The following is a 72089-nucleotide window of genomic DNA, read 5'->3' on the forward strand; positions in this document are numbered from 1 at the left end:
AATTGTATCTTCCAAGATGACAGTTATGTGATAATATAGTTAAAAAAACTTCTACTTGTACATTAGCTGCATGTGATTCATAAGCAATGATTATGATATATCGATCTATCAGTGAATTGAAAGGTTTTTGCTGGACTGCGATAGTTTATTATTATTATTATTATCGATTGATCGTTGACAAGGGTAATATACCATTATCAGAAAATGAACAATTGAATTGTATTTTAATAAAACGTATTTTGGACGCCTGTTTTCCGACCAATTGAAACCAGAATTTGACATATAACTATTTGTTATGATAATAACTGATAACTACTTGGGTATGTGAACTTGTGACTATAATTATAGTCATCAGAATACATGCCCAATTTATTGCGTTTCTGAGTTATAGCACTGACATGCGCAATAAGTATGCAATGAATAACGGTCGAGCCTTAGGTAGATTTGAATCACAATTTGATGTGGATTTATTTTCTAGTGGATAAACCGGTGCACCAAATTTTATTTATTTAGTTCTTAATATCTTCTGGCTATCGTCTACTTTTGCAAGCACATCTGTAGCCGATTGGTATGCGAGAGGATAAAACCTGGGACCTTATGGTTCGCAGTCCAGTAACATAACCAGGATACAAAAGCAACTGCTCGTGAAGCGTAGTTGTTAACTGGCTTATATGCTATTTACTACAGACTCTCCCTCTAGTGAAACGAACGATATGGTTGTTGAGTGGGGTTGTATTATTTGGCAGCTGAGTATTATGCTCCTATACCCATTTGAGTAGCGCCAAGCGTTATGGCGAGCTAGCGTGTGTGTGTGAGTGGTTGCTGCGTCAAGTGAGTCTGACAACTTTGTTTGCGGGTAGATGGCGCCACAACAGCTGTTACGAAGGTTGAAGGTTCATCGTCCGAGGTCACTAATGTAGCCGATTGGTATGCGTGAGGATAGAACCTGGGACCTTATGGTTCGCAGTCCAGTAACATAACCAGGATACAAAAGCAATTGCTCGTGCCGCGTAGTTTTTGACTGGCTTATATGCTATTCACTACGCATCCGCAGAGACAGAATTCTTCTCAATGGCTCTCATAAAATATTTAATGGAAGACTAGATATTTATTTGTCCCAAATTTCACTTATCTAGCTAAAAGCGCTGTTGAGTTTTAGATTCACAATTAGTCAGATATAATTCCAAAAATGTGTTATTCATATTCAGGGATGTGTGAAGCGTCGAAATCTAGAATTATAATATTATGACGCTTGCAATTTATTCTTAATATGCGAGAAAGTTAAAAGCAATTACCTTAGGTCTTAAAAGTTAGAAACATAATTAAATGCTATCTGAATTCTAAATTTTGAGCATATTTTGCATAGCTTAGAAAAAATACCCTTTCTAAATACTTTTGATTGGCATTGCAGCTGTTTCCTGTCAGATAAGCGAGGTATTGCAAAGCTTTCTGGGAAAAAAACTTATTAAATGAAGAAAGGTGAATGTTTATATAAAAGATCAAGCCAGCAAATATTACAAATAGTTATTTTTGAAAAAATTTCAAGGGCTATAGTGAGATATAATCTATGCTTCTCTGAGAAATATGCTAATATTAATTTTGTAATAATAAATTTGATGAATTTGAAAATACCCATCTTCTTAAAGGCTCTTAATAAAAAATAATAATTTTACAGACATTAGATAAAATTTATTAAATTAAATGCGCTTGAAGATATAAATAAATAAATTAAAATAAAGTCTGTAAACTGTTATAAATACCATTCACATGATTTTAATGTAACTGTAAAAATAGCAACTAGCTGATGTATAGATCAGAAAATAAAAAGCGCACAAAGATGAAATCTTTATATATATTTTAAAAAATAAACGATGAAGTTTACTATAAAAATAAAACAGCTCTAATAATATATCGGTATTAATTAAATTTTGTTTTAAATGTAAATTTGTATTACATAAAATAATTTAAACTAATATTTAAATTCTTTTCTAACGTTAATCATATGATTAGAGATATACTCGATCCTAAAACTTTCCCTCTCCACCTTCACACACACACACACACACACACACACGCACGCACACACACACAACTCCAACTTTCATATCACATTAATGAAAGTTTAGTTGACGGGCATCAAGTCAACCATCTGTATCTTACATCGAATTATTAATAGACAACCCCCTGTGCCAAGGGACAATTACTATATGATTTATAAAGCTTAACACTTTCCAAACATTATTATTATATAAAAGAGCATTGAAAGATAAATACACTTATTATTAAAAAGAAGTTTCGAAGAGTTCGTCGTTTGCCACACATTATAACATTTATTGTTATATTCTAATTTGTGAAAGAAACCCTTTCCATAGTACAATTGTTTAATTATACACGTAGTTTCAATGGAAAGCAAGAATTTTCTTATTTCGGCGAAGATCCCTGCCATTGAAAGACGGAAATCCAACACCCAAAGTTGAATCTAGAATCAGTCCTCATAAATAATGCACACATATTCCGTATCAAAATTTTACTTATGCAACACGGGATACGCTTTCTTGTACCGAGCTTCCTTCTGCCATTCATCTGGTCGAAGGAATGAATCATGCATTGTGTTACACATCAGGCGACACACAGTCGGAGGATTTGTCACAAAACTTTAGGGACTCGCTCTCTTACAGGTAGAAAGAGGAACAATTGAGGCGACGGCTTGTTGTGCTCTTTTATTTGAGAAAAGAATATCTTTGACACAAAACAGGTAGATTTTTTAGAAGCCCTCTTGAAAATTTGATATTTTTATAATATAATTTGGAATTGGTTAAACTTACGTATTTACGTTAAATCTTTTTTAGGTGTGAACGGAATCGTCTGTGCCTCGCTTTCGGTTTAATAATTTTTTAAAATCATATTTAGTTAAAAATAAAATTTCTGTGTTGTTTTGATAAATGATTGTTGTTCGTTTCACAACATTTGCGGTTGTAAACCATCAGGTGTCGTCCTCGTCATCTGAACACGGTTCAAAATTAGGAAATCTGTCCCAAAATAGCCCTGGTGTTGCATTACAACTGGACGTTAATATAACTAAACATAAGCCGTTGTAAACCATTGTTCAATTGACAACATTTTAGTAGAAGGGACAAGAAATTACTGGAACGAAAGTCAGAATTATTGAAGTAAGTGATTCTGCTAATCATATTAATAAAGATATATTCTGCAACGCAGAATATACACAAGAAAGAGGTTCTTAGAAATTATTATCGGGTTTCTCAAAGTTTGGAAATAAAAATAAATGCAATTATAAACAAATAAACAAAAACAAAAAACTCGTTTCTATATCAGACTAAACTCACATCGAATCGTTTCTTACTTATATAGGACTTATCTTAATCGTATATAGGAACAGACTTAATATTCGAATTCTCTGTAATATTTAATCAAATATTCAAAATCTAGTAAATGAATATTGAAGTTATAAACAAATTTATCAAGTGAAATAATTTGATATTCAATAAACTCAAGCTGAAAAATTACTCAACGTAAAGAGATCACGAGTCCCTTTTCACAAATTTCTATGCTACCGTGCATGAGTAACAAGAAGTAGATAAAGTATTTTTTTACGATTAATGTTCATATATAAATTTATCTTGCTCTGTGTCATTCTAAATAGCAACATATAGCAAGCAGTTGGCTTGATAATGTCACATAAGTATTTTACTTGAAAAATGAACTCCGCGTGGGATTCTATAATCTTTATTAGTTGAGAATTAAAAAAGATTTCATTGACGAAACATAATTTTTGATTAATTATTGCCCCAACAAATCAAATATTCACTTGAATACTGATTGAAAAGTCGCATGACTTTTCCCGAGTAAAATTTCGTGCTGCCGTAAATTAATTCAAGCTCCGAAATGTCATTCCGTGTCTCAACATCCCGTTAAAATTTGTGGCGCGATGAATTTACAGCGAACAAAACTGAGCGATTAAATTCCTTTCATAAATCCATCCGGGTAGCGAGCAATACCTTGAGAAACCGCTCTGAGCTTCCGCCGTCTATTCGCTGTTTTAATAGGCCGTTAAGAATTTCAAGCTAATTGAAGGTGGTAGCGAACGCTGCAGTATTTACTGAGCAGAAGTTTATGGCTTTGGCTAAGGCGTGCTCGTGACTCGTTAAAAGACGGAGAAATGAGCACTTTTTAGAAGAGTAAAACTGTTGATAGCTTCTCGTAGGATCGTTTTTTGTCTTTTTTGCATTAAGCAGATAACTAATTTTTAATCAGAAGATAACAATCAATTTGGCAAATGAATTGCTCAGATGAGAATAAGGAAATTATCTGTAAGTGGGATATTTATGGTAATAAAGTGAAAGAGAAAATTAAGAGTGGAAATTATCGAAGGAGTTTCCAAAGCGATGTTAATTCTATTGCATTTGATTCTAAAATTATAAATGGAGTAAATGAAAGTATAAAACAGAAATAAGGGTTCTCGAGAATTTTTGAATGCATTATAAAAATTATCGGAAAGAATATTTAAGAATAATAGTATTTCTTTATGGTACATTTTAGTAAAATGAAACATAAAGTTATAATTAACATTATTTTTAAAGAATCCGATAGATGGCGCTATATATGACCATCTATCGGAATAATGATTTAATAAGAAAATTTTACTTACTAATCATATCACGCGATTTCAAAATTAATTTTCTTAAATTGTGTATCAAATGCTTCGCATTACAGGATTTAAAGCAACATATAACGTCGCGAGTTCGCAAATTGTACAGACTAAGTCTATGGCAAAGGATACCGACGTGCTCTGATTGGTTTAAGCCTTGGCATCTTTTTGACAATGTTTTTCACTCATAATAGTGTAGTTTTCGCTTATTTGGCTCAAACCTTGTACCTTTCATTAGTTTTATGGAAGATACGAGTGAATATCAACACGATCTAATTTTTATTTATATAATTGTTTTCTCTAAATATTATTAATAATTCTACTAATACTAATTAATAATAATAATAATAAATAATACTAGTAATACAAGTAACTAATATTGTTTATGCACATAAGTATAAAAATTAAATGAAAATAATTACTCAACATATGATAAAGCAATGAAATAATTCTTATTTTTCGATGATTTTTGTGCCTTTATTATATAATTCCTGCAGTCATTGAAACTTGTTGCTGAACGTTTGTTACTTTCCCATCAACTACACATGGGCAGATGATTACTTAATGCCCAAAACGTATAAATATGTAAGATTTAATGGAATATGTGATTTAGTAGCTATTTTTTTTAGTTATCTCAAAATAATATTAAGAAGAAACACACACAAAAATATTTTTAATAAATTGTAATTTTTATATTTCCTGAATTTAGGTTTCAGGATTTGATCCTTTCTGCTGTATATGTGTTCCAGATTAATATTACATGTAAACCGTAAAAAATAGGGGGGGGGATATATTCACAAATTTTTATTTTTATAAAAATAGATTTCGGTATGGCATCTTTTTGGCAAAACATTGCCAAAAAGATGCCAAGGCTTAAACCAATCTGAGAACGTCGGTATCCTTTGCCATAGACTTAGTCTGTACAATTTGCAAACTCGCTATAACGTCTACTATTAAATTTGTAACTCCGGCGCTTGAAAATACTATTTTTTTTCCTTTTGCATATTATATAAAAATAAAGAAACCCATACTAAAATTCATTACCTTTAGCGATTCTTGTACAGACAATTAATGAAATTTCGTTTCAATGTCTTATAATTTTTGTTTTACGCGATTGTGAAATCTGTCCAAGATATTTTGGGCCCCCTTTGGCTAGAATAAAGCTAATAGAATAATTAATTTTGAGTTTTTTTTTTTTTTACTACCAAAAATTCTTTAATTCTATTGATACTAAAAAGCATTCCCTTTCCACAAACATACGGTCGGAAATTGATGAAAAATTCCTCCTTCTTACGTTAATGAAGGTTTGTGTACTCTAGATGTGTGCTTTGTTCATTAGATACGCTATCCCAGACGGTTTTGAGTGACAAAAAGGTTATCTAAGAACTGTATCAATTTTTATTAATTTTTCGAGCATACATTTGCTTAACAGCGAGCAGGTAAGAGCTATCCACCTTCTTATATCAACACCATAAAAACTCTGACTGCCATCGCATATTTGAGAGGTGAGGTCTCTGGAAGACAAATTCATGATCTGTAGTATTTATTCTAAGGTACCTGAACTCAAATAGTTTTAGGAATGAGAGGGTCAATGGAGTTAATTTTAAATTTTAAATTATTTATGTTCAGAAATATACAATGGATATGAATTTAATCTGGGCCGCTACAGTAGTAGGATGCTTATACCTCACTAGAAGTGGGATTTAAATTTGAATAGGACTATATCTTTGAATAGGACTAATGAAAATGAATGAAGTCCATTGTGACATTACTGCCATCATTTGACCTTATCACCGTCATACGAGTGTTAATTACTATCTTGCTAATTAAAAAATATTTCGATTTTGTTTGGATTTCTGTATGTATGTGAATGTGCAAGAACTTATTAAAAATAATTGCATGATTTATTTTGTTCTTTTAGTGGCATCAAGTTCTCTTCATCCAAGTCTGTTAATACCAAAAGCCGTTTCATCAATTTAATTTTGATATCCATTATTTATTTTTCAGAAATAAAAATTCTTGTTTTTTTTTTATAGCAAACCATAAAACAACGTTCCATATTATCTAACGTGTTAGACAATATGTATAGCTATGCTTGTAATATAACTGTGATGCATTAAATATCTCCATTGGAAAATGTTTAAACTTACAACAATGAAATGTTAAACTTACAACTTGATAAATTACATTCTGTTTCTTTTACCAGAATTTGGGATGTTTAAAATTTATTATTTTTCCAAAACTGAATAAATTTTTATACCATTTAAACTGTTCTCTATAGTACAATTCAAATATTTCATGTTGCACTTTAAAAACTAAAATTTTATAATCTGATCGAAGTAATCTATATATTTATTGGGATTGTAGTTGTTTGATGCAATTTATTTTAGGCCGGCGCCCTGGCATAAGGGTAGAGCGTCATCCCCGTGATCTGGGCGTCCTGTGTTCGAGTTCCGGTTTGGGCATAGTTGTTCTATCTGTGAGATGTGTAAATGTGGCCTCCTGTGAAAAGGGGTTGTGCAAGCGAATGAGTGATGCGAAAGTAGCAAAGATGTATTCTTGGCCTTAGTTGGCACTACTGAAAAAGCAAGAGACGCTTCCCCACCGGCTTAAATCGCTGTCTTCGTATCAGTGGGCTTGTCCATGGCAAGTGCCACAAGAAACAACAGCAATTTATTTTAGACTACTGATAATAAGAGTTGTTTTTTCAAAATTCTGACCAAAACACTTTTCAATCATTATAAATTATATGTAGCATAAGCAATAATTATCTTGAAAATTTAGTTTTTTTGATGATTTTTTCTCTACTTACAGAACAGGAAACGTTCAAATACTTGCTTCAGCATCTTTATAAAATTGTTTAGATCAGATTTTACTTCTAGACTGCAGATTTAACATTTAAAGTCTAGAAATAAATTAAAATAAAGTCTAGAAATTAACCAAGATAATGACTTTCTATCGACCTTTACTTTCACAAATATGTAAACACAATTACTCAAAAGCATAATGATTTTAGTTCATAAAATTCGGTTTCTTATTCAGTAACTACATTTGAAATTCTGACTGAAATCTTGGCTTCAGACGGTTGGGAAAGCGCGTTTAAATCACAAATTTGGGAATGTTTTGCTAAATTTTAGTCATTAATCTCCAAAAAGTCACCAGAATTGAATGATCGATTTAGTAAAAATATTAATTTCACGCCAATCTTTCAAAACAATTATCACCAAGACATTTGAGACTTTAACCAAAATTTATAATTTTCGTAAGGGATGGAGGAATTACGAGAGATTTCTTCTTCTGAATATCTTAGATTAGCGAAAAAATGACTTCTCTCTTTTCACCATTTTGTTCAATATTGGTACAAGCAGGATTCAAAAATTATTTATTAGATATCTTTTTTTGAATTGGCGACATTTAATAAATAATGTTTTATTTAAATCGTGTTTATAAAACATATTTTGATGATAAGCGAAAAACTATTTATTTTTCTGTGTCTAATATTTCAGGTAAGTGATATCTATAGTTTTAATGCTTATTTCTTGAAATATTTTTTAAATGAATAGATAAATAGAAAATAAAGCCTTATAAAAATAACTACTTTTTGAAATAGTTTCATTATTTATACATTGTTTTTTGTTTTTGTTTTTATTAATATTGCAAATGTATAAAATTATATCTTTGATTAAATTATTATGCATGCATTATACAATTTCATGCATAATTATGAAACTTTATCTTATGGATAGGATAGGTTTATCTGAATTAGGCTAAAAAGTACAGAGAAAAAAAAAGTTTATTTCTACTCGAAATAGGAATTTTATTCGTTAGTTTCTTATTAGTTATTTGGTTTCCAGTTTGCAAAAGGAAAAATCGCCAACCAATTGTAAAATTAATTTTATTTAAATAGTACTTTTTTACTTGATAATAATAATAAAAAAAACATTTTGAAGATAGCATTTCTTTTTAAAACGAATAAAGGAAAAGGAAATATAAATAATATAATAAAAGGGAAGTGAAAAATCCTCCATTGAAATGGAAATGCGTTGAAACTATCTGCATCATTTTATTTCTTTTATATGATAGGGGTTATCAGTAACTAATTAAATGCAACTCAAGGATACAACGAGTTATATTTCGGAATTTTATTCCTATACTAGAACAATTAACATGTTTTCATGTGACTCATGCAAATTAATCATATGGTGAGGCTGGCTCAAAACTTTCATTAATTATTATTATTTTAAAATATGACATTTAGTTTTATATTGAGTTCACGTTTTAAGCCAACATCTCCAATTAAAGAGATCTTAGGCAATGACATTATAGCGAAATTATTAAAACTTTGGAAATTGATAGGGGCCGAAAAATTATTTTTTTATATTAGGGTTTCAGATGGGGAAGTCAATCAGACTGTAAACCACTAATCCGAATCGTATGCAGGTATATTTAATTATGGTGAAAAATTTATTTTGAATAAATTCATATTTACATGTCTTATGTCAAGAGTGCTTGGTTTATTGATTTAATTTAGGAATCTGTAATGAATAGGAAAAAGAAAAAGGGATAGACAGAGAATGGAAATACGCTTATGATTGTAGTATCATTTTAATTATGTCCTATGTAGAAAAAAAATTAGCACTCAATAAAACTATTTTAAAATTACGAAAGTGTGTTAATTTGCCTCCTGATTTTGTCATCCAGAACTGAAAAAAATCTTAATGAGCAGCAATTCAAAAATCCATGGCAAAAAGCCTAAATTATTTTTTTAAATAATTAATATGCCGCTTAAAGTAATTTCGTATCTACATTTCATAACAAAATACATTTTTTTAGATGTGTTTGCTAATTATGATTTACAACATTAAAATTTCCATATATTATTTTGCACTATCTGATCCTTGGATTTAAATTTACGTTCCATAAGCAAAAAGCTTTGCAAAATGTCCTGAACAATAAAATAATTCAGCATTCTTACCATATTTCCAATCTAAATCGTGTTTTTGAAATTAAGTTTCAATAATTATATAACTGAAGACAAACACCGCAACCATAATAATGTTTATTTTGTCTTTTTTGTGTTTACATGAGTCTAGTTAAGTAGAGAGAAATGCAATACTGAATTCTATAATAGCCACCTTAGATTTAAAATTGTTTCTTAGTTATGATTATAATATTACTTTTATTCGTACATAAAAGGGTCTATATTCATTTGAAAGCGTGTAAAGAGATTAAAAGTTTTTTCTATTTTATTGCAATTTTGTATTTAGAGAATTATCGGAAGATTGGTTATTTACAAAAAAAGAATTAACTCTTAATACTCTCCGCAATATGCTTTTATTCTTTCAGGTGTGAAAAAAATTGACTGTGATGAAGCTCTGATAGTTAGCATATTTCAAATACTAAGGCTTTATTCACGTGTATTTGTTAGTTAAAAAAGCCATACTTGTTCTTTCAATAAAAACATTATATAGAATTTTGAATATAAAAACTTCTTTTAAATAATATTCAGATTAAAATAGTAATTCAATTCAACACTTTTTTAATCTTAAATAAGTAAATAGCCTTAAATCTGATTGTAAAAAAATTTGTGGTTGTTCATTACTCTCGTTCTTGAAGAACGATTAATAACTTAAATAAGTTCTTTGAAGAATGAAATTGTATTCAATAAATATATTTCTTGAGTAATTATTTTATTATATTATGCTAATTGAAGATATTTTTATAATAAGGATGTACCGAAAAAAATCTTTGGAATCCAGTAAGCGTGAGAAGATTGAAATGTGTGTGTGTTTTTTTTTTGTTAATTTAAAAATTTGGAGTCTCAAGAATATTTTACTGAATATGATTCAGAGGATCGAAAGACTGCATAAAATTCAGAGTTTTTAACTTTTTCACAAGTGCTGTTCTTGACAGGAACAAAATAAAATGTTATTATTTGCATCATGTAATTCTTTTGAAATTAAATATTAAATGAGAAATTCTTATAGAATAAAACTTCTAGGTATTGTATAAATTCAAAGAAATATTCTGTAATATACATAAGACTGAAATGCTGAACGACTCTTTTCTTTTGTATTAATATTTAAAAAAAAGTGTTTAGATTCAACATTTTTTTTTTGTATTAGTTGAAATTGAACTTTAATTTGTATTCTGCTTCGAATTAAAGTTCAAATTTTAGGAGGGATGAAAAGAACTTAGAAGAATGCATAGTACAATGAACAGATTGGGGGAAAGCTACTATAATTGTCATATGACTATTATATTTAGGACTATAATGATAGTCATATGACTATTATGTTAATGATTATAATGATAGTCATATGACTATTATGTTAATGATTATAATGATAGTCATATGACTATTATGTTAATGATTATAATGATAGTCATATGACTATTATGTTAAGGATTATAATGATAGTCATATGATTATCGAAATTTGGAGCTTTAAAATATTTTGTTGAAGAAGCCATCATGGCTAAATTATAAAAAATACTTAATTGATAATTTTAGTAACCATTAATACAGACGAATTCGTTGGCAATCAGAGGCGGCTGGTGGATATTCATTTAAAGCATTCTGTTATACGTTTCGAGCGCTTTGTGCTGACAAAACTGATATTTTATCCAAATAGATGGACATTTAATTCGCAATAATTGAATAAATATGTCAATAATTAATAACGCATTTCCCGTATTTTGCCAGTTATGCACGATGTAGTTCGGGTAATCTTATTTAGATTAATTAATAGCATTGGGATCAATGTAGTGGCAGAATCTGTTGTTTCTACATTTGACGTAATTCTATATTGTACAGGATTCATATTTGTACAATGTATCAGACTTTTAAATAAATATTTATTAGTTTAATAAGCAATAAATGGATATATTTATTTACTACTTTTTACATTTGAAAAAAAATAAGAAATTTCAACTTTAAATTACCTACACACCTATTGTAAATCAGCAAATAGTTTTTAATTAATGTTAGAAGAATTATGCAAATGATAAGAATAATCATAAATAAATTTAGAATAAAATTTTCATGTTTCTTGAAATCTCAATTTTTAACCGAATTTCAACGATATTATTCAATTAGTTACTATAATTTTAAAGTAATAATTATTCAGAAATTCTAGACACGAATAATTAAAAATTCTATATTTCAAAGGAATAAAAGAAATAAATAAGGAACCAATGAATTAAATAATGCTTTATAATATTAATGAAAAATATCGTTGCTCTATTATATAAATATAAATAAACATAAAATTATATTTTCTTCCCTAAACTACTTTCTTAGCCTGGATAAGGAGACGACTACAGAGCTTCATCCAATACGTGAGAACTTCCTAGAAAACAATAAAATTCATTTTTACGGGAAAATTTTTATGTTTATCCAGAGAAAATCATAAAGTGCAGAATCGTAAAATCGCTTGCGGTTAATTTATTAGCTGCAAAGTCACCAAACTTAAAGATTTGCGGATAAAATAAGTGGTGTCGCTTTTTTTTATTGTTGAGTAGCAATGTTACAGAGGCTCTATTTTCTATGCCTTTATTTTGAGAAACAATGACTGACGAAGAGGAAGGTCTGTGGTAATTAAAGACAAAGGTAGAACTCATAACAAGGTAAAAGTCATTCTAATTTAGGACATTATAAGAAATAATTAATTGTTTTCCTTGCTTTGCAAAATAACCTCTATTTTATCATATAATCATGAAGAAAAAAATATTTTATGTTTTACTGAAATTTTATAGAACTAGGAAAATTATTTCTTCTAATTATAATGTTTTGCTTTATATATATATATATATATATAATCAAATGTATTATTATAAAAGTCAAATATTATTTTTACTGACATGATATCCAAAATTCAATTCTAATTAGAAAAATTTTAAAGTTTTGGTTATATTCAAGGTATTTAAAATGAATTTTTTTTAAATAGTTTGTGCTATTATATTACTTCTAAAAAATTTTTCTTTAAAAAAATTCCATTAAATTCCTTCTTCTCATATTGCTTTCAGAAATTCGGAGTATTATCTGCAACGATTTAAAAGTTGTGGTTTAAAGTTATAGATAAATAAAAAATCACAATATATATAAAATCAAATTTAATTGAAACATGAGAAAAAAAAATATTTGAGTTTGGAAAAGTGATATGTATTCAATTTGGATCGCTAACATATATAGTCATATTATACATACTGATACAAAATTATGTTATTATTTCTTTCAGCTGTCATGTTAACACATAACTCATTTCATTTAGATTGAGATCTGATGAAATTACCATTCGGAATTTTAGTATTAATTCTATACTGTATCCCAACATCCTTTTGCGTCCTTTCCAAGCACCACAAAACAACTGTAATGCCAGGAAAATGGAGCAAATGGGGGAAATGGGACCCGCATTGCAGCGTCACCTGTGGTTTGGGAGTAAGGAGACGAGTGAGAGTCTGCAGCTACAAAGGAAAAAACAGGAAATTAAGATGCAAGGGCAACAGAGGTCAAATGACTAACTGTGATACTAAAGTGACATGTCCTGTTCATGGAGGATGGTCGACATGGGTGTCCTGGGACTGTTCAGTCACCTGCGGAGGTGGATTTGGCGTAAAAAGGAGAACTTGCACCAATCCGGCGCCAATGTTCAAAGGCAACTTTTGCGAAGGATTGAACGAGGAAGAAGGGAACTGCAATGAGCAAAAATGTGCTGATCAAGTTTTCACACTTTCTCCAAGCACTGCACAAGGAGTAAAAGACGCAATTAACAGGGTGAGGCATTTAGATTTACAATCTGAGCCTTTAAAAATGATTAATTAAATGATTTAATTGATGACTATGAGATGATTATTGCTGCATTTAAAAATAGAAATAAATCGATATTCTAGCAAATTCAGTATCTCATTATTCATGTATTTTCTAAATATAACTTTAAAAAAGAATTTTTGTACAAGTTGCATAGGCTCAGTGCAATTAAATAATCATAAAAATTCACAATAATTATTCTATAAAGATATCGGTTCTGTTTTCAGTTTTTCTATTGGATTGTAATATATTACCAATATATAAAACATTTTTGAGAACATAAGTATAATCTTCTGAACAAGCATTTACTGATCTCTTTTGAAAAGCACTTAATTTAAATTATAATGAATTTGAACATATTGGCAGGATATATGCAAATATACGCGATTTTTTTAATGCAATTTTTAGCGTTATGTTTAAACTTTTTCCTAAAATGTGAATTAGGCTATAAAAATTTGTATTAATGGTATTTTATTTAAAAAGTCAGTTCGATAAAAAATAAAATTGACAGTATATATATATATATATATATATATATATATATATATATATATATATATATGTATGTATGTATGTATGTATATATATGTATGTATGTATGTATGTATATATATGCATGTATGTATGTATGTATATATATGCATGTATGTATGTATGTATATATTTTACATGCTTTTAATATTAATGAAGTTTTGTTTTAACGAAATATTCCTTTCTGTAGCATTTTGGTGCTAGGAAATTATAGATAATATACTTTTTTTTAACATAATCATTTATTTCTATTTTCTTATAATCTTGCGGTGAATTAATAATCTTACTTTCTTACGAGCATTTTACTAAAATGACTAAAATTCCCATTGTAAAATGAAAAAAAAAACTTTTCCAGAAAAAATTTATAATATTTCAAAGGTAAAATAATATAGTAGGACGCGTATGAATTAATGAGAAAATTATTGTGAAGACTGAAATTTTCTTTTTATTTTATGAGATTTAAAGTAGAAAATAATGACCCTTATATTTATTGAAAATTTTTTTCAGGAGCATTATAGTTTTGAGAAGCGGGAAGGATCCAATATCGATTTATCGTGTGCTCCTCATTTGGCTCAGAAAATCTACAAGGAGTATCCAACTTCTGTTCTATTCTGGACTAAGGATGGTATTGTCCTTGAATTAGAAAAGAAACGAATGTCAATGACTTTAACCGATCTGACTATTCTTGAAATGCAAATAGAAGATAGCGGAGTATATCTTTGCAGTATGCGCTACGCTCCAGGGGTTGTGAAGCCATTAAAAGTGGCAGCAGTAGCAGTAATTCCCAAACTTCCCAACGTGGAACTTCCAGAAGAGGAAAAAGTCACCCTTATCTGCCGAGGAGCCCAGCTAGAGAAGATTTATAAGAATCTGAATCAAGCATGGTTCCTCAATGACACTGAATATAAGAATTTTGAAAATGCTTCCGTTCTGGAAAGTAATTCGTATGAAATTGATGAAATCACCTCAAATATGACAGGTGGGTACAGTATGACACTTCAAGGACACTGAATATCAGAATTTTGAAAATGCTTCCGTTCTGGAAAGCAATTTATATGAAATCACCTCCAATGGGACAGGTAGGTACAATATGATCCTGTGGTGTACAATGACACAAGAATATAAGAATTTTGAAATGCTTCCGTTCTGGAAAGCAATCCGTATGAAATTACCCCAAATGTGACAGGTGGGTACAGTATGACCTTGTGTCCTCAATGGCACTGAATATAAAGATTTTGAAAATGCTTCCGTTCTGGAAAGCAATTCGTACGAAATTACCTCAAATGTGACAGGTGGTTACAGTATGACCTTTTGGTTCTGAAGGGCACTGAATATAAAGATTTTGAAAATGCTTCTGTACTGGAAAGGAATTCATATGAAAATGATGAAATCGCTTCAAATATGACAGGTGGATGCAGTATGACTCTGTGGAGCGTAATGTCAGATGATTCAAAATTTCGGTTTAACCTGTAACTGGAGACGGGAGTCAAAATGACTCAAAATGTCTAAGCATGAACACGCGCGTATAACCGAATTATTCTTTTAAAAAGTTTTTGTTGTTATTTATGGAGTCATTGACTCCATGCCTCTAAAACTGCTTTTAAATTGAATAATACAAAAAGATTAAAGAAATATTCCTAAAAAAATTTTGAAATATCGTATTCTTCCTTTTGTTTGTCAAATTCTAACACTTATTAACACTAGTGTAATTTCGTTATATCTAAACGAAATAAATACTCATTCAAAGATTATATAGGTTTTTCTGATAACATCTTTCCAGCATTTAATATATAATATTTAACGTTTTTGATATTAGTATTTTTAAAATTTTGGTAATTACATGATTTCCAGAATGCATTGTGTTACCAAAATAAATTCCAATGCTGTATACAAAATACAAAAAAAGGTAGCATATAAAAATGATAACAATGCAAAAATAACAATGAAGTCATTTTTACTTCATATCTCACACCGCGTGAAGAAATTCATGTCTCCAGTTACGGGTTAAAATTATAAATGAATAAATTGTAGGCAACTGAAGATATAGAAATACATTTTGGACAAAATGAATATAAAAGTAATTGCAAATCTTTTTATTGGCAGATTTGCAAATCTGGTAATTTCAAATCTGCCAATCAAAACGATTTTATTGGCAGATTTTACTGCCACTAAAATCGTTCTTAAACCTGAATCGATTTTATTGGCAGTATAGCACACCAATCAACCCACAGGTTAGCTTTTTTAGATAACGAAGCGATGCATCAAATACAGCATGGAATAAAGGTTTGTAAGCTTTCAGTTTTCCTTCTTTCCATCAAGATTACAACAGTATCGCGAGAAATAATACCCTTCATAGTATCAATCAATATTTATGATGCTATAAGGCACAAGGATTAAGAATTTTACATTTGCACTCTTCTTACCATGAAAAGGGTCATTTTAACATAGTAATTCTTATGTAATTTATTGATATTTAAAATTAATAAGAATCACTTTTAGATTATCACAATATACAAGGTCTGGTTAACTGTGCAATCCAATAGTCTATTATTGGAAATATACGATTGTATATAATGCAATCGTATATTTCCAATAATTAAATAAAATCTAAGGCTTGAAATATAATAATTTTTAATTATTATCTACGGTTCAGTAAGCTGACGTTTAACAAACTATCAACATTTTTTTTTTTTTTGAAATGTAAGTAATTCGGTAATTCACAAAGTCTATACTATTAGCCTTTTCTTATATCAAACAAATTCATAACAAAATAAGACTCCGATTATTTATTTACATGGCAAAGTACAACTCTTATTATACCTCCTATTTTTGAATTTATTCTATATCTAGTATAACATACGCATTTTTTTAGAAATGTTGTAGAGTTGTTTGAATTAAATAACTTATCCTCGCTGTGAAATCAAAGAATAGTTAAAAATGATATCAAGAAGATTGTGCAGCAATAATCGTATTGTTTTCATGGATTCATGTTAATATTAGCTAAGCAGTAGAAAAACTTTGGATTTCTATTAAACCTCAATATGTATTTCATGAATATAATCTTATAAATACCTTAAAAATATGATGATTTTTCACGCATTGCAGATTAAGTGTTTTTATTTTGTATTTTATTTTAAATTTAGCAACACATTCTCTTTAAAAAGTAATTCAAATATGCATTTAGTGTGGAATAAGTTATTGCAGAAAGGGAAAATAAAATTATAATAAGGACTTTTTTGAATACGTGTAAAAATTTTGGCCCCTTCTGTCAATTTCTTTAAAGCCTGTTAAGGTATTTATATTTATATTATTATTATTATTTTATCGTAGATAAAATAGAACTTCAGAACTCTGAATATCAGCTTCGTGCAAAAATCTGATGAAATATAAAGAAAAAAAATCGATAAATGCCGATTCATTAATTAGGGAAATAAAAGTGAAGTAAGTTAAAGATTTTAAAAAGAAAAATTAAGTGAGGATCGCTTTGCTTTTTATCCTTTATTATTTAGGAGCATTATGAGAAACAGTGTACGAAATTTTTTCAAAAATTTTTAGCCAACGAAAAATAGTACCAACAAACAACAAGATGTTCTTATATCAAATACTACATTTAACTTAACATTTTGATATCATAATAATAGCTAAAAAACTCAATGGGTTTTTAAATAGTGATATTAACAACAAATAACATAAAATTTAAAAATTGTAATTGCAGTTTGAGCATAATTAATGTAATAATATCAGGGTTACAGAATTTATATAATAATAATAACGACAAGAAATAATATATTAATAACAGTAGTATATTAACCAGAATTTATAAGCAACACTACTGCTCAAACACATGATTTTAGTTGTCCGTGACCTTTTAAAATTCGGTATCGAACTGAAATTTGGAATTACCCGGTTTCTGTGACACTTGAAGCACACATTTCTAACCAGTGAACCAATCGATAAATCGTTTTATAAAAGCAGGGCCCACCTTTTTTGTGTTGCATTTAAAGCGATCTAGCTTACCAAGAGCCGATCACATTACACAATGTAAAGGTCATTAAAAAAATGATGCATCTGTTGTTTTGAAGAATGGATACAAAATTAGGGAATCTGATGACTTATTTTAAGTTGAGAATGATTTACAACATATAAGCTGGCAATAATGTATTAAAGCTGTAAATTATGAATATAATTTATTTTTATTTCCTTCCTTTGAACTAAGAAGAATTATATTAAGTTTAAAATAACATTTTTTTTTAGTCAATATTAAAAAAATTGTCTAGTTTTTGAATTGACTTTATACTCGCTTAGACACGTAATTTATAAGAAACCATTCATAATGATCATTTTCCAACCTATGAATTTATAAAGACATTTTACAGTCAATAGTAATATATATATATATATATATATATATATATATATATATATATATATATATATATATATATATATATATATATATTAAAATTCAAGCGCAATTTTTTTTAAATAAATAGCGATGTCCAACTTGGTATACCAGTTGATTGATTCATCTTCAGAATGAATTATCTTAAATTCATATAAAACGGATATTTATAAGAAGCAGATGAATATATAAGATTTATGCCTGATAAAGCTGTCATATCTTTAGATATGATATACGGCATTTTTCCTGCTTTATATTAAATTATTTTATTATACAAAAAAATGAGATATTTTTATCAAATTAAAAGTATTATTTTGTAACTTTAATTAATTATTAATTTTTAATATCAAAATTCATTTAGAAAACACAAAAGTTTTTCAGCAAAAAAAAAAAAAAAAAAAAAAAGTGACAAACAACTTTGTGCAAAATTCTTTTTTTTTCTGTTAAGTAATTTTGAAAATATAAACGTAATTCATTTAATAAAATACTCAAAATGCAGTTTTTCCAATTTTTCAGAGTAAAAGTAATTAAAAATTAATAAAAATATTGGCTAGAATAAAATATACTGATTAAATGAAATTATACAATTATTATTGCATAACTTCAATTGTTATCAAACGACGATGATGAATAACTTGGTTTTATATTTAGAATAATACATCATACAAAAAAAGATATGACATTTTCTTAAATATGAAATATTCTACTTAGAAAATTACAAAGAAACATTAGAACGAATCGGTGCAGACAACTATGTTACGAGGATTTGAACGATATTGCTTTTAAACGCACTGAGCTGGTTAGGAATATACACATCTTCAGAAAATCTTTGATCTATAACATAGTAATATAGAAAGGGTGTTTAGGAAATTTTCTTGAATGGAATAGAAGTAATTTTTTTTGTAAAAGCATGACTAAATGGAAATATGGAAGAATAAAATGAAATAATAAATTTTTGAAGAAATTAAAGACACGCATTAGATTTTAAATTTGCGTGATTTTTAGAAATAGAGAAGAAAGATACACAGATGAGATATAATTGACTTTTTTTTAACTGTTTATCCATCTTTATAGAACTAACTTCTTTCCTTTAGTTTTTTTTTTCATGTTAAAATTTCTTTGCCATTCATTATGCTACTTACTGAGAGTAGGTTATCAAAGAAACATTATCATGTTAAAATCTTGAAATTCACATTCTCCTGGTTTCGGAATACTTTGAAACCTACAAAACTAAACTGAATTTTCCTGTATTGCATACTAAGTTCATTATTTATGAATACCAGTTTTAAATCCTAAAATATTCCCAAAAGGAGGTGATTGTACCTCTCAAATTGTCTCTATCTATAGTGAATAACAATATTTACTTCCATCTGTTTTTAGTGTTTCATTAATAAATGCATTTTTAATTGTTTACGCGTGTTAGAATGCAAAATATTTCATATCAATAAATAAGTATGTTCTAGAAATAATTAAAAAAAATTAAATATAGCAACCAAATAGTTGTTTTGAGTAAATAAATCCCTTAACAATGCTCTATAAAGATATGGCATTATATATATAAGATCCAGTTTTTACCAAATCAGAATTTATGCTTTTCTTATTTTTGATAAAAAAAAAAAGCAGTTCTTACTGCTAAAATTAGATGGAAAGTGTATTCTGTTGTATTCTGGTGATGATAAGCTGTGTGCCGAAAGTGGCGTTATATCGGTAAAAGGTTCATAATTAAAATTAAAAAAAAAGATTTAAATAGTTATCAAAGGACTAGCTATTAAGAAATATTTTATTTGCATGTTTACTAGATGCAAAAGAAGCTAAAGACAGTCATGGAAAATGAAAATAGCTGGAACAAAAAATAAATGAGCAGGCATAAAAAGTGGAAAAGGTCTAAATGGCTCAAGCAGAAGAACCTATAAATTATTCCACAGTAACAGCATAATTGAAACGTAATTAGTAAATAATAAAATTTACCAAATATAGGCAGTTTAAACTTTGAAAACAAAAAATAAAAATAAAAGTAAGATAAAAAAAATAAGCAAAGAGAGAAATATTAATAAATAAATAAAAAAAAGTATATAAATAAAAAATAAATAATCGGGAAATATAAATATATGCATTGACTGTCTAAGGAATCCATGATCAGGAACAAAAGACTAGCTAAAGAATTCTTTTTGCATTTTTTTCTCATACTCATAAGAATCTAAACATATAGAATAAAATATGCATGTCTGAAATCAAACCTTTAAATTCTAAAAAAATTATAAGCCTGTTATAATAAAATTCATTGCATTTTAAGTCGATCAAATGTATTAGTTTACATTTATGCCTTTAAATAAGTATTTTTATTTTTTTTATTTTCAGGTATTTGGAAGTGTAAAATCAAGCATCCTGAAAAAAACTGGGTTTGGACTACTAACATCATTCGTTTAAAAGTACTGCCGCCTCTCCCACTGTTTTTGAAGCTATTGAAAAATCGAAATTTTCTCCTCATTTTTATCACAATTACCTTTGCAACAGTCCTGGCAGTCGGAAGTTGCATCGGTTATAAGATAAGCAAAGCGCGGGAAAATTATCTTTCTGATTTTCAAATGTGGCGGACGATTTCTCTTCGTGAGGAAGAGCAAGAAAAGGACTCGCTAATGGACTGGGAAATTAACGAAGAAGAATACTTGTTTTAACGAACTCCGGAAGACGGCTTTTAATCAACAAAACGAATAATAAGCAACATCTGAATAAGCCACACGAATTGCCTTAGACATCTTTGTTTCCTCAGACAGTAACGAAAATTCACACTTATTATTGGGTATATCATTAATTTTCCTACATCTCACTGTATGGAATTAGAAATTTCGTAGATTTGTTTCGTTGATGGTGTTAAGCAAAGTTTGTATTCAATATCTAGAAAAGATATTATCAAACAAAAAATAAATAAAATAAAATGTCATTGTTTCCATAATAATAATGGAATAAATAATTGGTGAACATTTTATGTTGGATATTATCGTTTACATTTAGTCACTTTTAAAGTTGTCATTAGTGGCTATCTAAATATTGAAAGCTATGACTCTCATATTACACATTTTTCAGATTTAACTGCAATAATACTTCATAATTGTCATTATAAGAAATCGTTTCACTTTCAGGTTCAAAGCAAGAAGGATTAAAATTCACACTTACTATTGGGTATATCATTAAGCTTCTTGCTTTCTCACTATGCGAAATTCGAAAAATCTTGTAGATTTGTTTCGTAAATGGTGTTAAACAAATTTATATTCAATATCTAGGAAAGATATTATCAAAAACAAATTATGAAAAAATAAAATAAAATATCATTGTTTCAATAATAATGGGAATAAATATTTAGTGAACATTTTATGTTGGTCATTAATGTTTACATTTAGTCATTTATTAAGTTGTCCTTAATGTTTATCTAAATATTTAAAGCTATGTCCGTCATATTACACATTCTTCAAATTTAACTGCAATAATTTTTCATAATTGGTCATGGTAAACAAATTCGTTTCAATTTCAAGGTCACAGCAGGAAGTTATAGCTTCTGAAAAAAGTGATGATGAGTTTTCGGAAAATAATGAATATTCATGAAACCATTATAAAATTCATGAGAAATCGATGGAGTATTCAGAATCATGAAAACTGAAAATGAATAAAGATTTTAAAAAAATTAATGAATCATTTAAATGCATTTTTTATTCTATGTAGTAAAAGAAAATCCAATATTATTTTTTCGGTCTCATTAATTACCCGAATTTTCCAACATTATAATGTTTGAAAGTTAATAAATATTTACTAATAAACAAACGAAAATAAATATAAAATATTTATTAAAATTTTGTTTAGAAATATTGAATGCAGCTTTATGATGCCTTCGAAAATTTATGTATCGAACTAGAAGATTCCCGAAAAATCCATTGTATTAAAAAAAATCTTATATAAATTTTTCAATAAGCTGAAATATACATCAAACACTTTTAAATATTTGTCATTTTATTAAAAACAGGTACAACTGTCTTAAATGACAACAGTAACATAATAAATGTCAAAGAAGTTTTAAATAATTAAGCAATAAAAGAAACATATTTAAAAAAATGCGAATTGACAATGATTTTTTTTTCCAAGTAGTTTCTAATTTTTTCGGAATGTCGTTGTTTTGCATCATATTTTATAACTTTTTAATTTATAAATCACTCTTAAAATTTTCTTCCCCAATACCATATTCACTTCAAAAATTATAAAGCTGTACTAAATTAAGAAAGAAATTTTCAGTATAACCTTTCACATTTTTTGTAAATTAGGAGCTGAAAAAGGAAAATTCTTAAAAGCTGAAATATAACCCAATCATTTAAGGAAATAAGAGAGTTTTAGTTTTAAAGCTAAAGTTCTTTTTTTTTTAAAGATTCCTCAATGGGTAAAAACATTAATAAAAGAAACAATCTGTTATTTCTTGACTTCTGATTCAAAAATTTTAAGCACACATAATTAAAACATCGTGATTGAAATACTGTAGACGAATGAAATTTTAATTCGGAGTTCTTGAGTAAAAAACATATTACACATCATATACTCAAATGAAAGAATTTTTCATGCAAATTGGAAAAAAAATATCTTGCATATCAGCCTTTGTTTCCTCAGACAGTAACGAAAATCCACACTTATTATTGGATATATCATTAATTTTCCTGCTTCTCACCGTATGGAATTAGAAATTTCGCAGATTTGTTTCTTAGATGGTGTTAAACAAAGTTTGTATTCAATATCTAGAAAAGATATCAAACAAAAATGAAAGAAATGAAATAAAATACCATTGTTTCCATAATAATGGAATAAATATTTGGTGAACATTTTATGTTGGATATTATTGTTTACATTTAGTCACTTTTAAAGTTGTCATTAGTGGCTTATTTCAAACAAAAAGTCATCAATATTATAATTTCGTAGAAGTTTATGAGAAATTCAATGGGACTTATTCACTTATTCTTTAGCGCAGATTTGTGTCTTTTCCCGTTGAAATAATTTCTTTCCTTATCTTATTAGATTGCCATACAAAAATTTCTTAAAGATTTCCAACGGCATCTTTTCATATGAAAAACAAAATAGCTCTGTTTCAGTATTGTTCTTAAACCGACATTATTACAATAAACTTATTTGATTTTAAAGTGAATATCTATGAATTTTTCGTGTAGTTAAAAATTTGCTCAGATTAATTGGAAAAGAGGTGCCTACTACATCTCCATTTATGTTTGGTTAACTGTATTTGCATGCACGATTATCTTGTCTTTTCTCTTATGTAATCTATTGGATAATGGCGATGAAGCACTTAAAAGCGATATTTCACCAATATGCTTTTTCATTTTTTTTATTATGCATCATATCTGCTCATGCAGTTATATGCCGTATTTCATATTATTTTTTTACCTGGTCATTTTTCTACTAAATATGCGTTAGCTTAAAACCCGTATTTTTTATTCGCATATTGTCCCTTCTCTTTATCATATAAATAATCTTCTGAGAAAATGACCGAATAAAAGTTGATATTATTTTAAGAGTGATCAGGACCGCAGTTAGGACCTTTTATTGATCATTCTACATGCAGCCCTTATGTCCGTACACCTGAGTTTAGTTTAGTTATATTAACATCCCTTTTTAAAAGCAACTCTAGGGCTATTTTGGAACAGACCTAGTCATTTTGAACCGCGGTCAGATGCCGAGGACGACACTTGAGCTGGTACACTTCTCTAAACTCGAATAACACCAGCGGAGAAATTTTTAATCCCGACGGATTTAACATGCCTCAGACCCACTTACACGACGACTCATCGGGGGGAATCGGATCTCAAATCTGAACCCCCTCACGGTTTTGACCCAAGACCTTACCATGAGGCCACCGCGCTCCTATCCTTCATCTGAACTTCAATAAACCGTTAAGCGATTGTAATGACTGATAAACCTCACAAAGTGAACTGAAATAAGACGAAAAAAATAATTTCAATGAAAGTGCATTAAACACATCAAATATTGATTCAAAGACGGTTACATTATACGAGAGAGTTAATCTGGAGAAGAAATAAAGCAATGCGTAGTATGTCTTCACTCATTCTTAGATTCATGCAGTGCCTGTTGATGTGTATTCCAGAATTGAAAATACTTTTGCTACAGCCGTGCTTAAAAATCAAATGTGCAAAGTAAGATTCATAAAATATTTGCAATAATGTGAATAAAAAACGCTAACAAAAATACAAATCGCAAGCGAGAATTTATTATTCATTCAGAAGTTTGTCACATCCAATTTTCCAGTTGCTTGCGTTCTAACATATGTAACATGTAATCAAACACCATTAAAAGTCTGAAGACTTAAACACTTATCTCAACAATATTTTTCTCTCTCCTTTCGTCACAATTTCCCTTTTCTCTAGCCTGAAGCGTAAAATAACAGCTTGCAAAGATTTTTCTGATAAATAACATTGACAATAAGAGGAGGGTTTATCTCGTGCAAGCAGTTTACATGAATAGAAAAACAAGACAAAAACGAAACAAAACAAATACGGAAACAAAGAAAACAAATCGAATAAAGAAAAACCATCCGTTCCAGCTTGTCATGTTTGTTTATCTTAAAAGACTAAATCGGTCGAACAAACGATTTTTTAACGCTTTCGTTGTTGAGATAAGAAAACAGTTTTACCGACTTTATTTCGAAGAACAATTAAGCATTCTTTTATTATTTCGTGTCATATTCTTTTTTTTCTTTCTACATCAAATATTTTCTTTTCCTGCAAGAAACAAAAGGGGAATAGATATTCTGATGTTTTTGAGAATATCTAAAAGAATGAATAGTGACAAGAAAGTCTTCGTTATACTTTTATGTCAATAATTATTAATTTTTTCTAAATATGTATTTGCTGAAATAACGGTTTGGAAATAGAAATTCAACGTAACACTGTTCTGTTCTGTATCTGTTTTCATTAATTTTTGTATTTTAAACTTACTTTTTATATTATTAAAATCAGTAAAACATTATTATTTTTTTACTTGAAATAGAAAGCAATTCATAGATATATTTTTATCAACTAATTATGTTTTCTGCAATCAAACATTTAAAAACAAAAGTATGCTCAAAATAAATGTTTAAAAGCTTATATTGTTTAGATCAACAACTTTGAATGGATTTGATCAACAACTTTCTACAAAATTAGTAGATACATAGTAATTGTAATTTAAAAATTCAAAATGATAATATTTACAAAGTCTTAATGCAATTTTGAATATGAAATGCATTATTGCTATTTGTAAAACCTTTTGTTCTAAAAGAGTTCATATTATGATTTCACGTTTAATTGAAATGAATCTTTATTTAAACAAGGTCATTAAATGTTTTTGAAACATGAATTTTTTATTCTAAATGCTGTCTTTTCAATCATTTCTGAGATTACAAAATAATGTTACATTAATGTTCTTTATTTGATATTTATAACTTTTTTCTTTATATAAATATATATTTAAAATTGCTGATAAGAAATATTATTTTTAGTTTCTGCCTGACAAAATCTTGAGCATAAGGAAATAAAACCCTTTCCCATAGAATATTAATATAAATAATCACATATATTAGCCTTCAAAAAATATTTTTTAATAATCTACACTTCAGATTAAATCTAATTGCTGAAGATATATTCTATTGTATTTTTACAATTATAATCGTTAACAATAGACAGTTTTTCATAATGGGGCGTAGAAACATAAATCTAATTCCTATCATCCAACAAAACGCATTACATAATATTCCTTTACTCTTGTAGATGTGAAAGAACTTTAAGTCTTTCTAAATGGATTTCCGAGTCTTTCAGGACCAATAAAGGCAACTATAGAGAACACATCACATAGATTAAATCTACGTATCACACAAACTAAGCATCAATCTCTGACATATTTAAATCCTGGTATTTGATACACTTGATGAAAAACCCTACCAGTGATTTAATGATAAGAATATGAAAACAACTGAGTCCTTATTAATAAAGTTCCTTTTATGATTTTAGATTTTAAAGATTTTAATTCTTTGGCCTTGAACTACTTGATTTTCAAGAGGGTCATTCATATGACCAATACCAGATCACTATCTAAATTTGAATTGAAATTCAATACTGCATTGTGCTGGTTTCAAAGCTGGTTTTCTTCATACAAATCTATATTCTACGTGAATGAAGTTTTCTATTTCATTAAGCATAATTAGGGAAAATAATTGCTTTCATAGAAATTTGAATACAAGTAACCTAATAAAGCTATTATTATTTTTAAACATAAAACAGATACTTTTTTTAAATCTTCAATAATATTTTATTTGTAATTCTAAAAAGTACTATGCTATCAAAAGCATTGAAATATATATTTATATGAACTAAATAAAAGTCATTTATCGAAATTATTCATTCAACATATGAAGCAATTTTTTTGCAAAATTATTTTTCTTTAAATTTTTGTAGAATTTTAATTAATAAGACATTTATGAAAATTTGTTGTCTTAATTATTTTACTTTAAAAGAAATGCAAGTAACGTTTTGGTGGTTATTATATAAATTTGGTTGTTATAATTTGGTGGTTTTATGGCATATTAAAAATGAAGAGTGATTAACTACAGGACAGTAAAAGCATGCATTAAAATCGAGCATTATGATTAAATAAATACATTATGGAAAAAATTGCAGTGGGGCAAATATCATCATTCAAAAGAGTATGTAATTTATTTTTTTTTGGTGTGGGGGGCGGGTAATATTAAATATCATATAAGTAAGTTTAATGATTATCTTGTGAATAAGAAAAACGGCATAATTCAATTTTCAAGGAAAATTTTATTAATTCATATTAATAAAATAATATTTATTTATTTCCATTCCATTCTCGTGCATTTCTACATGGAAAATACAATTATAATCCGAATAAAAAAATAATTCCCCAAACTGTTCTGCTCTCTAATAATATAGTTTTAAAATCTCAAAAAATATACAAAATCGCCTTTAATACAATTATGATTTACATATTTATTTTGCGTTTCATAATTTAGATATAATCCAGTGATCTCATCAGTAAATTGTATCGTTTTGATAGTTTTAACATTTAAAAAAAATAATATCTATTTAACAATTCTTATTTTGCATTTATGCTAATTTTCTATGATTTCTGCTTTTTTAAAAATAATTATAATTGTAATCATAAAAATGATCAGAGGATTAAGTTCATTAAATTATTTCTCCTAACGCAAAAGTAAAATGTTTGTTATATTTTTTTCTAATATAAATAACAAGGAACATGATAAAATGTTAAATGATCGAAAATACATTTTTGAGTTTGTTTTTATCTTACTGAAAAGAAAGCTGGATACAAAGAAAAGTTCAAAATTAATACATTTTTTTGAAACTTTGATTTTTATCTATAATTCTTGTGCAGTGACTACCCAATGGTAAATTTGGTCCATCACCTACTTAATGACTTTTATTGGCTCAAACCAAAAAAAGGAAAACAAAACTTTGTCGAGCAAATGAAATATTTTTTTTCGCAAGAATTATAATATTTGAAAACAATTACGAAAAGGATTTCCATTTCGATCAACCCTTGTCTATGAAAACTAAAATATTTGATAAATAATAATATTAAATATAATATTTGTGTTTACCAATAAGTTGGCAAATAAAAATAATTAGATAAGATAACAAATATAAGATACAATTGTGCAATTCTTTAATAAATGAGAATTTACATTTTCACAATTCTCAGAATGCATTACATCAGTTAAAAATCATATTTCGATTCAAAAATTTATCTTTTCTTATCCAATTTTCCTGTACATTTGAATCGAAAAAAAAAAGATGATATTATTTGTCTAATACATCACTATCTTATTTTGTGTAAAAGTAGTTTTTGTGTTTCGCTATATGAACTCACATTTTTCGTTCTTTTTAATTTTTGATTACCATTACCAAATTTTTATTTAATTTTATAAATTTTTTTATGCATCCATTCTGTTTGTTAATATATGGAAGTTTTAATCAAAACCATGCCTTCATGAATTTTCACATGTATGTTAGTATAGTTATATTTTATTGGAAAACGCATATTATGAATTAACTTAGCAGCAACAAATGTTGATTCTATCCAAATTCATATAACTATAAATACATTTCATGCTAATATGCATTAAAATTATTTATAGTTATATCAATTTATAGCGAAATATATGATTCTAAATTAAGTACGTTCTTCTTATCTGAAATGTTTAATACTACTCTAATTTTTTTAAGTTAATTTTGCTATATTAACGTCCCATTTCAAAGCAACACTAGGGTAATTTTGGAACGGACCTCGTAATTTTGAACCGTGGTCAGAAGACGAAAACGACATTTGAATTGGCACCTCTCTCTCCAAACTTCTATACTACACTTCCGATAAGGCCTCGACGGGATTTACCTCGACAGACCCGCTTACACGACGTTTCTTCGGAAGATCTCGAACCTGAAAACGTTCGGTTCTGAAGCCGAGACCTTACCACCATGTTTCCATGGCCTTCTTCTTTTTTTTTTAAACTTATTGTTAAATGTGCTCCAAGTCATATGTAAAATAGCACATTTTATGAGCACTAATATTTTTTTATGAATTGAAAAACGTTGAAGGAATTTTCAATGAATTTATATTTGTTGTAAAGAGTTAATTAAAAAATGAAAAACAATTTCTGAAGAACACAAAGCAGTTTCACTTGGAAAGAATATCCTTATTTTCCAATGCAGTGATGACTAAGGCATAATATACATTTCAAATGGAATCATTAAAATAACTATTAAAATTTTGATTAAATTAAATTTTTCTGAAATTTTTATCTAATTTTAAATAAATTTTATATTTTGAAGATAAAATTAACATTTTGAAAAATTATTTTAAAATAATTGACTTGATGCAAATATATGATTAGAATAATTTTACATATTTTCGATCAAACTTATTCAATTATAAAGTGAAATGATAATTTTTAAAAAAAATTGTTTGGCAAGAGGAAAAATTAGAGCACGTGCAAACATTTAAATGGATATCGTCCTCAGTCCAAAGCCGATAAATGTTGAAAATAGTAATTATCATATTTAATATGACAATATCTTTTAAGTAAATTTTTATTACAAAAATACATCCTTATCTTCATTGAGTACAAACATATACCTCTGTGGTTTCTGCTTATGAAAGCAGCTGCATAAGCAAATTCATTGTCGGAAACTTTGATCGGGAGAAAATGGACTCAAACCGGAAGGAATACAAAGCCTTTTGTGGTTTCAGGAGTAGAAACTCCGTTTCAATATTGCGTATTGGAATCATTCCCTTTCAACGAAATGGGCTAACATCTCAAAAATGGAACGATAATCTTTTGTAATACATTTTGCTCTTTTTGTATACTTTATAAAAGATTAGGGATTCAAAATCAAACACTTTTCTTTTATTCTTTCTTTCTCATATACAAAGGATACAAGTCTGAATGCAGTAAACGCCCAAATAAATCTTTCTGTGATTTTGATTAAAAGAGTGATTGGGAAAAAGTGGAAATGTATATTTCTGAGTAGGTATAGCATGAAAGAATTATGATTGATGTTTATTTAGATGATAAAAGAAAGAATTTTCAAAAGTCACTATATCTTGTGATTACGCAGTGTCTAAATATTAAAAAAAAAATATTTGTTTCTTTAACCAAATTAGTAAAAGTATCAAGTTAAGCAAAAATAATCAAAAAAGGAAAAGAAAAAGATGAATCCCGCCTGAAGACTTTCTCAAGGGTCACCCTCAAGCAAGGATTCATACAAGGGATTTTTTCTGTGAGTTTTATTTATGTTTTTTTATTGACGACTTACTTATGTTAAACTTAGATAATACTAATATTGTTACTAATTGCTGTCCAAAAGATTTATTTCTAACGGAAACAAACGAAAATCAACTTAAAGTTACCTATCTGGATTTAAAAATCAAAATTTCTAATGGTAAAACATTAGTATGTATTTACGATAAAAAGGATGAATTTAACTTTAAAATAATTAAACTTAGTAATTACCTTTCTAATTTAAACTGTAAAATTTTAAAAAAATTAATTTTCTCACAATTTAACAGGATTAAAAAAATGTAATAACAAAATTTCTTATGTTGAAGCAACAAATAATCTCATTAAAAACTTAACTACTAATGAATTTTCCAAAAACTTTTGCAATATAGAAGTTTTAATAAGAGATGGTTTATCTTTAACCTAACCTTTTTTCACAACTAAAAATGAGCTTTCTGTACATGTTAATAGATGGCACTGAGTCCTTCCAAATATTACATAGAATGACGAAGCATTTTACGGGGTGAAGGCGCAGCTATGGACGCGGGAGGCTTCAATGAAGTTTGTCGTGGTAGTCTTTTCTTATATTCTTTCCTTTTTGTTTTGATAATATTTTTGGTTTGTGAGTGATCTTTTGTAGTTTGTGTTGTGTTATTGTAATTTCGCTTGGATTTGGAAGTTATAATTTATTGTTTTATTTCTGTGAAACGAGTTTATTTCTAAGGCCTCAATTTAGGGGGATTTTCGGGTCACGAGAGATCAATGTTTTTGGACGAAAGTCAGAGCCCTCACAGAAAAAAAAATCCCTTTTTTAATTCACTGTTGTAATTTTGATTAATTTGTTTCTTTATATATATATTTTAATATTTAGTCTCGTTTTTCTTAATGACACAATGTAGAAAACTTAAACATAATTAATTACATAAGCAACGAATTTTTTAAAAAAAACAGACGTCTTGAAAATTGTATAAATTTTTAAATCTTTAAATTATTTTTGAAAAAAAATTAACGCCATTAGTTTATACCGACATGCTTAATTAATTTGTTTTGTCCAATTTCCAATGCCTTGCAAAATCTCCATCCACACATTCTTTCCATAGTGCTGATTATATATCAGTTTACAATACAATCAGTTCTGCATTGTATTGTATTAATATCTTGAGGTGCAGAGGATTAAAATTACATTCATTACTAGAATCTGTTGCATTATTTTCAATAACGCGAAATTCATAAAATAGTAATTGGTTCCAGAATGCATGACCTTGACAGTATATTATGTAATTAACAGTTAATGAATTCACATGCATTCACATATCATGAAAGAATATAGAAGAAGTAACTTAAATTAATCTTTAAAATGTCACTGACAATGATTTTAAATAGAGCCATAGAGAAGATTTTTCAACCACAAATTATAAGATTAAATTATTTGCTCTTATTAATTCAATTTAAACTAATTATTATTTCTTATTTTCTTAATATTATATTAAATTATTCAAAGGCAAAATAAAGTTAATAGATAAAAATGAAATATTAAAAATAAATAAATAATAATAATGCATAAATATGTTAGGTAAATTGAAACGAGTAGAGTTCCTTTTTCCTTTTCTAAAAAATCCTAAAGATTTTTCCTTCAGCTTAAATGTTCATTGCAATGAATATTTCTTAATTTAATTTCTGTGTTTTTTTCATTCAGTTATTCGCTTTATAATTATTCTCATAAGAATTTTAGATCATTAATTTTTTTTTAAAAAAAAGCAAATATTTTTTTATGAATTAATTTCTTAGTTGCATATTTTGTATAGATAATAAATTTAATGCGAAATGCATCCTGCCATTCCTTTTTTTTAACAGAAAATAAACTGATTTTATTTTAAAATAATATATCTTCAATGCAAAATATTTTTCGCCTTTTAATGTATAAATATTTAAAGAATGCATAATGTTATATAATGTATAAATATTTAATGAATGTATAATGTTATATAATGAATAAATATTTATACATTATAAAAATGAAATATAAAGTATAAATATTTAATGAATGTATATTGTAAGATATGATAATAGAGTAAATATAATATAATACAGATTAATATGTGAATTTTGTGCTGAAAAAAATATATTTTCAGAAAAAAAAACAAGTAAGAAATTTAATAAGATACAGCTATTTAATATTTTACATTATAAAAACATGTATTTAGGAATAATAATTATTTTCTAAATAAATGTTTCTCTCTTTGTTTATGTGTGCGTTTGTGTATCTCTCTTCATTATATCACAACATAAAATAAGTAAAAATGATTTAAACTTAAATTTATAAATGAATGATATATATTAAATTTAATATACGTTTCTACATCATTTAAAATTAATAGAGAACATTTCTCTCTATTCAACCAAATATTTCTTGCCATAATGAACGCAAAATTAGAAACTACACTGAAATAATTGAGACATTAAAAATAAAATTAATATGCTTTAATAATGCGCTTTAACGGGAAAACTTCATATTAATTTGAAAGCATATATTATATCCAAAGAATAAAAAGCTTCCTTTTTAAGCATAAAATATCAAGTCAAATGAAAAGTGAAAATAAATTCTAAAAGAAAAATCGAATGTCTAGAAAATGTCTAAAACTGAAAGCCAAGAAAGTGCAAATGGGAAAATCGACGGCTAACCATTGGTATAAACAAATCAATAAACTTACGAGTTCCATCTCTTGGATGTCACTTTCCTGGTGGGCCACACATTCTGGAAAGAATAAAAAAAGAAATATAACATTCATTCAGGTTATATAACTCATCTAAAACATAATTTGTTTTTAATCCATATTTTAATGCAAATGGCTCAAAAGTTCTTCATCCTTCAGAATAAAAAAAAAATGAGTTTTTTTTTTTTTTTTTTTTTTTTTAGAAAAATATTAGCGAAAGTGTTTGAATTGTTTTCACAAAATTAAACGCACCAATAATTGAAAGTAAATAAAATTTAGGAAATCATTGTAGATAACTGATATATTCAGTGAATTTCAACATGTTATTTTCGAGTTTAATTTGAAAATATTCTTAAGATGATGTTGTTTCAAAAAAAAAATTTACTTTAGTATTTTATGTTCAAAATTTTGTACTTTTTTTTTGATAGATAGGATTCTTTTCCTAAGATAGAATTTTCTTGGGGAGGCGGGTTGTTTTAGGATTTCTTTGATGCAGAAATTTCTATTTTAATTGGAGGTTGTCGGGGTTAGTTACCGTTTTAATGATCTGAAATTAATTCGAAATTATGAAGACTTGTCAAAAAATAATAACATTTTTTTCCAAAACTGGGAGTTAGTATTAATAAATTCACTAAATTTAATTAACTAATAAAAATATAAATAACTGAAAAACTATAAAATTGTTTCCTTTCCTTTTATTATTTTCAGTTTATAAATATATTTGGAGCAGATATGATAAAACATTAATTATTTTATACTAATTAAAAATATCTCTGACTCTTGGAACATAAAAAAGAAATGAATTTTTGTAAGCAATATTTAAAGCGGTTTAAAAAATAATAATTGACTTGTTTATATATGATTTTCTTCTAAAATAAAAAAAAAAAAAAGAATAACCAGAAATCTCAAAATTAATCGTTTTTGATGGTGGGTAAAACAAGTTGTTTGTTCGCTTTTTCTGTTAAAGGATTGTATTTAATAAATGATCATTTATTAAATGCAATGTAAAAGGTACGTAATATAAAGATACTACAATATTTTAAGCCTGTAAATGGGCCGAATATATGTATCAAAATTATTCGGACATTCACATAACAATGAAAGGGTTTGAGCATGTGCTGATACTTAAGGAAACACTAGAGTAGTTTTCAAAACATCTTAATATCCCAAAATAAACTTTGAAAAATAGAATAACTCTATTTCGAAGTCATCCAAGGAAAGAATTCTTGAGAAAGGTATAGAGGTCTAAAGGACATTAAACTTCGAAACTACAAAATTCTATCCATGAACTGCCTTCTTGTAGCTTCCATACAAAACACAAATAAAATAAATTTACTTTACTAATATTTTTTTAAAATATTTTATTTTAGTGCCATTACTTGAATCTGAGAACTATATATTGAAGAACTTAAATGGAATACAAATTTTAATCTGTCATTAAGGAGTATCTTACAGTTAAAATATTTTTCAATCTTACTATAAGACATTTAACGATGCTGATTGATTATATTTGTTTGAAACAAGTAATGCCATAAAGTGACTGCGTTGTATCTTTTCTTGGGTTCTCATAATTGTCTCTCTATAGAGTAATTTCATAACTATGAGAAATTTCAAATACTAGACAAAAGAATAAAGGAGAAAACTCCATTCCATTAAAACTCACCGTGTATGTGAGACATTAATCTCACCTATTATGATTGATCATTTGATGGATGATTTTGCTAGAATTTTATGATTTATTATCTTGAAGAGAAAAATCAACCACAAATAGCAAATCATTTAAATTAAAATCATAAGTATGAAATATTCACTTTTTGAAAAATGAATTTTCACATACGTTCAATACAAAATACTATTATCTTTCTATATTATCATTGAATTTTTTTAAATACAGGCAAAGTCTTTTTCATGTTTTAATTATCCTCTAACAAAAGGCATTGAGAATTATTAACACAGCAATCAGATGTATTTTTTATAAAATATAAGGTAAACAGTTTCTAGCTATACTTTTTCAAAAATCCAAAAAGCACACTGATAAATGAATTTGTATTAATATGAAAACATATCCAGTTTGAGCAGAATTCTTTCAAGATTTATTAGAAATTAACACCAACAGAGATTCTGTGGAAAAAATTATTTCACGACTTTCTTGTAATTTTATTTCCTTCAAATATCACTGATTCTAATCATTTAACTGCAAATGTGAAAGACCATTATTTTTCAATTCCGACATGAATATCTTAAGCTCACCCTCTTTGCAATATTCCCAATTTTATTATGGTTTTATACCTCAGAGGGAACAAAAAAGAAAGCAGCCACCAGATTTATACATTTCCCGAAAGATAAGCCCTGTGACCGTCGCCTCCAGTCAGAAACGTGTCAAGTCTAATTGTCGCTTCCTGACTTAGTGACGACATCCCTCCTTTTCCTTCCAAACAAGTCGTAAATTGTCTTCTTTGGGAGTGAGACCCTTTTCCTCTATTTATTCTCAGACATCTGGCCCAAGAACTCCCAATGCGAATTCTGAAGCTTTTAAGAGCTTAGTATCGCCTTCGGTTTAGTAAATAATTTTTAAGTGGTATAAACAGAAAGAAAAAAAAATCAATAATTACAAGGATAGGACTAAAAGAGCGGATGATTTTTTTTTATTTCTTCCTTAAAATAAAACAGTATTCTACATCGATTATACAGACGCAAAGGAAAGGAAATAATAAGAGACTTAGCGACACATATTTGAACATTTGTATTTTTATTTAATTTGGCAAAAATATATCGAAATTAATTAAATATATGAAGCTTAGAAAATAATTTAAAAAAATTAATCTCGATATTTTGCTTAACTACCTGTTTTCTCATTAGAAACAATAAAATAAGCGGAATTTTGTATATTTAATTAAAGCAGGTTAGTCGAGTGATATTCGGTACATAATCTTACTAAAATTGTCCGAGAGTCTTTAAAAAAATATTAAGGTATTAACTGTCTGTAAGTATGTTTATTCGTGAGCTTGTAAATGCAATAATTCAAAATCACAATATTATAGTTAAATAGGATTTTTCATGCTGTGATGATATTAACATTTTAATCTGCGCACCAAAATTTGAATAGAATTCCAGTACAAAGAAGTCTATACGCACGTTCAGTTCTCTTCATTGATTGAGAAAACTAAGCGCAAGTTTGTGCTTATATGTACACATAATAAGCACAAGTTTATTATGTGTACATATAAGAAGAGGCATGAAAATAACTTGGGCTAGTTTTGTATATAAATCCAAGATTTGTTTCAAAAGCTAACTCCATTATTTTAATAAATAATTAAATTTATATTTCTTTGAATTTGGTTTGCTAGTTGGGAATAAAAATTTACAAAGTTTGAAATAATTAGATAAGATGTGACAAACATAACAGTTTAACGGAAATAACTCCACAATTTTAAAGGGCACATAGAACTCAGTGGCCTGGAAATAGAGCTTGGTATTCAGTAATGCAGGGGGCGTGATTTTGCCAAACGTCCTCCGCATGTGTAAACACGTCTCCATAAAGAAAACAGCTCTCACTATGCGTTTAAGAGAAGTTTGGAAAATACAGTGGAGGCTCATGTATTGATTGTAATTAAGAATTAAAAGTTTAACAAAAAGTATCTTGAGTTAATTTTAAAACGGATCTATGATATTATGAAATGTTCATAGGAATTATATAAATTAAATAAAAGTACTGATATTTACTTATTCAAAATCTTACCATTTTGTTACACATTTAAAAATTCACAAAAATAATTTTTATTTATGAAATTACAAATATTATGAAAATTTCCAAGCACGGTAAATTAAAAAAAATATAAAGGAAACAGATATATGTCTTTTTAAAATAATTATTCTTTACTTAAATGGTATTCACAGTAATTTCCGTTACTGAGATGGAAAATGGCTTTGTTCCTTTAAAAAAACATTTACCAATATAAAACATATTTCTTAAAGTATAATTTGCTATAGGAAAAGATTTTCTTTCTTTTTTTCGAGAAAACGCATTATGATTGAATTATTCGGGAGGGTATTTCTAATTTGTATGAAAATTTATTTATATTTTTATAATTTATTCTACGAAACAAAATTCTGAAAACCATGCCCTTTCTGTTAGAATTTCAAATATAAGAAAAAGGTTCGGTAAAATCTAATATTTTAAAGGAAAAGAAAATTTAGATTTTTTTGTAATGCTGTTAGTTACAGGTGTTTTATACAACATCTTTATTAATTATTTTATAATTTAAAACAAGATTTTTATTCGATTAAGTATAGAGTTTAAAATGGAACATTATGATTTTCAGTGTGACAATATAAATAAATATTTGCACAGTTCATTGAGTGTTGTTAATCGGAAATAAACATTTGAACTGCTAATGGATGAATTATTTGTCTTTAAGTTATTTTTCAAAAAAATTATAACTTTAAATTTGATATATTCGTTTTACTTTTAACAAACGTCTATTAAAGAAGGATAGTTTATTTATAAATTAACATTTTCCTTCTGTTAACTGGTCCTCATCATCGTTGGCGGTATATTGAATTATCTGCTTTGATGCTCCGGATGTTTTTGATAAGCCGTAGATTCGGCTTACATTGCATTTTATTGGGTTTTTTTTATTTGAATTAAATTTCTATTCAAATATCTACAATGGTGAGACTTCAAACATTATTAAGGACACATACTACAGCTAAATACAACTACAGCTCTTCATTTATTACATTTAATGCTCGTTAATATTACCAAAATGTTGATTGACACAAATTTGGAAATATTTTACAGATGATGGAAGCAAAAATGTTCTAATTTGAAATGATGTAGGCATCTATGAATCTACGTTATTATCATTTAAAAGAATGGAGATGCATTAAAAAAAAGAGAAATAAGTGGTTACAGTTTCTCTTTAAAAAAATGGTGTCAGTTATGAATATCTTTATCTGCCTCTAAATACGGTTACGAACTTTTAGTCATCTCTTCTCGCTCGGAAGCATTATCTGTATTTAAACAATTGGCTAATCAACATATTATTATGCTCTATTATATATTATTCAGAGCATTTACACTTTCTTTTAACCACGGATGGATTTTCCGTACTTTCAACGAACATAAATTTCAGTTCTAATAATACTGGTTGCCTTTTTTGTCACTACAGTATCACAGCGTCTTAAGGAAAATTATAATATTAGAATATAATATTGTCATGATAGTCATTGTAAATCAATCGTGTTTAACTAAAAGTCATTAAATTAAAAAAAAATGTTATAATTAACAAATTCCTTTATTAGTGTTATAAACAGGCACCATAAAAACTTATTAGAATAATATTAAATATATACCCAAACAAAATTAGTCAAGATTTATCTGGTTTATTTTAATAAGAGAAATAAATAGTATTAATTTATCAATAGCAAAATGAGTAAAATGTATCTAATCAAAAGAATTATCTTTTTCTTAAAAAAATATTGGGCATCATAATTGCTCTGCTTTGAATTATTAATGAAAATACAGCATAAAATTACTTTTTTTGAATGCATTACTATGTTGGAATAACTTCCCAGAATATATAATTTTTATAGTAATGTTTTAATTAAATTCTTGGTCACTGAAGACTGAAATTAAATTTCTGCATCACCAATCTCGGAAAAAATGGGCTTTCCGAAATTCCAGTGAAGAAATATTAAAGAAACATAGTAGTGCAATCATAGAACGATGCCTTTCTCAGACAAGCAGCAGACAGATCATACTCATTAATCTCAGAGAAAATGTGCATCTAAACATTCTAAAAGCACATTACCATTCTCACTGGTGGTAACGACTTGACAATTGATGTAAAAGTGAAAGCATGTATTGACAGTTTTTTTCCAGAAAAAGTGTAATATTTAGAAAAGTCACCAAGCTAAGGAATTCAAGTTTAGGATTTTTAGGAGTTGGATTTATTTTAGATAGGCAGATTTTCCAGTATTCATTAATTTTGATCTTCAAATTGTGTTTGAGCGAAAGCAGATGATATTAATTGAGATGGAGATAGTAACGCAGGAAACAGAAGAAGCTTTCTCTTTTCTAAAGAAGTTAGAATAATATGGGGTCATTTGTAAAATCACTAATTCTTCATTTAGAAATGAATTAAATTTATTTAGAACGCATTTCTTGATCCAATAGAACAGATAAATAATACTAATATTTTTAACCTGAAATGGATTTTGCAATCTATATGCTGATAAGTTTTAAAGTATTTAACGGGAAAAAACTTTTTTTTTCTGAGTTTTCTACCTCTAATCCAAATCTAACATGACAAAATTTATTTCAAAAACTCTTAATGTATAAGATGCTTACAAATAACATATTCATATATCGAGCAATTTAAAATAAGTTTATAAAATTTTTATAGTTTGCATTTCAAAAATAAGGCTAGTAATATGTAAATAAAACAAAATCTAATTGTTAAATTGTAGAAAAAAGATAGGCATCCTACAATCTGGAATAAAAGCCGTAAAAAGGTAACCCTACTATCAAAGAAACCATAAAATAATACTTATACCCTTCTTGCCACATAGCATAGATACGGAAATTATGGAATGCTACCTAATGACATCACTGCTCTCAACACATACTTCTGTAACAGGGGGTAAATCAACCATCTAACTCTCCGACCCGCCCTAAGGCACACGGATTTAAACCATAAAACTGAATGACCAGACAGCCGCAACAGCAATTGGCGGGAACTGTGGTTGAGTCCTAAGGGCCGTCACCGGCCACGGTACAACCCTCCCCGAAGGAAGTACGTCCCGTCATCGTCGTCGGGAGGAGCCAGATCCCCCACCTATTAGTGTACCCTCCAGGGTGGCGAGATCCAACCACCATGCCGGAAGCATCTCATCCTCATTTCGAGGTGCCCCCCCCCGAGGATGTGTAACAGGGAGTAAACCTTATCTTCGGAAAAAGTGAAAATACTAGCTCTGTTACCATTAATATATACATAGGAAAAGTGAGAGTTTGTTTAGATATTCTGCAATCTCATGTGCCATCTACTATTGAAGAAGAAATTTGAAAATTAAAATATTCCCTTTTCCCATTTCATCCTTTAATATTATAAAGTTTCGAGCTATAAAAAAAAAGAGGAAATCAATTCAATTACTGAAAATGTTCCAGTAGAATATCGTAAGCTTACGCTTAAAACTCATAGAAGACAAGTGATGAAAACTATGTTACTCACAATTTGAATTATAAGTTGGGCAACTCTTAATTATCATGGTTAAAAATTTGGTTCATTATAATGTAGAAACATGGTTGATATTTTCGTAAACAATATCATGAATATATTTGAAATAAGATTAGGATTGTCGACATAAATGTTTCAAAATTGAACAACAATATTAAACATTTTATTTAGAGTTCCAAATATAATAATTTTAAGAGCATGGCATAATAATTCCTTCTCAGTTTCATGTGGACTTTTGAAAATTAGAACTGATATGGAAATACAATAATTAGACAGATAAGTCAATTTAATTAACGCACGTACAATGAATAGATGTAAGATTTAAAAAAAATGTGAAATGTTTTTCTATCCTATAATTTTTTTTCCTACTCATAAGTTTTCCTAGTTTCTAAATTTATATCATCGTGTCTTATGATCTCATTTCCACTGGTTATTTCTCATCGGAAATCTCTGCAGAGGTATAATTAAATTCTTAACATTCTTTGTGAACAGCTAAAGATTAACATGCATATTCAGCAAAATAAATAAATAAATAAATAAAAATAAAATTTAAAAAACATTACGTTATTCTTAAATTTAAAATAAAACTAATACAAGGAACTAAATTAATTGTCTCTTTGATTAATTTTAAATTAAATTGCCCATTTCCTTTTTTTTAGAAGAGCCGAAAAATGTTTATTGTGTAGTTTTCTTTTATTTTTTTTAGTTTGAAAGCAACACAGAGCAGTATTTGGACGGCGGAAACTTTCATTTCCTTTCTAAGAAGTAATTCTCCTCATCCAGCTGCATTAGTCATCCTGTAACTACGCATTAGATTAGAGATTCCCATTCACGAGATCGTTAATTAAGTTAAAGCAAAATAACGATTCTCAGGTCAAAATGAAGAGTTAACAGAGGTAATTGATTGCCTCAAATCCTGTTTACCATATGAATAAGGAGCCTCCGGACAGCTCGAGGCTTAACAATCAGCATTAGATCGATAACAGCCGACACTCAATTACTTTCTGAACTAGAGTTGGGTGAAAAGAAAACATTTCTTAGTACTTAATAGCCAGTAATGCACATTGGCTATATATACCAGATGACAAAATAATTTTTGTTCTATATTTCTTACACAATATTAAGGATTTCTTAACTATAAATGAAAATAAGATGCAATGTCCGAAAAACTAGTAAAGTTGTAAACAAATTTTAAATTAGAAAATAATTAGCTTAATGAAGATATTTTTCTTTTTTGGCAAATTTTTTTCTTTATTATGGAAAAATACAAGCTATGATTGAACTGTTATCAAAGTAATTCATAAATTGAATTTGTATTTAATTTATGAATTAATTTAGCTAATCACTGTAATTTTTCTTTTTCTAATAAATAGCAGGCAATTAAGAATACAATCGTAAAACAAAGATACTCACAAAACCACACTAAATTTGGTGGTCAGTTCACATAAATAGTAAGATTATATAAAGATAAATTCAAAATTCAAATTAAAATTTAAATTTGAAATTGTCGGGAGATTCCTAAACCTGCATAAAGACAAAAAGACCGAAACTGTACAATCCCATGCTGATCTGGCACATCTTGTCTATACGTCTATGTCTATATGCAATATTCAAATGCTCTTACATTTTAAATAGCTGATTGTTGATTGAAATGAATTCACTATATTTTGTACACTTGAGAAGTAGAAAAAGAATATTTTGGTGCTCTTTTTGTAATTGTTCTTTTTTTTTCATTTGGTAGACGATTAAAAACGAAATTACTGTAATTTCCTGAATTTCAAGCTCGAGAACTTTATGAATTCACAAGTTTTATTGTTTGTACCCGAGGGGAACATTTTTTGTCTGATAACTTGAGCAGAAAAGGAATAAATAAATAAAATAAACGAAATAAAATAGATAAATGAAATTTTACACGTAGTTTCTTCATCAAAATTCTGGTTATTCAACAAATTTTTAAAAAAAATGGTGAATTAGGTATTTTAATTGATGTACAAAAATTCAACATACATAGTGCATGAAATTCTACAAAGAATATAACTATTTAAATATCTTATGATTATAATGTATTAAAAATATTGCTAAACCTAAAATTGTATTTATAATGCAATGGCATATGAAAAATAACTTTTAAAAATTCGTTGATTTAATTTGGAAATCTACCACTGTTGGTTCTTATATGTATGTGCGATATTCCATCCCTTACTCAGAGACTAAATACCATAGGTATTTGAATGACACGTGCAATTAAGTCAGCGACATTTCTACGAAATCGGTATTGTAGATTAAAGGGTAAGAGCCATGTTTGTACCAAATGCAAGCTCTAATTAATTGATAACTATTCTACGTTCACTGCTACCATCATCGAGTGATCCATCAATTTATTATATAGATATGACCATACAATACTGAATGAAGTCATGTTCTCCTTTCTACAAATGATGGCGCCTAGAATCATTACGACGAAACGTCAAAGGATATTCAGTATATCAGTAACGTTAAGACGCATTTGAGCGATTAGTTTGAATGGTTGTTTAGAATATGCAACGTAAACTCTGTCTCGTAAAGTGGAGCAGAGGCATGGATAAGAGAATAATATGGTATACTTATCAACATTCTATATAGAAAAGAGAGTGTTGGAAAATCCACTTACTACTCAGTAATTTGGTCTGGCGGCAACTTTTCATCACCTGGACCAATGATTCAAAGAAGAATTCATCGCAATATCAAGAGTCTACATAAGACTCTCGCGCGTATTAATTTTCCCGAGAGTGAATCATATTTTCTCTGATACTGACTTAGAAGTTTGGGAAAAGAAAGGTTCCGAAGCAGTAATCGCCCTCGCTATCTGACAGCTATGTATATTTATCAGGTCAAGTCACAAAAGGTTACCGCTTTGTTCAAAATGCGAAGTTAGTCTAAATTAATCCTATTGATTTGGATTGCAGAAAGCTAATGCCTGCCTTTAAAACAAAAGTTTTGCTGCTTGATAAAAAAAAAAAGTCCATGTGATTTTAGATTTTTTAATGAAGCTGCATTGTGGATTATATATAATTATTATTAGGATTACATTTATCACCATAAAATTGAGTTGTTACATTTAATTTGATAAGTAGGAAATAGGGAAATCATAATGCTTAAAAATTATAGTTCAATTGTAAGAATTTAAATTCTTCCTTCAATGTAGAATTGCATATTTTTTTGTTAAAGGAATTTTAAATATAAGATTAAATTTTGAAAAGATTTCATATTACATCTTTCGATAAATTAGTTTTTTTAAAGAAATAAATCTCAATCAAAAGATTCAGAACAGTACGCACAGTTAACAAATTTTATCTCTTGTAACTAGATTTTTAAAATAGTTAATCTGACTTATGCTGTAACGAAATAATTTCTCTGGAATATGAATCAACAATTAATTGTAGATAAGTATTTATATTTTTATACTTTTAAATGGATGACTTACTTTTCGATGTACAATCCTAATAAAAACTTCAAATGAAACATGTAACTCTACTAAAACTAAATCAGGATCTTTCACTTTTCAATATTAATTTGTAATTTTGCCGTGTTTTAACTAAAATAATATGCAGTAAATATATTAGTGAGTGAGTGAGTGATTATTTTTCTAGCGCAAGATCCATTCTCTGGATAAACTACGCCGCAACTAGATGAAAACTTTAGTGCTACGTTTTAAAACTTAGTTTAAAATGTTTATAATCTGTTATTAAAAAAGACTACAAATCAAGAACAACGACAAGGAAAAAACATTTCAAATTTCTTTGATAAAACCCGCCTCCTTTAAATAAAGGAAAATATTAAAATGCGGTTCATGTCCAATTAAAAGCGGAAGACAAGGAACAACTGTATTAAAATACTTAAGACGCAATGAGTCCAGTGACTGACATTCGATTAATATATGTCTGATAGTTAAACTATCACCACAACGACTACAAGTTGGTGGTGGCTGCTTTAAAAGTATATGTTTATGTGTTATTCTAGAATGCCCTATGCGTAATCGTGTCAAAATAACATCACATCTGCGATTTAAGGAGGAACACCAAAGTTCAATAAAAGGTTTCACTTTGTGTAGTTTATTTTCTATCTCAAGGTTTCATTGGCTCTGCCAGTTTTGCAAAAGCCATTTCCGAACTGAAAACCGTACATCAGCATAAGGAATGGATTGCAGTAAATATATTAAGATTCTTAATTTTAGTTGGAATATGACTAAACTAAGAATCTTAAATTAGAAGTAGGCAAAAAAAGTTGGTTGGTAAGAATCTTAGTTGCAGAAAAAATAAATAAATTTGATCTAAATTCTAAATCAAATATTGCATGTCTTTGACGAATTGATCGATACAACCAAAAGATTGTGTTATGCCTAAGGAGTCTAATTTGATAATTTAGGAGAGTGGTGTATGAATCAAATATTACAGTTCTGCATATGCTTTACTCTACGGGATTGAAATATATCAATAATGAAAGATAGAAAAAAATACTCCGAGTTTAATATAATTATATTTAGCACAATTATTATTTTTTTTCGTGAACTGTTCTCCGTTTCATATTTTTCTGCCTCATAAATAAAGTATTTATAATCTGCTACGGGGTAAGCATAGGCATACGGGTAAACAAAATACTCTCAGTCTTATGGACAAGGTATACTTTAGATTTGGAAATATATGTGTGCATATATATCACGGCAACTAAAAGGATTTGCAATATATATGTCCTAATCTTTTTATTAATAATAAGTTATATAATATATATATTTGTAAAATCTGTCTTCCTTTTCTTTTTCGTTCGAACTTCTAAAATCTATGTAATGCAAACTCAAAAAATAACCATTTACACAAAATTGAAAAAAAAAAAAAATCATAACTTTTATCGTTTTTTTGTTAGACGGATTTATTGAATGTCACTTTTTAGAATTTTAGCATGACACTACATTTATGTCTGTTAAGTCGATGCCGATTTGTCATGTCTAACGTCACTTTAAAGGTTACTGTTACAATTAAAATTCCTTTGTTTGTTCTTTCAAGCTATTTTATATTAAATGAAAAAGCGAAATAACACATTCATGATATTCTACATGATGAATCAGTAGAACCTTTTTTTTTATCAGAATATTTAACGGACTTAATGTATCACATATTTTTTATAATAAATGCAATACAGTCTAATACCTGATGCATTACTCACCATATAATTTGTAATGTGGTTTATACTTGGATGACCAGAGAATTTTTCATAATTCATAACTTGGATGATCAGAGTATTTTTATAATTAATAACTTAGATGATCAGAGCATTTTTATAATTCATAACTTGGATGATCAGAGCATTTTTTTTAATTCATAACTTGGATGATCAGAGCATTTTTATAATTCATAACTTGGATGATCAGAGCATTTTTATAATTCATAACTTGGATGATCAGAGTATTTTTATAATTCAAAACTTGGATGATCAGAGCACTTTCTTTCACTTTTTTTTCCGCTTTTAAAAACGACAAATCACGTTACAGATTGAGAGTGAAAAAAGTTCATGATCACACAATCTAAATTCATTAGAACTGTCTTTTTTTCGTGTATTACGATAGATATGCTATGTGTATGAGGTCATTTTGATTACCAGGTACGATTAGCGTGCAAGCATTGAGATTAACAGAAATGCATAAAATATTCTAATTTGTGGTATAATCTTTGTTTTCACTTTTGTGAAAATGCAACGAAGCTTAAAATTGCCATATATTTGTAATTTTAGCATTTTTATGCTTTTTTACTTATACACCATCACCGACATTTCCTTTTGCGACCAATATTAAGAAATTAATTTATGCATCCAACCGAAAATGTTGTTCATCTTTCGTATGGAATTTCATAACCCTATGTTCCATTTTATAACTAAGAAATATCAGGCACTTTTTGTATAAAATGATGACTGAATTTAATTTTTAAGGAAATAAAACAAATACTGTGTACCAGCATCAACTTTACTAATACAATCATATTCAAAAAAATAAACAATATGTAATAGAATTTCAATCAAATTGGCAATTTTTTTTTGTTTCCAAATTGTGTATTTATAAGAGAGAAACGATTGCAAAAAAAGGAAGTTTGCTTTTCAATAAAGTACAATTCCATCTTGGATAAATATTTGCACCTTAATGAGAATTCTTTTTTAAATGATTTATGTGATGTTAGTACTTACACATTAAAACAAGAAAAATGTTGAATATATAATTTTAAATGCTCAGTGCTTTAAAATGATGGAATGTTACTTATTAATTTTCTCTTATTGGAACTACTTAAGATTTTCTGTGAAATAAGTTATCGCTTCAGGAATTTCAAAAGAACTGAAAACCACTTAAGAAAATCAAAAGATAAGGGAATCATTTAAGTGCACTTTTACATTTTGAAAAGCGGTTGTGGTTAACGAAGAATAAAACAAAAAAATATGAAAAAAAGTTTATTTTTGTTTTAAAATCAGTCCTCTCTTTTTATTTTAGGATCTGAATAATTTATTTCCATATCGAAAAGCACCACTGTGTTTATTTTAAATCACCTCATTCGAAACTTTTTTTATTTTACTGCATGAATCCTCTATCTGTTTTTCGTCATTTGTTTATCTAAGTAACACAATATCTGCATCCTGCAAATCAAGCTGAAAATACTCAGAGCCTGAGCCTTTAAAACGTTCGTTCAAATATAAATTTTTAAAAATGTATGCAATGACTAGGAATGGATATTTTTAAGTGTTATTTTTAATTACATAATAAATAATGACTTTTTGCTGCAACAATTTGACTACTCAAAAACTTCAATTTATTTTTAAGAAATCATTTTTATATTCATATTGGAGGAAATCCAGAGAAAGCAATTTACTTTATATTTCTTAATGTATTTAAATATAAATTACTGACTGAATGGGGGAAAAAATATATGACTCTTCTGAAAGACAAAAAAAAAATCAACACAGTTTAGATGATGTTGATGTCGTGAACCGCGTTATCATGGAAATAGGGTGCAGTAGCTTCTGAGGGTAAAGACCTCTGAACACCCGAGGTGAGCGGTCTGATTTCTGACTCACATGAAGACGAAACTCACACATTCGCTTGCACAACCCCTTTTAACACGGGGGCACGTTTACACACCTCACAGAGAGAACACAGATGAAGAATAACCAAGCCCGAACCGGGATTCGAACCTGAGACGCTCTACCCCTATGCCATGACGGAGACAGTACAGTTTAGATTCATTGGTAAATACACATATTCTAATAATGAAAAAGTATTTTGGCAAATTTTATTTCATTTTATTTAATTCATTTTTTTCTCTCAATATAATTTATATATTCATATCATATATAGAATGAAACAAAAACAATTTAGCGCGGATATTGCCAAAAATTGATACTTACCTATTTCTAGATTATTTTTTTTTTAATATGAAAAAAGGCCTTTATTTGATATAGTCTAAAGGTACAATATTGTACCAATTGAAGAAAATTTTAAAATAAATTTTATACTATTTTAAAATAAATTTTATTGTATAAATGAAGGAAAGTATTAAAATGAAAAATTTATTAGGTTTATTTTATGAAGCTTAAATGAAGAATTTTGAAACAAACAATATTAAAAAAAATATTAACTCAACGGCGTCGCTAAATTTATTTCAGGTCCTTTAAAATCGGTATTAAAAATTACGCAGCCTTCATTCATTAACTAAAATAATACATAGCATTTCCATCCTGTTAGAATCAGTCAACAAAAAGTTCAATGAATGCTTTTAAATGTAACAAATATCAAAAATAAATTAATCTTTGATTTGCTTTGCAAAGCTAAGAAAAGCAAACTTTTTTGTTTATAAGATAATTTTTTCCTAAGAAAAAAATAAGACTCGCAAAAAATATTCTAAGAAACCGTTTACAAATACAAACTTATGACTAAAATGTTTATGAACTACAAAACAAAGTCGGTTCTTAATCATATGTTGTACATGATCATATTTGTACTCTGTTAAATAAATTTATTTTTGAATTTTCATTATGTCTGAAAACTTGCATCCTTTATTAAAGTGAAATTCAGTTTTAAAAGGATATTCACTCATACAGTAGGAATGATACGAGGAATTTACTCTTTTCCTGCTGAAGCACCCGTGGCAATCTGAGTCACCATTTTCTTAATGGTTTTTGAGAGAAGATAGAATGAATTTGAATCTAAAAGGTTATTATCACTGGTTAATAGGAAGAATGTCCCCGCATATCACAGCCTTGAAGAAGTTAAGGCATTATTACTCATTCATGAAATTATGTGGCTGTTGGGAAGGGGGGGGTATGAAGCTGATAAGAAGAATCGAAAGGAAAATAAATAAGTTATTAGAAAATTTACTAGTATTCTTTTTTTTTTCATGAAAATTTATCTCATACAACAAAGATTTATCTTTCCCCCACATTTTCATATGTGACAAAATGGAAAAAATATTATTTTAATAGTTTTTATTTTAATATAAATTATTTTAATAGTTCAGGTAAAAAATAAATAAAAGCATCGTCTTTATATCCTAAATAGGATTGGAATTTAAAAACACATATCTTAGCAATAATATGTCCAAAAAATAAAATTTTCATTCAGAAATTCTTTGTTAACTTATTTTACTGTTTTTATAAAGCCATAAATAAGAATAAGGAAATATGTAAAAGCAAAAGACTGAAAATATTTCGTAAAAATAATGATCATTGCAGATGGAACGTACATGATCATCAATAAGGTGTATATAACCTCGCAATTTGCATCCTGTCTAAAGACATAGATAAGTTAGTTTTCATTAAGCAAATAGTACGATACCTCACTAAATCACTGCATACGACAAGAAATAATATTCAATGGATTTAATATCTCATTTAGCCACGTATAAAACATCACCCAAATATCTCTTTACATCTGTCTCATTACCGAAGTGCATAAGACGACAAGGAAAGAAGTTGAGTATAACATTTAAAACATAAAAACATTTTGCCAAATTCCAGTTTACAAAATTTTACCGAATTATTTAAAATAAAAAAAAAACACATAATGGTATTAACAACAAGCATCATATTTAGAGATGTTAAGAAGTACCTCTTTTCAGGAAAAGAAATTGCGCCAAATTTGCCAAACAGGGTATATTAAAATTGAATAAAAACTCAAGAAATAACTTCTCATCCGATCAACAGTTCAATTGCGCCTCGACACTGCTTAAATATTTTCGCAAAAATAAAGAAAACGGACCATAAAATCTCTCGTACTTGAAGATTATTTCTTCCTCGGGGGAAATATTATTCGAAAAGAGGGGAAGGAGAAAAAATTCCTCTCTTGGGATATGAGAAACAAGAAAAATAATAATAAAAAAAGAAACCATGCCCAATAATGTTTGATCGTTCCACTATACAAAATAAATTCCACCTTTTTTTTTTTTTTTTTTTTTTTCTTTTCAAAGACGGTTACTTTTATGGTTCCGTGAGCTTTGATCACGGTAAGGATTCTCATTTAAAAACTTTTTCTTTCGCTTGGTGGATTCAAGGTGGTGGAAACTTCTTCCACCACCCTCCGTTGTTTCTTTGCAGAGTCCCATTCCAATAGCGAATTTTAATATCGTTTTCACAAGGATTCTACTAGTGTGTGGGGGTGAAGCCTGTTTTAATTAAATGCGAAACCTCACCCTTAAATGATTCTGAGGACATTTTATTGGATCTGAACTAAGAGTACGATTGGATTCTTCTTCAGTAATAATTGTGTGCTTGTTGAAAGAAATTAGGTAATCGCCGAGACTACCATAAACGTTCGTTTTCCACAGAATTGTTTTCTAAATTTATATTGGAATCATCGTAAATTCCTAAATCATATACATAAAAGTTTTTAGTTTATTAAAGATCGATTTTTCTTATTTTTTGGTAGCAACTTGAGAGTAAACTAGTTTTAAAATTCATATCGCCCAAGGTTGCTTTAATTTCAGAAAAATACAAATGGAATTTGCTTTTTCAAAACAATTAAACTCATAAGAAAAAATGCATAATTTTAAGTTTTATAAATCTTTTGGATGATTAAATCTAGTTTATTTTTAATAATAATAAATCTTTTGGAAGATCAAATCTAGTTTATTTCTAATAATAATAAATCTTCCGAAAAATCAGATCTAATTTAATTTTAATAATAATAAAGTTTTTGGAAGATGATCTAGTTTTTTTTCAATAATAATAAATCTTTTAGAAGATCAGATCTAGTTTATTTTTAATAATAATAAACCTTTAGGAGGATCAGATCTAATTGGTATTTCATAATGACTCTCTGTTATATTTTGTACAAAAATATAATTCGCAACAGAAAATTAAACAAAATGCTGCTTAGATAAATTATTTTTCAGAGGCTTTCTTAGATTATAAACTATTATTTATATTACCAGCCAATGCTCATCCATCTTTCCAAGAGAATCGACATTTTAAAATCGATGAATAATATATTTTGAATAACCTATTTTTAACACATCATAACACATGTGTTACAATGAGTAGAAACACTGAAGAATGCAGAGTACCACAAACTAGAGTACCAAGCCAAGAAGTACAAATGTAACATGAATAAACAATAAACTTCATCAACAATAATATATATGAAAATTAATTTACAAAAGAAATTAATATACTAATGAATTTTAAATTTTAAATGTTTTATATCACAAGTCTGAAAAACATCTTACTTATTGAATTTTGTCTTTCTGTATTGCACCTGGCTAACAAAAGTATGTCTTAAATCTTTTCAATTAACTTGATCTTTTAAAATTCTTGCAAGGAGTTGGTACAACTTCGCCTTCTGATTGAGAAATTTGATTTTTTTTTAGCTCAAACAGTCTTGTTTGTTCTCATAAATTTAAACCTATTCCATAAAATTAATTGCACCAACGAGGTTGAGGCATCAACTGCATTTTCAGCCGGCGTCCTGACATGGGGATAGCGCGTCTTCCCCGTGATCTGGGCTTCCTGGGTTAGAGTTCCGGTTTGGGCATGGTTGTTCTATCTGTGAGATGTGTGAATGTGCCTTCCTGTAAAAAAGTGGTTGTGAAAGCGAATGAGTGTAAGCAACTGATTCTATTTCTGTTTGATAACGAAATAATCCTCTTCAAAATGAATTTGAAATGAATATCAAATATTGTCCAAATTTTTAAAATAGAGGATGAACTAATATTCCGTCATTGGTATTAAAAAATCACAGCAAAACAATGTTTCCCTAAGGCAAGTATTACTTTCATGCATACTGAATCTTCGTCATTATTTATGATTATTCATTATAGCCTAAATCGTTTAATTTAAAACAGTTTTGGAATATATAGAATATCACATTATTTAATTAAATCTATTGATTATATGTGAAGATAATTTGTCATATTTATATAATATGCTTAAATTTACGAAAAAAACATTTCTAGATTTAAGAAGTCAATGTAATTTTTTTCTCTGTTTTTTTTTTTCCTTCTTTTTTTTATCAATGCCTTATTTTGATGGTATAAAGTAGCGGCATTAGAATGAATTCCGTATATGCAATTTTGGCATGGATGTGGGATGGCCAGAAAAAAAAAACAATTCAACCCTTGATGCACTCACATGTATAGACAGTTTTGATTAATTGAAGCTGGAATCTTTTCTTGAGGTTAGGAGGACACTAGAACTTTGAGATTTCAAATGAGAATGAAAATTCAGTTCCCAAGTTCTAATTTTTCAGATTCCTCTCAATGCATATTTGTTTCTGTATAATGGCCAACAACGACTGATCTGATCAGAAGAAATTATTCCTCAGAATTTAAGCAAATTTTCTAGCGACCAATGCAAATGAGAAAAAAATTCTTTTTTTTTCCTTCAATTTAATTTTTTTTTTTCTTTTTCACAATGCTTTCTATGCTAGTGCATACGATTTAAAGTTAATTTGATAAAAAGGAATGACTTAATTCAGCCAATCGTGAATGACATAAGGACATTTACAAATGATTATGTAGACTGCATACGGAAGCCTGCTAAAAAGATTACAGCACAATGAATTAATAATAATGCCAACAAATTAAAAGTGTAAATAAAGAATACACGTGAATTGACAATATAAAAACAAATTAAAAGTGTAAAAGCAATACACCAAGATAAATTGATTATAATGTCTACAAATCAAAAGTGCTAAAAGAATACAGCATGTTGAATTAATAATGATGCCAAGAAATAAAAAGTGCTGAAAAGTATATAGCATGATAAAATGATAAGAATGCGAACAAATAAAAAGTGATAAAACGAATATAGCACAATAAGTTGATAATAATTCCAACAAATAAAAAGTGCTAGAGCACAATTAATACATTAGATAAAGCCTTGAAGAATTTGAGTGAAAACTTTTTTCAAAGTAAGAAAAAAAAATAATAAAAAAACTGAGACAAATATTAATAGACAATGAATCGTCCAATCTAATCACAAACGAAACAACATATTATGATTCATGAAATGTCACTAGAACTTCAATTTAAAAGAAAGGAAACTGCCGGAAATCTTTATAAGTTCCCAAATATATTATTTCTACTGATATGAACACTTAGACATACCTTAAGCGAATTGTTAAGAAGATGTATACCTTTGGTATGGACTAATTACGATATGGAAGGTGACTGAAAGCAGGAAATATTTTTTTTTTAAATTTCTCAGTAGGAGCAGAAATCCTAGAATTTAAATATACTTCTGCTTTAGGGGACAAAATATTTTAATTTGCATGAACTAATTACACTAAACACACACCTTCTTTCTGTGAAATTTTAGTTCTGTAAATAAATAAATTCATCACCTGAACAAATATTTCAGAATTAATGAAGTTGTACTACCATTTAAATGGAAATAAGGGTAGGGAGGTCGAAAGTTATCCGACATTTAATCGAAAAAAAGAAATTCTACTCAGAAGATTAATTAGTTATGGCATAGAAATTGACTGCAAATCAAAAACTTCGCGAAAATTGTCTAATCTATGTTGAATCACTATTCCAGGGAAATAAAAATATTAATAAATAGAAAAAGTACAAATGAATATGCATGAGTAGATTTTGTAATATTGTCTTCATTTGAATGAAGATGGATTGTGATAGTGTTATCTTTCTTTAAATTTTTTTTAGAAAAATCAAGGTATATAAATTTAATTTTGTTTGAAGAATTATGTTTACTTGATATCTTGAATTTTCAAAATAATAAAATAATTATAATTTTTCATCTATTGATACTTATTCAAAAATTAATTTCATGAAATATTTTTATCTAATATTTGCAAAAAGGCAGTTCAGACTATCTAATGAATTTTGGATTTAAATAAGTTACAAAAAGGTTACTATTAAATGTGAAATAAGTCACATAAAACATTGATCGTATGCATTGAAAATCAAATAACTACTTTGATAGTTTCAATTTTACGTATGTATTTATGGATAAAGATATCCGTAGAAAGGTTCTTTCATCGTGCTTTGTTTTTAGTTTCTTTTATAAATGAAAATTCAGAGAAAATGTAACTTCGAAATCAAATGCAATCAAATATTTTATTCCATATCTTTTATTGAACTTCTTTTTAAGAATAACTAAAAGATCATACATAAAATTTATATAATAAACGAATGAAATGCTAAAGATAATGCAAAACAATATAAGAATGAGTTATTTGCTACATGTTCTTTGAAGTGTCACTTCCTTTTCTTTTAAAATGTATTTCACGTTGCTTCCAGTTAAAACACATGAATTTTCTAAGTGGATTGAATATATAGAATCACTAAAGAGTGTGTTATAAGGAAATAATGAGTGTTAAAAGGAAATTTGAATAAAGCAAAAAATAAGCATGTAGAAAGTCTGCTAAGAAAGTGCAATTTGCATGTATTTAAAGAGACACATTTTCAAATCAAGTGGCTTATTTTCTTTCATTTCAAATATTATAGATTGAAAGTAATAGGAAAATATCATAATATTTTGACAATATAAAAAAGTGCTGGAAATGCCGTGTAAAGATTATTTAATCTATTCATATACTTTTTTTTAAAATTTTCATTTTTTTCACACTTTTTACTGTCTCATTTATGTAAGTAATAATTAATTTTATCTACCTTGAAACACCTCGATATTTTAGTTGAATTGCGAGATTAAATTAATTTGATATTATCTGTAAATACCAAACATTTCACAAATTGAAATTAAAACATTTCAATGCATACTTCAAGTACCTGTAAATCTAATGTGGTCTGTAGTTACGACAACTTCAACATCAATGTATCCTAGAAATTCATTCTCAATACAAACTTCAGATTCATAATTACTTTCAGATGTATGTTGGCGTCATTAAATTCAAATGAAACATCCGCGAAATTGAATTCTCTGGCATGCGTGACCGTTAAATTTACTGACATTTAATTCCCCCGTTTCAAACTTCAGGTTAAGTGGGAGGGAAGACTATTCTCTCATTGTTTCACCCCGCTGGTATTTCTCGTCCCTTGAAATTAAGTAGCGTACAACTGAAGTCAGCGTGGTTTCGAAATTTGAACAGACAGTCAAAGGGAAGCGAATTGGTCCTGAACATTAGGAAGGCTGCTGCACCAAGTATCAAGGAAGATATCAATTTTTAATTTCTTTATATAAGTTAGGGTACAATGGATTTGCAAGTAAAAGTTTCTGAACTTTTAAGCTTTCACAGAAATCTTATCAAAACATTTATTTCTTGTAAAAAATTAAACCAAATTAATTGAAAATATTTTAGAAAGAAATGATTAACATATATTAAAATATTTTATAACTTTAAATTGTTTCATACACATTAAATATATGACCCTAGGGGGGCACCTCGAAATGAGGATGAGATGCTTCCTGCATGGTAGTTGGATCTCGCCACCCTGGAGGGCACACAAATAGGTGGGGATCTGATTCCTCCCATCGATGACGGGACGTACTTCCTTCGGGGAGGGTTGTACCGTGGCCGGTGAAGGCCATTAGGACTCAACCACAGTTCCCGCCAGTGTTGCTGTTGCGGCGGTCCGGTCATTCAGTTTTATGGTTTAAATCCGTGTGCCTTCGTGGCGGGTCGGAGAGTCAGATGGCTGACTACACATTAAATATGATATAAAATATTTCTCCTTCCAATTTTAATATTTTTGGCTTTTGTTTAAATGTTTAATAGGACGAAGTATGAATATTTGGCTGAAATATATATTTTGTTATTGAATTTTAAAAAAATGTATGTGCGATAATTGTATTTGAATCTCTGCGAAAAATTGTATTTAGAAATAATTTATTCATGTTAAATTCCTTAAATGGTTATCCTTGCAAAATTCTGTATTATTATACAAAATTGTAAAGAAGATTTAAGATTTTTTATTTCAAAAAAACGTAATGCGTATGAAATATTTTAAAGCACGGATAACATCACAGAATTTCGTTGTGAAAAATCAATGGGTGTAAGCTCAAAAAGTTTTAAAGAAATCCCCAATATAAAGTAAAAATTGGTCATATTTCAGTACAACAGCATACAAAATACTATAGAATATAGAATTTTATAGAATACTATAGAATAAAAAAAAAATCAAAACGATAGTTCTTACATGCGGTTTTTGGTACGCTTTTCTTAATAAAGAATTAAAAAAAAAACTTTCTCACATTTTGCATTTTCAAAATCTATCTTATTTTAAACTATATACTTTGAAATATGTCTAAATTGTCTCTATCTTAAAAGAAATGTTTGGCAGTAAAAACAATGTTTACTTAGAATTAAATTGAATAATAACACAGTTAACTAAAGAGATGAATTCATTCTACACATCTCTGAAGAAGAAATGAAACATATTCTACAAATTTTCATAAAATGGAATCCAATCACTTTTAAAAGTTTTAGATGTTATATTTGCTTTCAACTATTGAAATGTGGAACATTTTCACAATTTATTTAAGGAAACAGTAAATGTTTATGCGTTTAATTATATGCGTTAAACAACAAATCATCTGCATAAAATGAAATTATTTTAATTAAATTTGACTTGTATCTGATATCCAAACAATAATCGTAATTGGATTCAGTACACTGGCATAATAATTAATTAAGTATAATAACTGGAAACTGAAATTTTCATCATATTTGAGCAATCACTGATACTTTGAAATTTTGGAAGTTAATTCTTTTCTTTGAGAAAAGATACCGAGATTGAGATAATTGATGAAAAATAAACTAATTATGGTTTCTAAACACGAAATTTTGATAGTATCGTATTTCCTATGGTTTCACATATATGAAATAAATTAAACTAATTTTAAGGAATATTTCAATAAATGATTTAAACGCATTTTTATTAAAGATTTATAAAAGACAATTAATGATTTCAGTAATTTAATAATGATTTATCTAGTTGTAAATTCAATTCATTTTTTTTTTGTTTGTTTCTGATCATTAGTTATTAAGCTTTTAAAGTTATGATGAAAATTGCTTGATGAGGCATATTCAGTAAGTAACGATTATTCAAGAAATGTTTGAATGGAACCTATAGGTTATTAAATTTAAAACAACAAAAATTAGGGAAAACATAATTAATTGATTAGGAATAAGGAATCTACAAAGCGAAATATTATTCGATGCCTTTTCGCTTCATTACACACATTCTAAACATTAAATTTCTAAGGCAATCAGTAAATTTATTAATTATTTTTTGATGGAAACAATCATGTCTTCCTTCATTATAAATACATTTGTATAAAGGTTATATAATATATAAAGTTAAGTTTCTCTCTTTGAATTATTTTTATCTCTTAATTATATTATATAGTTTCAAATAAAGGGTGTGCAGTTAAATAAAATAAATTTAAAAAATTATATCAATATTTTTTTGAAAAAATAAAGAATTTAATTTTTACATATTTTGGTCATGTGCTCATATTGTAAAAATTAAAAACTGCCAATAGCAGTAAAATACCAGACATTTTCAATACAGTAATAAGACAATGAATAAAATTTCATTAACGTGTCAGATTAAGACATGCATGCCCACGCACGCACTGACAAGTAAATATATAATCGAAGGTATTAATGTATTGCTCATAAATTAACTTGCCATCATTTGTATCGTAAATACAAATTGCAGAAAGTAAAACTATAAAAATAAAGATGTCGTTATTTTCATAGTATTTTAAAAGATTTATCTCTCAACAAATTATTCTTTTAATTTTCTAAAATTATTTTTATATTTTAATATATTATAGTTTTATTAAAATCTTTTTTTTAGCGTAAACATTGTCGCAATTCATAAATTTTGTAACGGTATTTTATGCAGGTCATTATTAAAGAAACAAAGTCTAATAAAGCCCATACCAAACATTTTTCGCTCTTCATAAAAACATACAATTGCTTAACAAATTTTTATAGTCTGAAGACAACGAAGAAATGATGGCCACAAAATATTATTTTACCTCATGTCCACACTAATAAATCTTCGGCTTTGCTCTTTATGGAAATATTTTTTCCTGCTAAGAGAGCGTCGTAAAAGAGAAAATAATGAAAGAAAGCCTCCTGAACAAATGGTCATGAAAATGCCATGACTGCGATGCGAAGGTGATTAGATGAGAAACAGGCATAATGTCAGCATTTAAATATTCTTTTTAATAAACGCTAGAAGCAAGTAAATACTATGCTGACTGACGTAAAATAAAGCTTGAAACGGAAATTTACAAAAACGAAGATCATTTCACAGACACTTTAAAAATAATTATTCTCTCAGTATCAGGTCGCTGCGTATGTACTTGCATACTTTTCTAATTTTAATATATTTTTTTAGAATATATGCAATAAAAAGTTGTTTCTATACAAAATATTTTTTTTTATTAGAATATTCATGGTGATTTAAAATTTTTATTGGAAATTCCGAAAGCAGAACACGGAGAGCAAGATGTCTTTAAATTAATAGCCAAATAGATACTCTGTTATAAAGTTAAAAAATCTTCAAAACATATAGAACCTTTTTAAATTATAGAAATATTTTAATTCTTTGAGTTTTATTTTTTGTATGAAAAGAGTAAGAGTTTTTAAATATTTTTAATGGTGATTTTTCTTTTCTTTTCATCTGAATAATAATTTATTTCCAATTTTTTTCAGTCCATTAAGTATATAAATGCATACTTATTTTGAATTTTCATTTTCGAAATATATAAAAAAAAATATTATGTTATACAGTGATTTTTATCTGTGAAATCTTACAATTCTATATGCCTTTTTTTAATTATTGAAGTTAAGAAATGGTTTAATGACTTACCATCTTGAATAATGTCTGAGAATATCCCTTTAAAAATTATCTGGAATTTTGCCCGATGGAATAGATGTTAATTAGATTACAGTTTTTATTTTTTTAATATAATTTATATATTTTCTTGAGATAGATTATTATAATAAATTATGAATGTGCATTAATTGAAAGAATAATGAAATAAGATTTTTTTGACATTAAATTTATTTTTATAGCCTACATAATTTTAGAATAAAAAGGAAAAGCTTTTTTAGAGTAGTGCTAAAATTTAAATTGAGATAAATCATGCTTTTTTAAAAAAATGATCAAAACTTGTAAGATTCACATAGTTTACGTATGTTGTCTTGAATTAAGTTTGAGCAAGAATACAGGAATTAATTGTCAGTACAGAATTTTGAGAGATTAAGAATATTATTGAAATGCATGCATTGGCAAAATACAAGATGTTCATAATTGCTATATTTACTGTTATTGCTTTTAAGATGTCATAGATTATAATTAATGTGTGAAAAAATTTCAATCAATAATGTAAACATTTATCTGCCTTGATTAAACTGCAAATGATATTTCAAAGATTTTAAGAGTAAATGCATAATGCTGATATTAAATTTGACATTATTTTCGTGAGAGTATCTCTATTTTTCGAAATAAAGTAAAAATAAAGTTTCAATAGTGGTGCTTAAACATCACTCAAATGATACTCAAAACTTCTTCAATGCTAAATTTTTGCAAGGTCTTTTTAATATTTTGACACGTTTTCTTAATGTGCAATTTGGGGGAAAGGATAAGAAAAATTAAAATCAGCAGGATAAAATCATTATTGTTAAAGAATGTTAAGATTATTTAAAAAGAACAAAAGTCTATTCAGCATAAGCCACAATTCTTAAATTAGCAGTCAACAGATTCATTTAAACAGTTAAGTTTTCCCAGGTAACTGCGTACTGACATTAATAATAGGAAAAAATATTTGGATTTATTTATTTAATATGTGCATTGAAAATTAGTATTAATTCTGGCGCTAAAGTAAAGGATCCACTTATTCAAAAATAAGAGTGTTGAGTGTCAGGTTCTCTAAAATTTTTAATAGACATACTTATAAAAGTCGAAATCATTTTAACAAAATGTCATTTTGTACAGCCCTACACTAATAAATCTATTATTTTCTGATTTAGTAAGATTATTTCCTACCAGTTCATCTTAAAAGAGATAATGATGAAAGGAGGACTTCGTAACAGAGGATCGTGAAAAAGCCGGGAATGCGCTGGGCAGATGATTCATTAGGCAGCAAGGATAATGTCAACATTGAAATCTTCTACATAATAAACGCTGGAAGCAATTAAGATGAAAGACAATGATTTTCGTGACTTCATCAAAATTACGCTCAAAACAGGAGATTTATAAAGACATCGATTACTCTGTAGGAGCTGAAAACAACAATTATTTGTTAGGGATCTGAACTTTGTCGGTGCGTAGAATTGAGGTAGCATAATTGTATTAAAATATGTGCTTTTATCAATAAAATATGATTTTAAATTAAAGCTAAAAAACTCTGGTGGCCATTATTTTTATATTATTAAAAGTGAATAAAATATAAAAATAAGTACATAAGCAAATTAAACTTTATCAAAATTTTTTTCAAGTAAAAAAATAATAATAATAACTAGAGTTTTCAAAAAATATTGTTTCCCTACATGCTACCTTTCCTGCAAGAATTTTAATCATTACTTCGAACTACGTTTATATCATGAATTTTTATGAGGAAAGGTTGTTTTACATTTTTAGAATAAAGATTTAAATTCCAAGGAACACTACACTCATCTACATGTCGAATTGATAATACGATAGAAGATATGCGATATATCAGTAATTCTTAATCATATCATTTTAATATATTTAAAGGGAAGTGATATATTTAAATACAATAAAACATAAATAATATAGACTGAATGGGATGTATTACTAAGTTTAAAAGAAAACTTTTCATATAACGTTTTTATATAACATTAAGACGTCTAAAATGCAGACTTAACTTATGGTTTGTTCATACATATAGTCAGTTCGTGTCGATAAAATTGGAAAACATATTAAATTATATATTGCTTGAATGCTTCTTAACCCTTAACTGGGGAGGTGAAATTTTAGGACTTAACTGGGGAGGTGCGGTCTACGAGACCGCATTTCATTTACACTCAAATTAAATTTTCTAATAAATGTATTAGTATGAAAAACTGCCAATATATTTTGCAGATATTTTTCTTGATATATATGTTTTAGAAATTTTTCAAAATATATTATCATTGAAAAAAGGAAATGCGTTGGAACATGCATTTTCTTCTCAAATTACATGTTACAATAAACAATATTCTTGAAAAAGCATATTACTTTTTACTTTTTAAATCATATTTATTTTTACATTATATGAAGATATATAGAAGACAATATAATGTAAAATTCAACAATTATATGAAAAATAAAAAAAATGACAATGGGTAAATTTGGCCCTTTTTTTATCGGCTTGTGTGACTTTCATAGCACGGTTTTCTAGGGCATTTTAAAAATACAGGTTAAGAACTAGTATAAAAATCAACCTATAAATCCTGTATATACATATCTTGGTATATTAATATATTTTTAAATTTTTCAATATACATTATCACTAGAAAAATTAATTATGTTTGAACATGCATATTAAAATCAGTTAAATCCGAACTTTTGTCGAAAACTTCGGGCGGCGAGGTGTAAATTACCGCCACGCCGCCTGAAAAAACACAAAGAAAGTAAAGAAGGCGTGCAAAGACACATTAGCGATTTCTACTAAAAAACTTACAGACGGCGAGAGTCCGGAAATTCAAAATAAGTAAGAAGCTGGGAATGAGAGAATGGGTCAACTGAAGCTAATAGCGTTACTTGCATTTTTTAAACATTTTTTTTTCAGTAATTTGGGTTGCAAAGAGATAACACGATTTCGGTTCACTTCCAGTAAGATCGATCTCATTTGTAAATGGTGTTTAAGCTTTATTATGAGAACTACATAATTAGATTCTGCGCTATATTCCCAAATTAGGAAATTAATTGTAACTAAATGTATCATTTGGTGTAGTGATACTGTTTCAGCCTGCGATATAACAATTAGATGACTGATTTTATGTAGGGAAATAGTTATCACTGCACTGTCGAAAAGATGATTTAGTTCAATATGCATTGTTAGATAAATATTTTCTGTGCATACAAATATATTAAGGGCATATGTAAAATTAAAAAATAAAGGTGTGCAGGTGTCTATAATATTTGTCTCTGATATATAAACAAGTTACATTTAATGTATAACCAAAAATAAGTTACATTTCTATGATGTCTGTGTTCATTTGTGCTATAATATTATCCCATAAAACTGAAAATTTTCATCTATACATTTTGGTGTAAAGAGTATCAAATGTTGCAACAAAAAATTAAATTGTTTAAAGATAATTAAAAGTCTACTATATTATCAGAGTACTATTTTCTAAAATTTTTCTTCACTTAACAGTACCGAAATCAATGTAATGTTTACAGTTAAGTTGTTTTTTAATATTTTTATAATTCTTTTTCAAGACTTGTACGAGATTCTTGGCTTTCCTCTTTAAACAAAATCCATTTACTAAGCCATATTTAACTTCTGTTTTGTAACTTGACAAAGCAATTCAAATTGCAAAATATAAATATAATGAGAGCATATTTATAAAATTTAGAATTAACAGCTTTAAATTTTTATTCATTTTTATCACATATATTTCATTTTTTAGAAAAAAAAAGAAAAAAAAAATATGTAGATAATTTATGCTCCTGCTTGCGAAGAAATTACATTTGTATAACTTCAACTTACACTTTTTTACCTAAATTGTTGCTATGAAAGGGAAGCCTTTTAATAAAGAGAAATTAATCAACTAGATTCCTGATATGTCCCATATGCTTATACAATATAACACGCTTCGTGTAGTGATTGCGGCGGATTGGTATTGGCGAGGATAGAACCTCGCCAATTGTGATTCACAGCTCAGTAACATGACCACAATACAATAGCAATTGCCCCTGTAGAGTCGCTGTTAACTGGCTTATAAGCTTTCACCACAAGATTCAAAATGTAGAGTTGAAACTCGAGTATGATATTCTGGATAGGGTTTCTTTCAATTGACTCTTTGGATCAGAAACATGATTCAGCTGTGAAATTTGATTTCCAGTTAATTCCAAATAATTTATCTAACTCGCACCGTTTTGAGTGAGACAAGCAGTTAAATTCTCCTTCTATACATGTCTTCCAAATTTTGAAAAATATATACCAATTTCCTGATAAGACTACAAAGCAAATTTCCTTCATCTTCTGACAATTTTTGAGTAATCACAAATGGTAAATACTTATTTAATTGCTGAATATTATATTTTATAATAACGATTATTATAAAATACAATTTCTATTAGTATATTATAAAGTAAAATACTAGTTTTTTTTAATTATATACTACTTCTTAGTCTTTAAAACACATTCTAATCATGTAATCAAAGTTTCTAAAATATTCATATAGAATAAAACTAAAATTGAATTAATAGACTGCATATAATTAAATTGAAAATATAATCTTATGCATTTTAAGTAAGAATGTACATGTATACTCAATTTTTGATATTCTTCTATGTTAAAGAAGTGAAAAAAAATCAAAAGAAAATTTTAATTAATTTAAGTCAATTGCCATGTATCTTTATTTATTGCCTATGCGATTTCGAGCTTCAAAACCCCCTAATCAAAACAACATCATGTTCTCACATGATAATAAAAACAGATATAATCGCATGCTTGAAATTATGACATGTGTATGATATTTGCTAGTAATGTACTTATGAAAAAAAAAAAAAAAACTGTGTGTTTTTTTCAAATATTTGCTTGCAAACATTTATTTGCTTAAATAGGAAGTTTTCGGTACTTTTCGTATACTGTTACACATTAAAGTTCAGATTTGTATAATTTTCGAGCAAATATGGTAAAGCTATATTTTTTAAAATTTGTTTTATTTCTAATCTTTTATATTTTATGTTTTCCACAATAAAATATAAGGAATTAGCTTTGGCATCATTACCTTTACTTAACCTTACATATACTAATCATCACTTGTTTAGGTATCCTTTGTAAATATGTTATATAGTATGTTCAGTTTAGTCGGATATAATTCGATGCTATTCTCCATTTTCAGATTTGTTTAATTTATACCTGTCTAACAATTTTGATACAAAATTATTTACTATAACAATTCACACATATAGTATCCACTCTCATAACATAAAGCTGTTTAATTCCAAAACACATCATCTTAATCTTGCTGAAGAATTATACTCAATGGCATTCTATTGCCTACGAATTTCTAGTATCTTGATTATGCATTCCTTCAATGTGCAGCACATCATTACATATTCATACGAGACAGTTGATATTTCGGTACTCCCACACCCCACTTCCTCATGGATTTAAAGTGCATCCACTGAAAGTTAGGTTGCCTTTGCACAGTCGTTCTTCACTAATATTCGCCCCGCCCTCTAATTGTGAGGCTCGCCAATCTTCTCTGAGCGTGCGTGAATTTTAGACACAAAACGCTCGGCTCGCAGTGAATTGACAATTGCTTTTTCACCTCACACGAAACGCGATTTATTTCGCTGAAAAAAGTACTTATTGTTTCGGTTAGAATATATAAAATCGTATCCTTTCATGGCTCAGAATAGGGAAAATGCAAATGTTAAACGGAAACTCTGGGTACGATTCTTCCAGAAATTATGAAAAAAGTATGGTTTCGCTAATGCCAAGATATTATGGTTAAAGACATTTTCTTTTTATAAAAAAAACATTGAGGATTATTATTTATATATTTTACATTAATTTATGAAAAATGTTTCTGAATTCACTGTTTTTTCGAAAGTTTATCCAATCAGCAAATAATGATAATTACAATTGCAAGAGCTATTTTTATATATATTAAAGAAAATACTCTTTTATTAAATTAATATATATAAATTTACAAATATATTTTAATTACATTTAATACATATCGATTTTGCATATAATAAACAAAATATCCTTTTCTTAAATTGAGTTTATTTAATTGTTTGAAGCATTTCATTTTAAAAATAACAGCAATAACAAGTGCTATGATAGAATCGGTTTCTGTCTAATAATTGACATGCATTTGGTAATTGCGGAGAATGATAAAATTACTTTCATTTATTATTGATCAGGATCAGATTTCTCATTTACCTTGTTTTATGTTTGATTAAACAGAAAATTAAAATAAATATTTCACTCATCTTATTAAAGACCTAAATAAATGTAAATCTTTATTTTAAATTCAATATTTCTATATAAGCCGGAATTAATTGGTAGGGCACAGTGAGTAATTTTGTTAGAATTCTGATTTTATATGAAAAGGGTATCCGGTAATTAATTTCAGAAAAAAATGTCTGTATTCTAGATTACTTCTAATAATCCATTATTAAATAGATGAGATTTAAAGGAAAAAACTAATAAAGATATAAAATATTTAGAAATTGTTCTTTTACTGTAAATTTATAAAGTACAAATTGATTTTTGTGCCGAACCTAAAAGTAGAGTGAAATTACAAACGTTTGTAGAATTGGAAAAAAAAATTATAAAAGACTTATCCATAATTCTGTTCAAGAATAAAATTATTTTTAGAACTTAAATACGCACACACACACACACACACACACACACACACGCACGCACACACATTACTTTTATTATTTCATTGACACACACACTACTTCTACTATCTTCATTGCATATTAAGGTGCTAAACTAAAAAAAGAACGAATTTCCATCTATCTCAGTGAAATGATATGAGATATTTGCTTCTTTTAAAATATATTTTATCAATAAAAGAAAATATCTTATTCCATTATTTTTAGAATTTCTGCCAAACATATAGGCAGATGCTGTGTTGCGGTAGAATAAAATTAATGTCTGATGTCATCTGTTGTCTCTCTCTAAGTATGCCATTTATTTGTTGCTGTTACTTATGGCACTTATAAAAGGCCGTAGATTAAATAAGCGATTTTTTAGCCGTTTTTTTTTTTTTTTTTACAGTAGCTTCTGAGGGTAAAGACCCCTGAGCACCTGAGGACAGATGTCTGACTTCTAGCTCATATGAAAATGACACTCATACACTCGCTTGCACAACCCTTTTTACACGCACGTCTCTTTCACACACCACACAGAGCACAAAACAATCGTGCCAGAACCAGGACTTGAACCCGGGACACCTGATCACGGGGAAGACGTGCTCCTCTAGGCCAGGATGCCGTCGTGGCATTTGTGATACCATTTTGATGTCCTGTTCCGCAAAACAAGAGCGGAACAATATTGCAACTTCAATATTGAAAGCAATCCTAAATGTGATCAAAAGACCAGGTTTCCACCTTCTTGCATTCACTTCCCGCTTCCATGTCACACTGACTAGTAGAAGAAATTGACTTAAGAAACTGATTTTCCTAAAGCTCGAAGAATCTAAAATGCAGTCAGATTTGTACTCAACGGTTTCAGAACTACTACACAGAAATTAAATCACCAGATGCTATTTCTGCATTTTAGAATGAAAAACTCAAAATAAAATACTTGAACAAGAAGTTAATTATTAAAAAGTGATTTTAAATTACATTTTGAAATATATTAAGTATTTGTAATACTAAACAAACATCTTGCTTTTAAGTAAAATGAGAAAATGTATTACATTTTTCAGCGACACTTTATTATTATTAAAATCTGGCAGCATTCAAAAGATTTTCCGTGAAATACTTAAATATTAATATCTTCCAGAGTCTGAATGAAATTTATTTGTTTTCACTTTCATTCGCAGATTAAGAATTATTTTTAATGTATTGAAATTCAAGAGGGAATGATATATTATGAAATTTCTATAATATACATACTGTAATTTTCTTGACACATCATTTACATTCCGAAGAATCACATAATGGACTTTCAAAACTGAAAAAGACGAATTATTTTCCAGAAATAGTAAGTACTTTTCATTTCTCGGACTTCCCAAACATATAATCCATTTTGCACTCTTTTAAGAGTTAATCTTTTCTTTGAATTTTAAATCAACATCAGGAAGGGCTTTCAATTTTATTTGAAGCAAAATAAGATAACAGGCTTTCCATTCAAAATGTATTTCGTAAGTGAATTTCTGGAAGTTAATTCTGTTTTATAAAAAATGAAGAAAGATTTATGACTGACTTTTATTTAAAAAAAAAAATGAACAACGCATCCTCGAAAATATTATTATACAATTTTAGAATCTTTTAAAAATATAAAATTCAGAATTTCGAAATTTTTATTACTTTTTTTATAAGTAATAGTATATCGGATAACAACATAAATATTATTTATGCATTTTTTTTAAATTTAAGAGTCATTTTTCACAATTATCAAAAATTTTTAAACGAAATAATAAATAAGATATATCTTTTTTATTTCAATATTTAATAGGATATATTGTCAAATGAATTACTTAAATAGTGTGGAAGGCTATCCTGTATTTCTGTTTATTTTTAGCGCTGGTATTTCTTTTTAATAACCACAAAATTTGATTAATGTGGCATATATTATTCAGAAATATCATTTTTCTTCCTCCTAAAAAGTATAATGATTTTAACTTTTTTACATATGAAATATAAAAGGAGAAAAAAATTGTAATCATCTATCTAAAAATTGGATACATAAATTTTGGATTTATCTTTAGATATATGACTTTTATTAGCAGAAAACATTTATGATCTTAACTCTGCCTGAATAATTTGACAGAAAGACATTAAACATATTTTTCTTCAAGTAATGTATAAACTATTTTTAAGACATTTTTTATATCAAAATTTAAAACAATTTTTGATTTCTCAAGTTTCTTATTTTGTTTTGTCTAGAAAAGTAACTGAAATGTTACTCAGACTGTATCATCAAGTACTTTACTTTGCTTACATTTATTTCTGATTTTTACCCAATACGTTCATTCCTGCTGTATTAATTGTTCATAATCTGTTTTATTCTTAACTTCTTTGTTTTAAAACAGAATGTTATAATCATAAATTTTATATTTTAGGTCTAAAAATAAAGAAATAGTAGCTTTACAGAATTAATAAATTAAACGATATTATTAAATCAAGTATCTTGCTCTTTTTATACACTTCTAAATTCTACTGATAATAAAGAATAACGTGTTTTTGTTCCTGTGTCAGTGTGGGTAAGTGTGTTGATACTCAAATTATCAAAGAATTTGTTCAAAATTATCTAATTTACTAGTATCCGAATTTATATTCGAAGATAGGAATTAAATCACATTTTCAAACGATTTTTTTAAAAATTTAGATTATATAAGAATTAAGTGAAATTTTGCTGCTTTTCCATGAAAACTTCCAAAAATATTACAGCAAAAGAAGAAAAAAGATTTTTATATCATATTTCGGAAACAAAATAAGAAACTATCTTTCTAAGATATAAATTTAGTTTTTCTAAGATCTTAATTGTAGTTTTAAATGACTTAAAAAAATTAAACATATTTTAGATTATTTTCATCTCTGTGAATGAAACCATATCATTTTCATTGCTGTTATCAATATTTCCTGCTGGTTGCTTTCAATGTTAAAGATTAAGCTTTGAAGATTTGGCGAATATTTTCTTGTTAAGTATTTTAAAGTATTGATTTTCATTAAAAATTTTGAATATTCTGGCGACTGCAGCGAATATTTAACTTTAGAAATAATATAAATTTTCAATAAAAAAATTGCATAATTTTTGATATTTTTATATTATCTTTCTTTTAATCTGACATATTGTTTTCATTTACAGAAGAATGCAGAGTTTCTTTTTATTAAATAAGAGAATTCCTTTATTGAATATATCTGAATATTACGTGCATCATGAAATATATGATATGGTACATAGCAAATTTCAAAAATGAATGATTCTTTTCCCAGATTTCTTATTTTTTTAGATTCAGATTTTAAGTGAAACGAAGAAAAAAAAACGTACAACACAAAGAATTTAACTATATAAGGCTTCTAAAATAGTACGAGTTACGTAATTATAAAAATTCTAAATTGAACATATATTTTTACAGAGACCATTAGAATAAAATTGCCTGTAAACGTTTCAATAGAAATTTTATTTAAATAATAATTTTGGCGAATTAGCTACCGTTTTACAATACATGAAGCTCTCAAATTATATATGAAAAACATATATCGTATAAAAAAAATAATAAAAATGTTTGAAGCAACTGTAGGTTTGTTATAAAACACACTAACTTCCATAACAACATCGCAAGCATTTATTCATTTAAAGATTATATTAATAAAGTAGAAAGAAAATCTTTCGAATATTTTAATATGTGCTTATATGCAAAGAATTTATTTTTTATTGATATGGAATTGAAAATGAACATATTATTTCCTAATTAAGAAATTAGATATATTTAATAGAGATGAAACATAAATTCTATACTTCAAATTCCACGAATAGTGGAATTTTAGTGCACATGTAATGCATTAAAATTTTTCTATCATTATCTAATATTTTATAGAATTATTGGGATAAAAATTGCAACTGTTAAATGCTTTTAAGGAACACATTGGAGTAAATGCATTTTTAGAATTTTGACATTGAAAAATAAATTTAATTTCATCCTATAGTAAACCTTAATTAAAAAAATAATTGGGAACATTTTGTACTTTACTATGAGTTAATAGATTGAAAATTTACCGAAATAAATCTAATTACATAAGTAAGTGCACATCAAATGACAATGATTTCAATTATATTTCTTGCTAGCAATATAGAAAGTCTTGTATTTGCATACATATTGCATAAAATAGAATATATATATATATATATATATATATATATATATATATATATATATATATATATATATATATATATATATATATATATATATATATATATATATATATATATATATATATATATATATATATATAGGCTAAAATTTAGCAAAACAGTAAATATGCAAAATAATTGTTTCTAAATACTAAAAAAATAGATTCTGCGAAATATATTTTACTGTACAAATTATACATTGAAATTAAAATTATAGAAATATAAATTCATACTTCTCATGGAATTAAAAATATTTCGAATTATAATCTAGACTATCTCATGTATTACAAAATATACAAAGAAAAGGCAAATATATATCTTATGTACCTTTAAGTATTATTTTTTTTTTATTTTGTGAAATTTATTGAAAGTTAATTTTGTGAAATTTATTATTATTATCCAATATTAAATAAATAATGTCCACAACAATACTGCATTGACTCCTTTCTATGATATGAAACAATGATAAGAATGTTGTACAATAAAAATAATAACATTTAAAAAAATTCACATTTTAGAACACTTGTGTTAAACAATAGTAGCAAGGAGAAAAAACATTAAAATAATTTAAAAAAAAAAACTTCTTTTATAAAATTTATAGTAAACTCAAAAATTTATCACGTGTCGCTGATTGATCAAACAGTATTCAATCAAAGTTTATAAACATTGTATTCTTTCTAATAATTCAGACTGAAAAATATTCTGACAAATAATAAAGATATTTTCTATTAGTTTATCACGCGATGGATATGATTAATTTTTTTTTGACAACAAATTCAAATATATTTTTAATGCTCTTTTGAAGATATTTTTTTCTAATTTTTTCAATGATAATAAGATGTGAATATCAAAAATGAAAATTTATACAATTTGTTGAATGTCATTAGACCATAAAATTGTAAAAAAACAAAATTACATAATATTGAGTTTAGTTTCAAATTTTACAGAAGGTGATCATATTATATAAGAATAATTGTTAACAAAAGTTTTAATAACTTATTTCAAATATTAACTTTTATACTAAAAGTGTTCTATTAGAAATAAATAACCTTAAATTTTGAAATACATTTCTGAATATTTATTCGTTTAATGAAGTTTATCGAAAATTAAATAAAGATTTTTCAAACCACCGAAAACTACTCAAAACATTTTAGTTAGAAAACATAAAATACATTGTTGAAACATCATCGTGTTTCAATTTCTGGTGAAAGAGGATTACAATATTTTTTGAATTTATTTCGTGAAAACCATGTCATTGGATCTCACGATCAATTCCATATAATAGAATAAAGCAGAAAAATCTGGATTATTCTTGAAATCCTATTTCAATACAACAGTTGTAAAGTCATTTAATCTTCTTTATATTCGGAATTCAGATCTGCTACTTAATTGAATTCATGCAGATAAAAAATAAATAATTGTTTCATTCTTGCCTATATTATTAAATTGTTTCAAATGACTTTTTAATGAATTAATAATGCATTATTATTTATTATTTTTGATTAGCTTTTAAATGGCATAATAATTTAATTGTTCTTACATTAAATTTCACGGTCATTTCAAAAATCAATTCTTACATTTCATTGATTGCTTAAAAGTAATGAAGTGGCAATGTTTTGAATTAATGCTTCATTTGTTCACGGGATAAAGCTTCAAATATCTTTCAGAAAGGTCACGAAATATCTTCTCCAGGTTTTATCAAAATACACTACATTCTGAATTTAACATTGAAGTACAATTAGTTGAGCAGAATAAGAATTTTGAAAAAGTAATACTTTTTGCCCAAAATATGGGAAATTGTGCCTTAAAAAATCCAAACATTTTCTTAGTGGGTTTTCTTCAACTCCCAAAATAAGAGACATGATACATCTAATTCATTTTAATCATTTATAAATTGCCGTGTGCATTTGCACATTGACCAAAAACCTTATCAATGAAAGATTTTATTTAAAATGTGTTACCTATAATACAATTTTAATGTCAAAATCGCATACGAAATTTTCCTCTTGCAGTTAGTTCCATTTTTCAGTCATGCATAAAGGTATAGTATATAATGTGATTTTCCAGCTTTGAAATGCTTAAAATAATATATTTCATGAAAATATAAAAATATATTTCTTGATGGTTACAATATTTTCTCTATTAAAATATTTCTAATTACAGTTTTTCTGTGACGCAATAGAAATGAGCAATAGTAGGTGATTTTCCTTTTTTTTTCCTCCTATTTTTACGCATTCAGATATTTTTTTTTCGGTTTTAGTTACATTAAAAGTGAATGATTTTTATTTACTGTTATCTTCCATTGACTGATAGGATCTATAAATATTAAATCTGGCCAAATTTATAATATATTATAAATTTATTTACACCTGTTTTTTATTGCATTTATTCATTTTATTTGGCCACAACAACTCACCAGTAATTCGCACGTATTCATCTGATTGATCGAACCGCTACGACATCAACACTAGCAGGAACTAAGGTTGAGTCCTAAGGGCCATCACCGGCCACAGCATAACTCTTCTAGTGGGAAGCATTTTTCGTTATTGGCAGGAGGTAGCTTACTCCCCACCATTTTTATACCCACCAGGGAGGTGAAAACCAATCACCATGCCAAGTCTCATTCTAATATCTGAAG

General features: G+C 27.4%; 1 protein-coding gene across 2 annotated transcripts; it reads left to right on the forward strand.

Annotated features, from left to right (window-relative positions):
* Positions 1–2692: 2692 nt before the first annotated feature.
* Positions 2693–21147, forward strand: LOC129961896 (uncharacterized). 2 transcript variants are annotated; one of them, XM_056075524.1, is made up of 4 exons: positions 2693–2755; positions 12942–13444; positions 14516–14987; positions 20769–21147. In XM_056075524.1, the coding sequence occupies exons 2-4, from the start codon at positions 12953–12955 to the stop codon at positions 21083–21085; spliced, it is 1281 nt and encodes a 426-aa protein (XP_055931499.1). In that variant the 5' UTR covers positions 2693–2755; positions 12942–12952; the 3' UTR covers positions 21086–21147. The 2 variants fall into 2 exon arrangements, with proteins under 2 accessions (XP_055931499.1, XP_055931500.1); XM_056075525.1 differs by lacking the exon at positions 2693–2755 and having other exon boundaries at positions 12888–13444.
* The last annotated feature ends 50942 nt before the right edge of the window (positions 21148–72089 follow it).

The sequence above is a fragment of the Argiope bruennichi genome, chromosome 2, assembly GCF_947563725.1.
Source record: "Argiope bruennichi chromosome 2, qqArgBrue1.1, whole genome shotgun sequence".
NCBI lineage: Eukaryota > Metazoa > Arthropoda > Arachnida > Araneae > Araneidae > Argiope > Argiope bruennichi.

Bases quoted from the DNA above. Each gene is read 5' to 3' on its own strand.
- LOC129961896 (XM_056075524.1), top strand. From the start codon at position 12,953: ATGAAATTACCATTCGGAATTTTAGTATTAATTCTATACTGTATCCCA. The intron at 13,445-14,515 runs GTGAGGCATTTA...AATTTTTTTCAG, and splicing joins TAAAAGACGCAATTAACAGG to GAGCATTATAGTTTTGAGAA. The intron at 14,988-20,768 runs GTGGGTACAGTA...TTTTATTTTCAG, and splicing joins AATCACCTCAAATATGACAG to GTATTTGGAAGTGTAAAATC.